Raw genomic sequence first — 62,016 nt, 5'->3', positions numbered from 1 at the left:
ATTTTGATGAGCATTCTTCTTGGAAATGTACTAACACGTTGCCTGCAATTGTATTTATATCTTTTGAGATGATTTTTCAAACTATATATTTACTTTTACATTGTTTTAAAAGTTAATAATAATAGTAAATCTTAAAATAACAATAACATAGCATTTCTGGATAATGCAATGAATTCCGAACTCAGATTTGCATTTGAAATCCAGTTTTACTTGGGCTTGTCTTCCCACCTCTTTCCATTGCCTGCCACCCTCCCCCACCCCAATGAAATGCAATTATTGCAAACACTCTGCTTTGGAGCACAGCTCCATAGCTGAACTGCACTGTTAAAAGCGATGATTTAACATACACGGTCTCTTTTATTCATCTAACAAGTTTATTCCTTTGTCAGGTACTGCCTCATATCAAAGGATTTTACTGAGGTGGGCGCACAGGGAATTTATTGCTGTAACAGGTTTATTCTCGCAACCTTTATTCATTTATGCAGACTTCCTTCCATTTGGCAACTCTGTGCATAAATGGGCAAATGGAGGGCCGACCACAGGGCCACAGTGCCCCCTTGTGGCCCAAGGCGGCAGCTGACAGCCTGAACATTAATCATAGCAGCAGGAGTGTAAAATTCAATTTTACCTCTCCATTCATTCTGAGATGAGTTGAAGGCCGGCCTTGTACATATAAACCGCACTTTACTTCATCAGAGCCCCGGTAACAAATGGTGTGTCTTCTTCAGGGAGTTTAACCATCAAAAAACAGCGCACCATTTAATTCCCCTCGTGCCTAGGGTCAGAGCAGGAGCTCTTGGCATCAGCAAATGCTTCGGTCCTCAGCTGCGCAGTAAACTATGTTTTAGAGATTGTTCCTCAATATAAAATGATCAGCCCATTTATCTGCTAAAGGAGCCCATCTCTTTGTTCAGCCTCCTGATATTTTTTTCCACTGACCCGATCTGGACAATAAACCAGAGCCGTCTTAAGATATTCACTATTCAATTTGTTACTTGAATGCCTTTGAGCTCAGTTATCTCTGTCAGCAACCCAACTCCCAATTTTCTTTTGCCCAGCTTTCCTGGGCTCTCACCTGGCAAAGACTGAAAGGATGGGTGCTATCTCAACCCAAATGGTAAGATGTAAAGGTCAGAGAGATCATAAGAGTTTACTAGTGTCCAACTCTTGGTCCTCCCAAGGTTTTGGGACTCCATTTTCCAGAAGCTGTGGCCATTGGCCACGAATGGTAAGGAATTTTGGGAGATGAAGTCCAAAACAACCTGGAGGACCAAAGTCTGGACACTACCAAACTTCAAGGCAAGAAACAAATGCCAATGGATCTGTGAAGAATCCGGCCTCTTAACATTAGTTCCGAGCTCAATGCAAATCAGCTGTAGAATGGGATGAGTGGGTAAAATGTGTCTGGAGAAAAAATGGGGATTTTTTCCGAAGCACCTCTTTTACCTTAGGGAGCCACAAAGACCAACAACCACTAATTTTATTTCTTCCTGAAAACTTGCTTTTGCCACCTGTGGCAGCATTAAAAGCACTTCCAAGACTGGTTGACATTAAGTACATCTTGAAATGACCCTAGAATGACTCCTCAATGTTTTGAGGGCGATTGTGAGATAGGAGAGACATTAATGGAGCATATTAAAAGTTGCTCCAACGTTCAATCAAAAATAACATTTACTCACAGTAATAGAAAGAACTTTGTAGTGGGGACATGAAAAAGTGCTTGCCTATGTGTGTTCTGGAGGGAGGAGAGGGTGGTACTCAAATTGGAAGTAATGGGTTGAGAACCTCATAACATCTAATGCAAGTGAGGAGTCAGAAACGGGTTTTGCAACAGACTTCTTAAAATGCATGGAATTTCGGTATTGAGGAAGATGACATGCAGCCTGATGGCAAGTACGCAATAGACAAAACTTTACAGAAAAATGCATGTTTTACTATAAGAACACAAAGTTACAAGATTTTATTTATTTATTTATTTATTTACAGCATTTATATTCTGCCCTTCTCACCCTGAAGGGGACTTAGGGCGGATCACATTGCACACATAAAGGCAAACATTCAATGCCATAACATAGAACAGAGACAGAGACAAGACACAGGCACGGGCTGGCCTCGAACTCATGACCTCTTGGCCAGAGTGATTTGTTGCAGCTGGCTTGCTATCCAGCCTGCGCCACAGCTGATTTTAATCCAGTGTTACCAGGATGACATCCTTAACAAAAATATTTTTCTTGCATAGCAAGTTATATTCAACTGTTTTTCCCCTTGTCCTCCCATGCCTCAAAGTGTTAAATAAACAATATCTATAATTCCCAAGGAGCAATATTTCCAGTTTTTTTAAAAAATTAATTCCCTTTTTACTCATATCCCTAGTATTATTTAACTCTCAGGTGTGTCTCGTCTCTTTCCAACAGTTCACTTCAGAAGGAGCTGTGAAGAGCTCCTCTAGCTATTCAGACTAACTGAATAGTTAATAGTAGCTTATTTGATCCATTGTTTTAAACTGCTGCAGCCTGTATTAGATTCACATCTGCTGTAACAATCAGTGCTCTGCAAGTATGTCTCACTTTATGTTGTAGATTTGACAGTACAGTAGTGTCTCACTTATCCAAGCTTCACTTATCCAAGGCAGTCTGCCTTTTAGTAGTCATTGTTTTTGTAGTAAATGTTGTAATGTTTTGGTGCTAAATTTGTAAATTACTGTATATTGAACTGCTTTTTCTGTCAATTTCTTGTAAAACATGGTGTTTTGGTGCTTAATTTGTAAAGTCATAATGTAATTTTATGTTTAATAGGCTTTTTTCTTAATCCCTCCTTATTATCCAAGATTTTTGCTTATCCAAGGTTTTGCTGGCCCGTTTATTTTGGATAAGTGAGACTCTACTGTACCTTCATGATATCAGGCAAGACACCTGCCAATAGATACGTGGCTTACATAGTGCTGCCTGGTTAAGAGCCCTGCTTAAAACAAATAGTGCTTTCTAAGTTTCATAATATTAAGATGTTGGCAAATCTGATTTTTATAGATGCTGGAGCTACTTTGGAATTTTTCCAAAGTGTATTCTGAAATTTCTTGCTTCGTTATTATCAACGAAGTATCCATCCATACTAGATATTCACAGGAGTCAATTCAGGGCCTGGAAGCATTTAGTTATGTTACTTGCAAGGAGTTATTTCTTCTTGATAACATTTCTTGGAAAAGGAACAAAAGTGGAAGCAAATTAGCTTTAAGTAACATACTCTTAATTTGTATGGACAGTTTTAGATACATGTTGAGAAGAACTTCCCAAGTTTAAAGCTTATCAATTCTAGAATTGTTAGGGTTTAAAAAAAACAAACACAAAAAACCAGCAGTGTAGCCAGTAATATAATGAGTTATTTTTTCAAACATTGTAACAAATAAAATTAATGTATTACTTTCCGAAAACTATGGCCTGCTCTTGATGATGAAAACACTGGAAGCCCCAGGGTTTCTATCTACTCATTCCAATTTTGTTGTGGAGAGCCACATGAGGTTTACTACATCCTCAGATCTCTCTGCATTACACCAAGGATTATTCCTACAGATCTGTTTAAATTAACCCAGTATTTAATGAAAAGAAATGAAACACAATGAAACAAACACATCTGTATTTCTCTTGTGTTTCTACATTCTTGGAACAAACTGTGATGCCAGTAAATACATCTATTACTTTCTGGATGAAGATTCAACAGATCAAAAGAAGGGAAAAGCATAAAATGACATGGGGACTGCAATCACTGCTATGTACTTTTCAAAATGCTCCTAGCCCACCATGTACTGCCTTCTGTACCAGTATGACACTAGACTGATCCCCACCATTCAGTAATTAAATCAGAAATGGTTTGTACAAATATGATTTAATTCTGAAATCTGAATTCACCATAGAAAAGAATGTCTAGTAACATGATGGCTGAAAATTCTGGCTGTACACCATAGAGAAAAACCCATTCTAATTTAACCTCCATGCTAATGCAGAATTTTGAATTCCCTGCAATAATGCATCCATGGATGTTCTCAACATGTTGATCTGACTACAGACTTTTTTCTGCTTTCCAAAGAAGACAAGACAAGACAGAGGTTCTCGTGGTCAGTGGGAAAGCCGAACAGGGTATTGGGTTACAGCCTGTGCTGGATGGGGCCACATTCCCCCTGAAGGTGCAGGTGTGCAGTCTGGGGGTGATCCTAGACTCATTGTTGAGCCTGGAACCCCAGGTCTCAGCGGTGGCTAGGGGAGCCTTCACACAATTAAAACTTGTGCGCCAGCTGCGTCTGTACCTTGGGAAGCCAGACTTGCCCACGGTGGTCCACGCTCTTGTTACATCCCAATTAGATTACTACAATCCACTCTATGTGGGGCTGCCTTTGAAGACTGTTTGGAAACTTCAACTAGTCCAATGGGAGGCAGCCAGGTTGATAACTGGAGCAACGTACAGGGAGCGTACCACTCCTCTGCTACGTCAGCTCCACTGGCTACCGATCAGCTACCGAGCACAATTCAAAGTGCTGGCTTTAACCTATAAAGTGCTAAACGGTTCCAGCCCAGCTTACCTGTCTGAACGTGTCTCCCACTATGACCCACCACAGAATCTAAGATCTTCCGGGGAGGCCCTGCTCTCGGTCCTGCCAGACTCACAGGTGCGGCTGGCGGGGACGAGGGACAGGGCCTTTTCAGTGGTGGCCTCCCCGCCTATGGAACGCCCTCCCAAATGAAATTAGACAGGCTCCCTCCCTCCTGTCTTTCCGAAAAAGAACGAAAACATGGTTATGGGACCGGGTTTTTGAGCAAGAGTAGCAGCAGAAATGAGATATAACTATATGACTCACTTATAGACCCCATTTGGACTTGAAACACGCCTGAATGTATATTTATGTGTATAATTATGTAGGTTTTTAATGTAAGCTCTTAATTTTAATGTAATTTTTAATTTAAATGGATTTTTAAATGTGATGTATATGTTCATATTGTAAGCCGCCCTGAGTCCCCTGATGGGTGAGAAGGGCGGGGTAGAAATGATGCAATAAATAAATAAATAAAGCGATGAAAGTGGAAAAAGGAATGTAGTTCCTCCTGTGTTCCTGTGCCCTTATCACATGGAGTGGGGCAAAAGCCCAATGGAGGCTCCACCTGCATTCAACTAAACACAAGTTTCACATTTTTCAAAGAATGCTTAGAACCCTGTTTTATCATACAAAACTTTCAGATTTGGTCAGATAGAACATCCTTTCAGAATTCCTTGTTGAGTACAAAGAGACGGAAAATGAAACTGTGGAGCAACAAACACTCAAAAGATTTGGAGGTGGGCCAAATTACGAATCCTTGTGCATCTAGAGGTGACTGCATGAAGAAGGCTTATGAACAACAAAGAAATAAAAAAATAACACCAAACACAGCAAATTTTAAATAGGAGTCATTAAATAATTAAGGCACCTGGTGTCTTGAGACAGCTGCCTATACATCTCCCAGCAGTTCACTGGCAATTTTGTGGCTTTCAACCATCTTACCTTGGTGACTGGTAATACTGTTTGTCATTAATGGATTTTGTTGGGGGTTTGTTTGTTTTTTGTTTTTGTTTACTATGGAGAGGATATGATTTTTCACTCTGCTCTACTCTGTGCTGACTTTATTTGGATTAAAGACTTGCTGTGGGACTTCTGTACAACTGGCTAACAACTACCCTCTTGTTTCTCCCTTCATCCTGCTAGATATATTTTGACTGACCTAAACTGGAATTGATAACTTTTCTAATCCAACCACCTGATTCATGGAACATTTGCTGACTGAAGGGTAGGACAGATTGAAAACAACCCAGATGCTGGTACTGCTTCAACAGAATCAGGTTCTGGCTGAGCAAGTACATCAGTTCACAACTGTGGCCAATCTGTAAGCACAGATAAACCACCAGCAGCTACTGCTTCCATGTACAGACTCTGATATAAGTGCCATGTGTTTCTAAAAGAGCAATAGGATAGCTACCCAGACCAGTTCCAGGCCTTTTTTGCTTATTGTCCGCTCTACATGCAGTTCTGCCCTGAAGACTTCCCCACTGACCAGATAAAAGTGGCATTTATGATCAGCCTGGTTATTGGTCCAGTTTCAAACTGGGCCACCTTCTTTCTCCTTCAGTAAAGCCCTCTCCTAATCAGCCTCACTGACTTTCTGAAGGAAAGAAGAGAGGTATGGGAGAACCCCATGAAAACTGAAATGGCCAGTGGAAGATTTGTTACCACCTTCCAGGTGTTGGCTCAGTACTTGCCCTGGAATGATGTGACATTGTAAGAACACTATAAAGATAGTTTGGCTGATGACCGCTTGGATGAGCTGGCCCAGACTGACCATCCCATTCTGCCTCCCTGCAGAGATTAATTGAGCAATGTTTGCAAATTGTTGGGCAACTGGGTCGTCACCAGGTTTACTGAGTGCCAATGCCCAGGGCTACACCTGTGTCCCTGCCTCCTTAACAGTAAGACCAGCACCACTGGTGCCAGACACAATGGTGAGGTCCTTGCAGTTGGGTGAGGCATTTATATTGCTTCTCTCTCCCTGGAACCTCTTTTTGTGTGGGTGAAAACACAGATTGATAATAATTCCTCAACACAGAAGTTCCCGCTCTTGTGAATATGTGAATTCTTGCTCTAGGTGTTTGAATATTATGAAATTCATTTGATTCTTACTTGCAAATATTAATGTAGATCTGGTGCTTCTTAATACCCAAAACACACTGTAATTTTAACTAGAGAAAATCAAAAAAATCCCCCAATTTAAAGCACTTGGAAATGTTTTTTTTAATCTGTTTGAATGAAGGCTAACACATGGTGCTGGAGTTTGTGAAACGTGATAGGTGGACATGGTGGTTGAGTTTCTAGGACATTATGTGCTGTCTTGGGAAAGACAGTATGTTCATTCAGGTAATGATGCAGACGATTAACTTTGATTAATAGGCACACATTTTCTAGATTACTTAATTCCACAACTTTATTTTCCCCCTAGAGTGTGTTAACAGAGAACAAAACAACATGGAAGTTTACACACTTTGTATCCAGGACTTTGAAAGCTCTTTTAAAGGGAAAAGACCTTTAGAATTAAGTGAAACACTCATTATGGAGCACCAACAATATTCTGAACACCACATATCCCACAAGATTAAAAGACAACCTCAGCTCAACAGAGCTCACATACCATTGTGGAGGGAAGGGGAAGTGGAGGGGGGAGGGAGAGAAAGAGAGAGAAAGGGAGGGAGGGAGGGAGGGAGGGAGAAGGAGAGGGAGGAACATCTGCATTAGAAATCCAAATGATGGAATGGCGTTTTGTGAAGCTGGTGATATATACAGCACAGAGATACTGAATGGACCACAGATTGACAAAACAAGCTTCTCTGAAGATTTATAGAAAACAGAGAAAAAAACATTTGAAAAGTTGACTTATAATGCACATCCAGGACATGGAAAACCCTCATTCTGTTTAAAAAAAAAACTTGATCATTTATAGACATTTTAAACAGGAGGAAGAAAACAACAACAAAATAAATTTTCTAAAAACAAACACAAATCCAAACATTAAAAAAATAAAAAATGCAAATAAATATATATTTTTCCAAAATTGTACTTCTGGTGCACTAACAGGAGTTTATGTAGGAAGGCAGCCAATGCTCAGTTTAACCAGTGTCTGCTGAACTGATCATTATACCTTCAAGGAAGGCAGTCTGTGAACTGCTGTGAAGATTATTGTGTTTCAATAAAGTGTTGAGAGGGCAGGAAGCACATCTTGGCACCTGTTAAACTTGGCTAAATGCAGCACCATCTGATAGTTTTCACGAGCTTAAAACTCATGCTACATTTCGGAAAATGGGCCAGTTCTATACCTTACCTGAAGAGAACTGAATATCCTTGAAATTATTCTTAATCAGGTGCCTTCACAGACAAGCATCTTGTATTGCACTAGCAACAGGATAAAAACTGATCCAGTCAGATATAAGAGCAAAAAGGTTTACAAAGTGGAAGACCAAATTAATTTACAGCAAGAACAACCCCATTGTTCAGCTGCTAGTCTAGGACACTCTACGGTATCTGCAACTCTCTACATCTGGAGAAAAGATAATATCTCTTAAGACAACCCTCCTACTCTTCTCTTTAAAGGTGGCACCCTTTCCTCTGTTGCTACACAGTTGCTTCTGTTTGCCTGTCAATAGACTTATGTAAATCATAGGCAAATAAAGATTTGACAAGGCCATCCACAGAGCACAGGTATCTCCAAAATTCACAATATAAAATCAATTAAAAGAAAGATCTATGGATATTTCTATATGAGATTGGACCAATATCCCTATTTTTTTTAATATTCTGAACCAAGAAGCAAATCACTTAGACTTGCATTAATCCTGGTTGTGAACATCCTTCCCCTACATATTATGATTTTAAAATTGCTGTGGATTAATACAATTTAGCATTTATGTGATGAGGCTGTCTTGAAAAACAGAACCATTGCAAAGAGGGAGAGAGAAAATGAAAGGAAAGTTGATAAAATATTAGAAATCTATTGCTTCAAAGTAAAACTGGGGGGGATCACAGCAGTGAGGCACAATCACAGTTTCAAGGTTTTCATTACAATCATTAAAGTATTGCAAGGCTCGTGGCCCCAAATCTGCCTACAATTTGCAGGGAGGTCCAGGATGGCCAATGGCTTTCACAGTGGTCTAAAAGATCCTGAGCTCAACTTTGTCACTCTGAGGACGTTATACCTTCTTCCTCCTCTCCGCCCCAAGGATGCAGGGCAGTAACCCACACACTGCAAAACCTCACACAGTTTTGTCAGTCTCCTTTTGCACTGATAATTTCCTACTTAGTTTAAAAGGAGCAAAACATCCTGGTGAGCAGGAGTGGTCGGCACGATTAAGACTGCTGGATAAAATGTCCACAATGCAAGCTCTACTTCAGTTACAATGTATTGATCATGCATAAATTCCTACAGGAACCTGGCAGGCAGGCATTTCAAAATTTATAGTTGATATGGGGTCAGATTGCTAATCAACTAACAGTTGGATGGACAGTAGCAGAGTTTCAAATTGGCGGAAAGTTCAGCATCACACCACGAGCTTCAACGACAAAGGTGAGTCAGTGGTCATCGACTTTAGTTCTTTTGGCTTTCAGGGACAGGTGCTGTAATGAAAGAAAAGTACTGTATTCAATTTTAGAATTTTATAAATGTTTGGATAAATAATCTCATCTATCCTGTCTAAATCAGCCATGATGTCAGCAGCTAATTCAATTCTGCTTTTAAAACTCTACACCACCTAAAATTTAATTTTCCAGTACATGCAGTCCCCAAGTTACGAACAAGATTGGTTCTGCAGGTTTGTTCTTAGAATAGGGTTAACACCCCTGTGATGTTTGTTTTGCTGCCTATGCCCCTGTTCAGAAGATTTCACCTCACCTTTTGTGTCTGTGAGAATAGGATTTTGAAAAATTTGGAATGTTGTACAAACAAGGATTGGTGATAAAGCTTTAGCAAAGAGACCTTTTATCCACAGTAATTCTTTCAGGAGTAAATTTCCCTTCCTAGGGTAGATTTTTCTCACTTCCTTGTTGTCTTACCCGTTTTAACTATGAGTCATTTGTAAGTCAAATGTAACTCAGGGACTGTCTGTATTCCAGAAAGTAAAATGAGCCCATACATATTAATTAGGGCAATGTGATCGATGAAAAAAAGTTTCAAACCTCATTACAAAATTAGGGGGCGTCGGCATTTCATTTGTAAAGTGTTTCTAAAGTATCATTAGTGAAAACTTCATTACTATAACAAGAGTAATGAAATGTTGTTACTTTTTCGTTATAGTAATTGTGTAAGTGGGGAAACTTCAGGGGCTCCTTTCTCCCTCATTTGTACAATTACTGGGGTGAAACTTGCTACAATGGTAGAACACATTTCCCACTGTTAGCCCATCAAATTTTATTCATACATCTACCGATTTTAGGAAATTTTTAAAAGTTTTGACAAAAACTTTTTAAAAGCCACAACAGCTATCTCATTGAATCTCTCTCATATTAACTAACAGAACTTCCATTTAGGGATTTCTTCGCAACCCAGCACAGAGATTGACTTACTACAAGTATCAGTCAGTCCTCCTCTCTGCAGATTCAACATTTTATTGGAACTCTGGCTGGCTGCTGCTATGGAGGGACACATCTCTCCCCTATCCTGATTTCTTAATGGTGAGATGCCATTAATTTTAATAATAATAATATTAATAATAATAATAATTTATTTTTCTATCCCGCCATCATCTCCCCGAAGGGACTTGGGGCGGCTAACATGGGGCGATGCCCAAAACAAAACAGAATAAAGCAATTACAACAAATATCAAAACAAAAACAGTAATAACATAAATCAAATAAACAATTTAAACATTTTAAAAATACAATAAAACACATAAAATCAGAACAATTGAGTAATAATACAGAGGAATTGTAGCCTTTTTGGCTTTGCTTTCTTTGCTTGCACTGAAAATTAAACTGGCTTTGAGAGGATTCTGAGTTTACAAAATTCAAACAAAAAAGTACTGGACCAGTCTCAATTCTTCAGTTTTTGATGCAGGCCACACCCACATGTTGGATATTGCATCTTAACAATGAATTTAACTAATTTGATCTGACTTATGAGGACTAACGATAATTTTGCACAGCCCTAATATTAACCAATACAGAAACCAGTGCTATTTATAAAGCTGTAAGTAACTTTGTTGCATGATGTCTACAAGGGGCAAAAGCAAATCCTCACCCTCAAACCTCAAAATATTGCAGAGTGTAATGACTTCTTTTCCTGAGTGGAACTTCTACTACATTGGTGACTCATTTTATTAAATGTCTTAAATGACTGCAAGAAGAACTTGTTATCACACGTATGACTTGCCAAGCCTTATAATCTTTCCAAGCACCTTGGAAGATATTGTGGAGACAGCATAGAGCACACCATTCAATAATTGTCACTGAACTAATTAAAAGTAAACGTAACATGGAGTTTTTTATTATAAGTATTTTGTATACTTCCATGACACTTTCTACATCAGACACAAATTTCTAGCCCTGCATATTTCAAGATTCACGTCCTTAATCCAACCACCTAATGACAATGAAACAAGTAAACAAAAGCATTCCAAGGAGAAGAAAACACTTTAGAAATTCTGGACTTCATTTAGTTGGGAACTCTTTCTCTTCAGGTCGTGAGAGTTAGAGAACATATTCCCATTGTATTGAAGCCGCTGCCAAGGCAGAGCTGAATGCTAAGGCCAGAAGCATGTTCTTTGAACATTTGTAGTAGGTGATAGGATTAGATCCTTGCCTGCTGACTAAGCTAAACTCCCAGATGTTCTGAAAGAGGTCTGTTAGCTAGAACACAATTTTTTCTCCCTTTATTCATAAAAAAGTAAGCTGTCATTTAGAGTAATATAATATACTTCTTGTGTTGCCTGTGGACATGCCTTGAAAACTTTAGTGAGTGCCAAATCTAGGATCTCATTTTCCACTTCAAATAGATTAGTGTGCTCTGATTTTAATGCAATACCACTAGCTGCCAAATTGCTTCCAGGGTTAATACAAGCTTAGTTCTTATCAGCTGGATATTAAGCTACAGCTACTTTTCTGTCTTCATTTGATCTCATCTGAGGTGATCTTGTTGCTTCATTAATGTAAGATCAGAGAAGGTGTAGAGCAGGAGCTATGCTATGGTAGTATCTATGTTATGCTTTTCTCTTCCAGATATTGCTTTGCAATGTCCATAATCACATTGAAGATACATTTTTCCAAGCCAGATTCTTTTTTCTACTTAGATGCACCACAGCATTAATTTGAAAGCATTAATTGTTGGGTTTTTTTGTTCATTTGCATTTTATTGTATACTTTTCTCATCTACAGTATGGAAAGATGACTCACAAATACATGTAATACATTTGTTTAAATGCTTCCAGGTATAGTCTGCATTGATGAATCTATACATATTTTTCGTACTGCAAATGGAAGTAGAATGGACTGTACAAGTACAGCCAACATATTACAATATTTAAAAGTCATACAGCCAGCTGATGGAAATATACAAGGCTGAAACTCACTATAATACTCTTTCTGACACTGTTAGTGTTGTGAATGAGTCTTCTGAGGCTGTGTGTGATAATGGTAGGATCAGAAGGGGAAGGAAGAATCCTCGCGAGGGCTCGCTGGAAGATTTACATAGGAAGAGTGTCAGGGAGATAGATGAGGAAACTTCAGATGAGGATTCATTTGGGGAGTTGGAAGGGAATCCTGAGGTGGAAATGACTGTTGAGGACCCGGTGGTGGCGGAAGGGGTTGGCATTGACTGGGCACGGGCTCCGGAGGAGGAAACTGGGCCCATGGATGCTGAGGACGCAGGAGAGGCTTGGGTTTCTTCAGAAGCAGACCCCACATGGTCTGCCTGGAGGAATGAAGGCGATTCCGCAGGTGTGGACAGGGTTGGGCATAGGCAGAGTGATTTTGACTCTGATGAGGAACTTGGGACGCCTGATCCAAAGGTGTTGGCTGTTTGGAGCTCGGATTCTGATGAGGAGTTTGGGACACCTGATCCTAAGGCGTTGGTTGTTTGGACGCCCAAGGAAACCTAAATAAATTGGGGTTTTGTGGCCATTGTTGCTTGCGTGTGGCAAGGTGTTGTTGGGCGCCATTGGGTTTCCTGTATTTGATTCCGAAGACTGGCTTGGGACTTTTCAACTGATGTAAGTTTGATCCGGGTTATTCTACAACGGAGGGCTGGAACTGTGTGGGTTTTCTGTGTGGACTGCATTGTTATTACTATTTTGCATTAGCTGCTGCTCTCCGTTGTCTTGGCTCTTTGTGTTATCCTGCAACGTGGACCTCACTGTGACGACTTCACCCTTTGGACCTTGGACCGGAACTCGACTTGGCATATCTCTTCGCTCTTAAACTCGCCTTAGCATCATTCCCGTGTTCGTGGCTGACTTCTTTTGTTGACCGCTGGCTTCACCTTCGACTCCGACGCTGTTCTCCAATCCTGTTTGACTTCGGACCGGTTTGATTTCGCTACAACGCTTCGTTCCCCTGACATCTGGCTTGGCTTTCGACGCCGCAGCGGCTCGTTGCCATAGCCTCAGCGTTTTCCAACATTGTTTGCCTACGCCGCTATTGGCGAAGAACTTTTAGCCCGGTTTGGGCTTTCTTTTAGTTTTGGGCTTTTTACTGTACTTTTGGGTTTTGGGGAGGTCTTGAGCCTTTGGGAATTCTTGCCCTTGTTTATTTTGCTGTTTTGACTTTGCCTTGCAATTTTGAGCTGTTTCGGAACACTTTGGTTTTAATCCGGATTATATCTTCGGATAATCCAGATTATATTCCGGTTTGCATTTTTTGGGGTTTCTTGCTCTGAACTGTTAATTCACACTGAAGTTAAAGTGTTGTGAGCTCTCTGGACTTTGTGCTGAGCTTTTTTGAGTTATTTTTGAATAAACTATATTTATCTTACTGGCTGGTGTCTGACCTTTGACAGTTAGGTATACAGTCTATACAAGTGAACTAGCCCTACGAAGCCTGTTTTTGGTGGTCTATTCTAAGCCTATCTGTACAAATGAGGCACTGTCTAATTCCTAAAAAATTAAAGAATCTGATCATATGCTACAATGAAAGGTGCAGCAAGATCTTTTAAGAAACCCCTCTGTGTCTCTCACATCGTTTTTGGAAAATTAATCTTCACACAGTGCTGTAAAACCACCAGCAATAGTGATGGCAGGAAAATGTTCAGAGGGAACATCACTACAAATGATAATTTATGGAGAACAGGGATAGAGGATTATTGCTTTCATGTTGTCCTCGTGGGTTTACTGAAGCACGTGATATGTCATGTAAAATGCTGGAATAAACAAGCTTTGGTGTGATATACCATAGGTTATTCAACCACTCTTTCTGAGCAAGCATAGCATTAAGGTTAAGATGCTAAAAGTTAATTAACAACTCTTGTCATCATGGCTGCAAATAGGCATGCTTGTTAACAAAGTGCTTGGGCTTCTCACCTTATCCCTTTTCATTGAAGGGGTCTTGGGTAATTTATACACCCAAACATTCACACAACCATAAAATGATACATTATTTGATGGTATACTACATCTTCTTTCCCACCTTTCCATAGGTGGGTATAAGCCTTAACTTCAGCAACATTAGCAAGCAAAAAAAACCTCACAGCGGTACCATTCCAAGCAATAAATTATTAAATATTTTTTGCAGAGAGCAATTTGCTTGTGATATTTCTGGGCTTGTCATCAAAAACAGAAGTATTTACATTCTCAGTGAAGAACTGCACTTTACTACAATTGCTCATGTGTTCTATTCAGCACGTGTATTTCCTCAAAAAAGTACAGCTGAAATAATCCCAGCCAAGATCTTGGGTCTGTAACATTACCAAAACACATTTACACATTTATTTTAAAGCAAGGAATACCACAGAAATGCCAAAATTGGCACATAGCCGATGCTATTAATGCTGTCAAATGCTTTGCTGGAATGCCACCAATTATGACAAATTTATGGAACTCATATATAGGATGAGATGACAGGTAGATATGCATGTTAAAATCTGTTTTCAGTGCCAAATTCCATAAAACTTATAAACAGTTAATGGCATTTCAGCTGCACAAGACAATTGACATCATGGGCCTCCTATCAGCTTCTGGTTTACTATTACCATATCCTAAACATCAGTTCTCATATGCACAAACATGGAAATTTGGATATTATTTTAGCTTGGTTGGACTATAATTCTGGATACTAGGGTTCAAACCACTGCTCAGCCATGGGAGAACGCTTACCAAGGATCTTTCAGTTTCAAAGAAGACAAAGGCAAACTTTCCTCTGAACAAACTTTGCCAAGCAAACCACGGGAGGTTGCCCTTCAGGCAACCAGAAGTCAGAAATTACTTTAAAGCACACAAAAACAATGCTTTAGAATTCACAATTCATTAGCTCTCCTAGATTAATCTCCCCCCCCCTCTCTCTCTCTCTAACTTCACCTGCTACATATGCCTGCTTTGTCGCATGATAATATTTAGGTTTTTCATAGCGCACTTCGTTACCTCTAGTCTGAGCATATTACTTTTTCACAAATATAGACAACTCATGTAAGGCAGGTCACCATAGAATGAAAAAAGGATTGGCTTAAACCTGAGACCAAGCTTCTTGTCAAAGGCTACCCAGGCATGCTTCAGACATAGGAGAACCAAATTCTTAACCATAAGGCTAAAACAGGATCGGAAAATGGGATCATACACTCTACCAATTGCATTTACCATCCACAGAGTGATTCCCTCATATTAACTATGGTTCAAGTAAGTCTGATTCCTGTTTAAAACAGTCTTTATAACTTTTAAATAAAATACTCAAAAACCAATGTGTTACAATATCTAAGCTTAGCTTGAATACTCCTACTCAAAAATGAAGCGCACTGAATGACTTTGGGGCAGTCACCATCCCTCTGCTAACGAACATACAGGGTTATTGCGAAGATAAAGTTGGGTTGGAGAGGCCCATATATGCAACTCTTGGATTTGTTGGGGGAAAGACATGCTATACATTTAAAACAAACACAAGAGACAATGGGTAAGATTAGGAAAACAAAACTCTGGGTAGAGAGCATAGGATCTCATCACATGATTTTTCCTTAAACTTCATGATTATATCTGCACCAATTTAACCAGAAAGAAACATATTATAAAATTATTAAGAATTTATTGCATTTCCAATATGCATCAGTTGTTTAAAACATGTCTTCCCAATGAGTAGGTTGATTCACATATTCAAAGCCAAAGTATCTATATATTCTGTAAACTGAAATTTAATGGAAAAGATTCCTATGTCATGACAAAACAAACAGACCTAACCTTTAAATATATTGTGGTTATTGTAAATTTGTGTTCAAGTACAAACAAGTAACTCAAATACCTGTAATGCAAAACAAATGCAAAGAAAGCACAGAATACCAAGAGCTGCCCGTACGGCAATGGTACCATTTGGCGTCTATGCTGAGCTCGTACCGTTCCTTGCTGATAGAAGTGAGGAGCCAGTTCCAACAGCCAAGCAGACTCAATAGTTGTCACGTCCCGCATGTAATATTTTGAGGTCTGTATGACTTCATTGTAGACTACCCTAAAATGTCAAACAAAGCCATTATAAAGGGCAGACAACTAACAAAACATTTGAATATCACTCTACTTGTTTTTCATTTTAAAAAAGACCTCATCAGGTAATGATGCTTCTTACTAGATGGGATGGGATTGATTAATTTCATAATACTGGTGTTAGGCCAACTTATTTATCCTATATTTTGTTTTTGGAGGCACTGCATAATAGTGTTTTTAATATTGCTACATATACCTGTATTGTTTTTAATTTTGGAATATGTTATCTGTAAAATGCCTAGTGTTTTTTTATTTAAAAAGATACCCAGGAAATGGAAGTAATGACAAGTCATAATAACAGAATAATTGTCTATCTGATAGATGAAGCGCATGAAGGTGAGAAGAATATTTCTAATGTTTGGAACTTTTCATCTTTATGGACTGATGAAGATGGTCAGTAAAAAAAGGATTTGAACAACATCCAATTTGTTTCATATAGACAATCCCTCTCATATATTCCATAACAAGACTTGGATTACTAGGGCTTGTCAGTAAGTTTGGGATTTAATTTCCCATAGTTTATACATATTCTGGGACAAACACACATAGTGGTGATATCATACTTATGATAGTTGTATCTGCCCCAAAGACATTACTCTCCTTATCCTCCTGTAGGGATATACTAAGATCTTCAGAATGTGAAAAATAGTCATCAAAGACATTCTTCACCAGAAATAGAGTACTACTGGTCAGTACTCCCAAAACTCTTCTTCAAAAATAATGGGTATGGACAGCAAGCTCTGAATTTTGCAAGCACACTTATAGAAAAAGAGTTCAAAATCACTTCTGTGAGGATAACTCCCCTTAGAACCAAACTTCTGGTTTCCAGCATTGGGGGCAGAAAATGGCTATTTAAGCTACACATTCAATTAAAAAATGATCTGCACAGATTGATCCACTTGTAGGCTTTTCTGTGGAATCAACAGTATACGGTGCATTCTGAGGACACAATCTTCTATGTTCATCATAGTTAAATGCTATGATGAACATGCTGAATAACAAGCATGAAGCATGTTCAGGCAACAATAATTGCTCCAGGAATGCATTTTCTGCCCTGAGATCTCCTGGGAGCTGAATTAAAAAAAAACAACTCTAAGAGGCTGGAAGCTGACTTCTGGTTTTAAACAATGAGTATTTTAAAACATTAAAAGGCACAAGGCACCTCTGCAACCTGATTAAAAGGTGAGCTGCCATTCCTAAGAGCATCTTTTTTTCTTCCTTTCCTGGGAATAGAAAGGTAGAAAAAGGGTGGCCGAAGAATCTGGAGAGACACAGGGCCACAAAACCAGCTGGAGGTGTACGTTATGCAATCATCTCAACATACAGTGTTAAACTCCTTGTAGAAAAAAAATCAGTAAACTTACCAACGAGGGGGCTTCTCTGCATATAGCACTGAGGTGGGGTGGATATGAAGTTCATGGTCATCACGGATAGTCCTTGAGTGAAGAGAGTTATTTCAGATCAAATATTATAACTATTTCCTGATGTGCCACACCAAGCCAGTATAGGAGCCAGTATCCCATATAAGACACTCTTCCTCGATTATTAGCCTGATTATTGATAAGCAATTTTTCAACAATATTAACAGCAAAAGGAAATTGAGTTGGAGACATTTACAGCATTCATTTGAGTGTTTGGAATGTCCTTATTTTCTTCTTATTTACACTGACTTTGCACTTCAGAGAGATGGCAGTTCGTCTAAGAAGATGATGAATTGCTACAGATTATTTGCAGTCTGATTTGTCTCCGTCTGATGTAGCTCAGTTCACTAGAAAGTAGAGTGCCAATTTGTGTCACAGAAGAACAGTTAATCTATGATTGTAGCTGATATACAGTATCGAGGAAAGCAAATCAGATCTGTTTTTAACAGTTTTGCTTTCCTATGACCCCTTTATTGATCATAACTCTGGCCCAGGTTACCCCCACTTTTCATTTTCAATTCCACCACTATTGCAAGATTGCAATTACCTATCCCCACCCCTTTTTCATCACACTCAGGACTGAGCTATAGTAGTCACCACTATGATACTGGGATTTTCATGTACTGGGAATAAGTTTATTTTAAAAAATTACCTGTAGGCTCCTGTGGAATGAAATCTGGCTGCATTAGCAAAGAATCCAGAAACTATGCATCTTAGAACAGGATCTGGATCACCTAAAATAAATAAACAAACCCCACTGCTTTTAAGGATCTCTGTTGGCCCACAAAGGTAAATTATCTGTGATATTAGCATCATTTTAAATTCCATATTCTTAAATGAAGTGACTCATAAAATACATTTTAAAGATGCTCTTCAAATAGATTCTAAAATATCTTTTCTTTCATGTTCAGCAGATGTCTGGGCAGCCTCATCACTATGTAAAATATCAATTATTTCTTCCTATCTATAGCTGCCTTATTCAGATCTGACAAAACCAGGCATCAAAAATGCTCAAATGAGACATTACACAGAAGACAGTTACAACAACTTTTTAAAAAGATCTAACAGTTGCTTTTTTATCTGCCCTATCTCTTCTTCCAGGTTAAAAACAGCTGGAAAAGGAAGGATTTCAAATGTGCAAATATCCCATTAGATAATAGCTGAGTGTCCATGCTCCCATTCATCTACACTGCTTTTCACTAAAACAATATTTAAAAAACATATGTTACATGCCATGTAACAATGCAAACTGTTGCATTTACCCTAAGAGCTTCCTACTCTGGCCCACATTTTATGACAGAACAAAATAAAAATGTTCTGATAATCAGAGATCAAGATTTATATAATTTCAGCAGTTTTAAAATGCAGTTAGTCAACATGTGCAATTCTGAACAAAACATTTAATTGTGAACTCTGAAAAGGAACTGGGAGACATAATAGGGAATATTTTGTACCATTTTTAAAAATAATTTGCTACTTTAAATCTATATATTGGTTGACATGATGTGGCATTTTTAGACTTGTTAACTGTAAACCATTTGATAGTGAATGTGAAAGCAGGATAGTAATCCTATTAATAAACAAGAAATGTAGCTACATGGAAATTATTTCATTTACATATTTTACCATGAGTTCTGACACCTAGAACCAAAATATATAGAAGTCAGATTTATGCTAAGCACTGCATGTTTACACTGATAAGCACCTTTTTAATTAAGACAGACAAATGTTTGTCAAATTGAGTGTGTTCATTTCTTTTCAGACACCACATCATTTGGATTTCCTCCATGTAATATGTGAGTAAATAAAACATGAAGAGGGAAGCCAGACAAAGGCATGCCTATAGTATGAACAAAATGTATTCCATATTTCATGCACTGCTATATATAAATATTGCTAGCTTGGAGCTGAAAAGGAGTTACAGGTATACTGAATTCTATCAAAGTTTCCATTAATAAAAATATATCATATGTCACCAAAACAATTCAAAATCATTGTATGTTACAAGTTTCTGCTAAATGCTAAGTAAAGCAACCAATTATACAAATTGTTGTGAAAGGACATGCCAGGAATCATCAACAGAAACCATCGTCGTTTTCTATCTCATACCTTCACAGGATTTTTTTGGTACTTTGAACTTGACAAGGAGTTTTTTCAGCTGTTCTCTCACAGCTGTGGCCCTGACAAGGCCTTTGTAGTTCAAAAAATGATCCTGACACCACTGAGAACTTTTGTTGTGCTACACAGGGAGGAAAAAAAAACAACTAAACAGCAGTGGAAAAGCTGGCTTCAAAAACATTCTAGCTCTAACTTCATTCCATACATTTACCTGCCTTTACATTATAGACGGGGGAAGCAGAACATAACAGCCCCAAATCTGTACACAATATGGCAAAGATGCGTCTAAAATAGTCTAACCCTGAACTTCCTTGCCCAGGAAAGCCAGAATGGCCTCTTCTCTGCTGTCCTTCTTGTGGCAGGCTTAAAACCTTTTTATTCAGACAGGCTTTTGAAGAAGGTTTTTAAGATCAAGTCAGGGGGTACTATGGTTTTAATTAGTTTTTAAACAGTTTTTATGGATTTTAACTGTAAATGTTTTAATACCATTGGTATTTAATTCTTTTTTAACATTTGTATATTTGTAGATTCTAAATTGAATTGAAAGGTATAAACATAATAATAATAATAATAATAATAATAATAATAATAATAATAATAACAATGTGAAATCCAGCATGTCTATCTTGTTTGCTGTGTCATACAATAAAATAATAAAAATAATAATAATAATAACCACAACACCACCAACAAAAACAACCCTCTCAGCAATAAGAGATGAAGTCTGAGACCAAAATTTGCAAAAGACACTTTGATATGCAACACTGGAAGTCTCGTGATTCATTTAGTGCTATCAAATATCAAAATTTTCTGCAATCTGAATCTAAATTCCATTTGACAAAGCCACTATAAATGAGGGCGTACTACACTCAAGACACTACATTAATCAGAAACAGTGCATGTGTGCCAAACATATCTGCAAGCAAGCGTTCTAGAAATCATGGGACTGCTGACAGCACAAGGATTGTGTTGAGTTTGAGAATCCTAGTCCCTAAATGAAGGAGATACACTTATATCAACATAGTCACATGGCTTGCTGCAAAAGATTTTAAGTCACAAAGGACCAAGCAGGACTTTAAGTGTTTTGGATTAAAACAGAACTTCCATCAAAACTTGCACTGGATTCGCTTAGCCTTCAACACACAGCTAGTCTCTATGTTGGATCATTCTCTAAGACTCTCATAAGCTGAACTGAAGATTTAAAAGCAGGCCTCATTTGTCTCTTGTGCTTTAGTTTGATGCTTACTTTGATAAAAGCTTCATAGACATTAAGCATAGTCAGATGGTCACCCTCTTCAACAGCAAATTTTCTATGTTCTCTGATCTGAAAAGGAGAAATGATTACAAACTTGTATACAGAGTCCTTTTAGAAAAAGACCACACAGTTCTACTTGTCTATGGAACTACAGTAGAGTTCCGGTTATCTGACTTCTGCTTATTTGACACACCGTATTATTCGAGGCACTGGCTTCTCACCCCTCCCCATGGGTGCCCGGTGCTTGGAGAGGCCCCATGCAAGTGGCTGCCTGGAAAAACACTGTTTCTCTATGCAGCAAGGCTCCAAGCTGGGGGCTTGGCAAGGAGGGAAGGGACTTTTGCACACCATGCATGGAGGAGCCCCTCCAAGGGATTCAGAGGGGAAGGCCAAACTCGAGAGGCACCCTTTGAGCTACTTCTGAGGCAGACACAGCGGCAGCCATGAGCGCGGTGGTGGTGGCTTCCTCCCGCGTCTCCTCGCAGCTCTGCGCCCTCTTCCATATGGAAACCCCCCCCCCCCTCGCACCATCCGTTGTCTCAGAGCAGCTGGTGGGAGCCTCCAAGTTCCTCAAAGGTGAGCAAGCGAGGCACGGGGAGAATAAAACTTCCACTGAGCTCTCCTTCAGAGCCTGCCTCCCTCAAGGCACCTGCCCATCACCTCCAGAGAGAGAAGTTTCAGAAGTAGCTCAAAGGGTGCCTCTCGAATTTGGCCTTCCCCTATGCACTCCCTGGAGGGGCTCCTCCATGCAAGGTGTGCAAAAGTCCCTTCCCTCCATGCCAAGCCTCCGGCTTGGATAATAGGACCTCCCTATTATCCCATAGTTCTGGTTATCCGTCATTTGTTCCGCCCCTTTATGTCAGATAACCGGAACTCTACTGTACATAAATTTAAGAAATATGTGAATCCTTCTGACTTTTACAAAAGCTTGGTACAAAAATATTTAATACATTGCAGCATAGTTTCAACTTGGATAAATGTGGTATGTTTTGTATAATGTGAAATTATTCTGACTTATTTGACTATTTTCCTTCCCTCACACCCTGAAAGCAAGCAATGCATTTGTTTAGGGGAAAATAGGTACTGGTTTCCCCCTCTCTATCCTGCAAATATATGCAAAGGAGTAACAATTTTAAAAACAACCATATTTAGACACAAATTATAAAAAACAAAGGGCAAAGTAGAGGATACAAACAACTAAATTTGAAGGTGTAGAAATGATATTAGCCAAAAACATGCTAGGCCTGCTAAACAAAAATTTTCAGATTTCTTAAACAGTGCATTTCATGGAATGAACTCAACAACAAGAGCATGATTTCCATATCTTCATATTCACTATAGATGAATTGAGACATAAGATATGCAAAAAAGCTGGCTAATATCTGAGTGCTGGTGGGACCTTTTTGGAGGAGATTGTCTTTTAAGTCTATAATCCCAAATTGTTTTGGGCTTTCAAGATAAAAATAAATTATTTTGAATTGAACAAAGAGAAAGACATATTAAAGGGAAAAAGCATGCCCTAAGAACTCAGCTCTTCAAGGATTCAGCTGCAGGCTTTGTATCAGATGATGTTTTCATACATTATGTGTTGCATGAACCCAACTCTGACATTCTGGTAATCTGAACATGTGCACCCGTGATTAAGGCTATGTCCTCCCAAAAATGGGTGCAGCTGGCATGCAAGCCTAAGATAGGTAAAAGCATTCAGTATTACACCTGAATATCCAGGATCAGAAACCTACCTTAATGTTATATGTAAACTTTCAAGAGATATAGCAAAACGAAAAGGCTGAATCCCTGACATTGGATTAGCAGTTAAAATTTAGGCTAAACTTCAGGTTTAAAGTTTAAATTTAAACTGATTATGCATTTTTTAATTGAAAAGTGAACAAGTCTCAGTTTATCTCATGTTACAGGCTGAATCATTACAACACAGTCAAGCTTCTCAAATGTAATTATAGATGTAGTCAACAAGATGAATTTAAACAAGATATTCATCTTTCCAAAAGAACTGGAAGAGACTCAACATAATGTCTTTGAGTATATAAACAACACTTACAGCTTGTGACTTCTGGTTTGGAGGAATTATAAAGATATTCTGGATTTGCATCATGGCCGCAATGCTCAGGATCTCTTGGGAGCAACCAAAATTCCCTGCAGAATGATCAGAAGGGTGGGAGAAACTTCACTTTCTCACTGCTAAATACTGATACTCTGAAGAGTACAATGTAGTTCACATACTCACCTGGTTAAAGCTATATTAGCAGATAACCTGTAGTACCCTTTATTCAGAAGTCCAAAACCCAAAGCTTTGTGCATCTGGCCACTCACTTCTACCTTTGGGGAAAGGGGAACAGGCACACATCCAGCACCTGTTCAGCTGTGAGAGTGGAATAACTCCATTGGTTGCTGCCCGTATCCATAACAGAGAGAATTTGGGGGCAGGGGGGAAGATAGATTGTCCTCCTCCTTCCTGGCTACTTTACTTAAACAAGAGAGTGTGTGCTGATACCCAGCAAAGCACTTGGCATATCTGCTTTTTCTAGAGGCCTCATGTAAGCTGAGCCCTCCCTCTTCTCTTTCCCCCAACAGGGCTCCTTGAGAAAAAAAACTCAGCTGGCACCAGCCCTCCTTTTTTCATAGAAAATGTGTATGTGTATTCTAAAATACTGAAATCCAAAAACTTCCCATTTCTAGCTTGTCCTATCACGAAGGTGTAGAAACAAACATTTAAAAATTAGATAGACTCATGCCATTAATATCAAGTGAGATGGATAAGACAAAACGATGGCTAAACTTTCTATTATGACTGCAATCCCCTCTACTACACTTAATACTATTGTACAGATTCCCTTAACATTTTTGGCAGATGAAAGGACTGAAATGGGAACATGGGTTACCAGAGTCCCATATATATCATGGGCAATCTCCCAAAAGTCAACCTGAAAGAACAAATGGTGCAAGTATTGATTAATAACTGCAACAAACAAAGGAGGAGGATTAAGTCAGAATTTACTCAATAAATTGCAGCTGTCACCACTTCAGGCATTTCTTGGCTTTCATTTTGGAAAGAAGTCACAAGTGGAGTGCTGCAGGGTTCCGTCCTGTTCAACATCTTTATTAATGACTTAGACGAAGGGTTAGAAGGCACGATCATCAAGTTTGCAGACGACACCAAACTGGGAGAGATAGTCAACACTCCAGAAGAAAGGAGCAGAATTCAAAACGATCTTGACAGACTAGAGAGATGGGCCGAAACTAACAAAATGAAGTTCAACAGGGACAAATGCAAGATACTTCACTTCGGCAGAAAAAATGGAATGCAAAGATACAGAATGGGGGACACCTGGCTAGACAGCAGTACATGTGAAAAAAATCTTGGAGTCCTTGTGGACAACAAGTTAAACATGAGCCAGCAATGTGATGCGGCTACTAAGAAAGCCAATGGGATTCTGGCCTTCATCAATAGGGGTATAGCGTCTAGATCCAGGGAAGTCATGCTCCCCCTCTATTCTGCCTTGGTCAGACCACACCTGGAATACTGCGTCCAATTCTGGCACCACAGTTGAAGGGAGATGTTGACAAGCTGGAAAGCGTTCAGAGGAGGGCAAGTAAAAGTCCCCTTGGGTGAGAAAGGCGGGGTATAAATGTTATTATTATTATTATTGTAAATAAGTAAATAAAATGATCAAAGGTCTGGAGAACAAGCCCTATGAGGAGAGGCTTAAAGAACTGGGCATGTTTAGCCTGCAAAAGGGAAGGCTGAGAGGAGACATGATAGCCATGTATAAATATGTGAGGGAAAGTCATAGGGAGGAGGGAGCAAGCTTGTTTTCTGCAGCCCTGCAGACTAGGACACGGAACAATGGCTTCAAACTACAGGAAAGGAGATTCCACCTGAACATCCTCACAGTGAGAGCTGTTCAGCAGTGGAACTCTCTTCCCCAGACTGTGGTGGAGGCTCCTTCTTTGGAGGCTTTTACACAGAGGCTGGATGGCCATCTGTCGGGGGTGCTTTGAATGCAATTTCCTGCTTCTTGGCAGGGGGTTGGACTGGATGGCCCATGAGGTCTCTTCCAACTCTACGATTCTATAATTTCTATAATTCTATTTGTAGTATGGACTAAGGCCCCTTCCACACAACTGAATAAAATCCCACATTATCTGCGTTGAACTGGAATATATAGCAGTATGGACTCAGATAACCCAATTCAAAGCAGATATTGTGGGATTTTTCTGCCTTGATATTTTGGATTATATGGCTGTGTGGAAGGGCCCTTAAAGGAAGCATAGTCTCTTTAGTTCTGCTTCCTTTTCTCCTACATTCTACCACCATGATACAAGCATGATCCAAATATCTACTATTAAGGAAAGCTAAACAGCAAATACCGTATATACTCGAAGATAAGCCGAGTTTTTCAGCCCTTATTTATAAGCTGAAAAAGCCTCTCCCGGCTTATATTCGGGAGACCACAGTATGTTTTCTTTTCCAAAACCTCCCTTCTTCGATTCTCCTCCCAGGCTGGTTATCTTATTTTTTTTTTGAGGGAGAGAGACAGAGACAAGAAGCGAATGTTTTCAAAAGCGAAAGGAGAATGTGAGAGAAACAATTGCAAGCCAGATTGCATGGGTAGAAGGGGAAGGAAAAAAGATATTCTTGCAAATTTGGACGATTCATTACTATTATTATTATTATTACTACTGCTATTATTGCAAGAACATTTGAGTTCAAAGGGAGGGAAGGAGGGAAAAGAAAGCAACAGAAGGTGTGTATTTCTTTTTATTCCTAAGGAAACAAAAATGAGGTGTGTTTTTTGGGAGGGGGAGAGAAGTTTTAAAAAGCCTTTTCTGGCTACTTTTAGAGTTTGAAAAAGGGAGAAAGAAAAGAGGTGGGAAAGGGCAAGAGAAAAGAGGACAAAGTTGTTTTTAGGGGGGCTTTGCTTGCATTTCTTCCTTGGGTAAATGCATGCCCCACAGCTTCTAAATATTTATATAGATGTTCCCCCTACAAATACATTAATATATGAATTTTCCCCTCATATGTTTACAGGTCTTTGCAAATCCTATGTAAATATAGATAACTAGAGATTTCCATGTATCTGTATATCTGTTCCTATATGTATACATTAATTTTATATATGAATTTTATATGAATTTTACCCTCACGTTTGCAAGTGCAGAGGGAAAATGTGTGTGTGCGCACGTACACACACAAATGTCTAGATAGATATAAACATTGATAAATAGGGCTTGCAAATATTGCAGGAGGAAAATGCACATAGAGGATTTGCAAAGGTTTCAGGGGGAAATACACATGTGAAATTAGTATATATAATGATAGATCTATATCTAGCTCTGCATTGTTTATGTAGGCATTATATGTTTGCCTGTTACTATGTTGGAAGCTGGCCTGAGTCCCCAGGGGGAGATACATAGGGCAGGGTACAAAGGAAGTTGTTGTTGTTGATGATGATGATGATTATAAAGTTATTGTTGCTTTTTCCACTTATAGAGTTAGTTTACTGTTTTTCTTTGAAATACAGTAAATATTCAAAACATTTAACCGACTGATGCCTCACTTAATGTCATTTTATTGGTATCTAATTTTATTTTTGAAATTTACCAGTAGCTGCTGCATTTCCCACCCTCGGCTTATACTCGAGTCAATAAGTTTTCCCAGTTTTTTTGTGGTAAAATTAGGTGCCTCGGCTTATATTCGGGTCGGCTTATACTCGAGTATATACGGTAATCCCTTTTGTTGAAAAATGCCTTCCAGAGCACTCTTACAATCTAATTATCAGAAATTAACTACATGAAGAGTGAATTGAAAGAATGTATTTTTGGAATTACCTGATTCCAGAAGCATCTTAGCAAACATAGGATTCAAAGGAAACTCTGCTATCCTAATTCCAAGAGGTTCAGTAAGACGACAATATTTATCAAGCCCTGGAGGAGAAGAAAATGCTAAACATAAATTCTGATGACCCAACAAGGGGGTTATAACATACTTTGAAATGAACTTATTATACATGTGTTAGAAGCATGATTCTCTGCACATAAATCATTTTTTTACAATAATGAAAATTAAACAATCTTACCTCCTAATGCATAGAGTAGCTCCAAAGCTTGTACCATTGACTGAGCAGGTGGAGGCTGGAAGAAAAAGAAATAACAGTTTGCTCTGCCAACTGTAAAGACATCCATTCAATTTGATTCATTTTTACTTCATAAAGCACATGGACCTTTAGACAGTTTGTAGATAAACACATGTTGTTTCTTTCAGTTGCATGGAATGGTTTATGATAAATAGGAATGAATATTTTATATAGTACTAGAAGTAGTACTATGTTATTACAAGTAATAATACATGTATGACTTTAATGTTCTGAAACAAAATCCAGAAGTATAATATGAGAACTCACAATTTGTCTGCAAGAATAAATCTAGTAGAAGTTAAAGTTTAAGTTGCCTGATCTATAATTCATATTTTAAAGATAATGAACAGGATATATTGAGTGTTCATACAAGAAAAGATAAACAAAACAGTGACTATTATTTTAAACGTAGTATTCTGTAAACTTGATGAAAAAAACTGCTAGGAATTACATGTATGCTCATGGGAAGTAGACATGAAGATCTTCCGGTGTGACCTAGCTGCTGGTCTTGGAGCTAAGACAATTTACATCTTTTAAATAAATAATTAAAACAGAGCAGATTTGCATGGAATTATAAATATACTTTATTAAATTGCATATGACAACTGTGGAATGTAAAAGACACAAGAGATGGAGTACTGCAGAAATCACAAATATGTACTCATATTTTGTCTAGTGACTTGACAAAAGACACTGTGTTTCCCCTAAAATAAGACACTGTCTTATATTATTTTTTTTGGTCCTAAAGACATGCTAGGTCTTACTTTCGGGGGAGGTCTTATTTTGCTCTCTTCACCACCACCACGCCTGCGGCATGAAGGAGAAGGAGTGAAAGGCGTGCGCCTTTCCCTCTTCTCCTTCGCCTTTCTCAGAGAAAGAGAGAGCCATCGCCACCCAGGAAGGAGAAGAAGGGCTCCTCCTTCTCCTTCCCGGGTGGCGAAAGGGGCTGCTGCCGCCTGAGTACAGACAGAAGAAGGGCTCCTCCTTCTCCTTCCCAGGTGGGAAACAGGGTTGTCGCTGCTGGGGAAGGCGAAGGAGGGCTCCTCCTTTGCCTTCCCATCACTGCTGGGTAAGCGCCTTCCCTTCTTCTTTGGCTCCTTCTTCCTAGGTCTTACTTTCGGGGGGGGGGGGGGGGGAAGGTGTCTTATATTAGGCAATTCCCCCCCCCCCAATCTCTACTAGATCTTATGTTATGGGGATGTCTTATTTTCGGGGAAACACGGTAAATAAGAAGGCAAGGGATTTGATATCCGTAAAAAGGGAATGTGTAGAAGGACATGGGGAATTTTTTTTTCTATGTCAGGAGGGACTTGAGAAACTGCAAGTCGCTTCTGGTGTGAGAGAATTGGTCGTATGCAAAGACGTTGCCCAGAGGACACCTGGATTTTTTTATGATTTATGATCCTTGTGGGAAGCTTCTCTCATGTCCCCACATGGGGAGCTGGAGCTGACAGAGGGAGCTCATCCAAGGTCTCCCGGGATTCAAACTGGCAACCTTCAGGTCAGCAACCCAACCTTCAAGTCAGCACTCCTGCCAGCACAAGAATTTAACCCATTGTGCCAAATTATATTTCACCTAATACCTTTTCAAAAAGAAATGTGATCTTTCTAGAAGTCAGAAAACAAAAATCCATCTCTTCTACCTGTATGCATTCACCCATACAGGATTCCTGTTGAGTTATGGAAAGCAATTAAATGCAAGTGTCTCTTTATCTGTGTTGTTTAACATAGAAGAGAATGCTATGTAGGTGGCCAAATAAAAGAAGAACAACTTTTGACGTCCTTGAAATGTGGCTTGTACTGTGGAAGAATATGGAAACCAAACTATACAAGATAAACAGTTAAACAAGAGTCTCGTACTTACTGAAAGGAAGGGGAACCTCAGCACATTGTCAATTCCTAAAGCTTTGAGCTGCAAGATGACTGGTGCTAGGTTACTGCGCTGCATCTCAGGAATGGTGGATTGTGGCAACTTCTCAAAATCTTCTTCTGTTAAGAGTGAATAAAACTATTAAGCCATCGATCCATTAAAGCTATATGCATTCATTCTACTATAAAGAACAAAAAAGTTCATGCAAAAACAAAGAAGCATTTGAAGTGATACAATTTTATTTAGTAGGGTGGTCACAAGACATCTCCAAGATAATTTTGTAGAAATTGAATCATGAAGGGGTTGGGCACTTTGTTGAGTTGACTGCAAAGGTGATCCAGGGTGTTTGGCAGAGCACAGGAATGAAAAACAAGGAAAGGAATCTACCATCTGCACAGAAAAACAGTTTGGTTAATGAAGTATGGCTTAAATCCTGAAACCCACAAACAGAAGGCAACTGTACTATCCAGATAGGAAGACCAACATTAACAATTCCCTTGAGCGATCTAAAGGGTTTGAATTTTAGGATATTTAATATGGGAGAATAAGGCAGACAGCTTGGTAAATCTTTTAGGATGTTCCTCTCTTCTCTCACTCTCTCTCTCTCATACTCCCCCACATCCACACAAACTCTCAAGGATAAATAGTCTTTACAGTTAGGTGCATTCCTATCATACTTTTGTATGTAAGGAATGAAACATCTTAGAGCCTATATACTTTGTAAGGAATTGTAGAATGCTGTACAGTGAGTATCTGAGCAGATATAATCAACTCTATGAAGTATGGACTTCAATTAGAAATGGCATAGCAGGTAAGCTATTTAAAAGACTACTTACCTTTTCGAGTCTAACATTGGATTATATAGTATCTCAAATTTCTGTTTATCTACACATTCCCCTACTGAGAGTTACTGTTGACTGGTTGTCTGTTATCAGTCTGTTTGCTGACAAGCTCTACTCATCTTTCATACTCAACCAATAAGACAGGGTTTGTAATAATCCCTTTGTTCCAGGTCAGCCATTATCGAACTGGAAATGAGGTTATATTTTTGTATGAGGCCACTCTTTAACCAATCATGCAACCCTTTAGCTGCTCATCATTATTCTGGCTAGTCAGTGTCAGGTGATTGTATCATGTAGTACTTGGCATGATTAAGGATAATAGTACCAATTAATGACACTTTTCCGGTGTTCAATTTTTTTTGTAATTTGACTACTCTCCCTTTCTTTATCTAATATTTACACTTAGATTGTTAATACTTAGATGACCAAATTCCCAGAAATTGCTTCCTTATACACTTATTAACTCTATACACAAGTCATAAGATATAATTATTTGTCCTATATATGAAATTTTGCAAAATATGCAGAGCCTTAAATTTTGAAAGATATACACAAAATATAATATACTCAATAAGAACTGCACTATAAAATGTGTTTACTTTATTAAAAACATATTACAAAACCTATAAACCTATAATAATATTTTTAAATAACAGCATATCTATTACATAAATCTTATTAAGAGAGGATGATACTTTTTAATTGCCCCAAAGACACCCACATAATTTTTAAGCGTACTACCACCAGCAAAAGAGCACATCCTCACCTGTGTAAAGTCTGTAGCATTTTCCTGAATGGTTCCGGCCTGCACGACCCGCCCTCTGATTAGCCGAGGCTTTTGATACTGGTACAACCACAAGGCATTCAATTGCTGTTTTTGGGTTATACGCACGGAGCTTCACAAAGCCACAGTCAATCACAAATGAAATGCCATTGATTGTGATAGATGTTTCTGCAATATTAGTAGCCACTATGACCTGAAATATCCATAGAAAACCAGTCTGTTTTGAGCTCACTGTATGCAGTGATTACTAAGCTTGAGAAAACATCCAATAATGCTTTTCCAATGAGTTCCATTAAAGAAAAGAATTGTTGCAAAGAACACAACTTTTAAAAAGTAGGATGTAAAATTAGAACAATCATGGTCACAAATTCATACCGCCTGGTAACTGGCAAGAATGATACACTAAAAAAATCAAAGTAATTTCACTAAGTCTTCACTACATCCCCATATCTTAGTTAATAAGTTATTAAATTATACATATCATTCAAAACATGCATAAAACACCTCTGAGGGAAGGTCAGTAAGCACTACAGTGGGCCCCTGGTATCCACTGAGGTTTTGTTCTAGGATCCCATCATGGATACCAAAATACATGGATGTTCAAATCCCACTATATACAATGGCTTAGTAAAATGATATCCCTTGTATAAAATGACAAAATCAAGTTTTGTTTTGGGGATTTTTAAAAAGGTTGTACATTGCTGATACAGTTGATACAGAATTCATAGATACAGAGAGCCAACTATAATCTGGAAACAATGCTGCAAAATTGAGTCCACATGTAATTTACTGGAAGCATGAGCAACTTCATTGTCAGACAGGAATACAAACTGCTGTTTTTTTATTTTTAAACTGTTCTCATTCAGTTTAATTGAGGGCAGATTTTTGCTATAATGTTTAAAACAAAAGTGCATAACATTCCAATATTTTTAAAAGATAAAAGAAAACAAAAATAGCTATAAATACATTTGTGGGGGTATCATAGGGGACAATTTTCAATTTTAACTACATAACCAGATTCATGTTGGGTCAAACCAAATGTTTATCTAGTCCAGCATCCTATTACCCACAGCAGTCAAGCTATCTTTTACACATTCAGCATTTCTAGGAGAGTGGTGTAGTAGATGAGTACCTCTGAACAACATAAAAGGAAACAAAATTGCTGTAACTGTCAAATAGAATGACAGGAACAGTATGGAGAGGTTGACAGTATGGAGAGGTTGTTGTGGTATACCTTTAAGTGATCTCTGACTATGGTGAAACTAAGGCGAACCTAACATATGGTTTTCAGAAGAGCTATTTTATTTTCTTCCTCTGAGGGTGACTTCCCCAAGGTCATCCAGTGAGTTTCCATGGTTAAACTGAGATTTGAACCCTGGTCTGGCAAAATTCTAGCCCAACATTCACACCACTGCAAAAAACTGATATGAAGAGAAAATCTCCTTAAAAACCCTCTATAGGGTCATTTACCAAATACATTGCCATTAAACATTCATACATACAGTACATTCATACATACAGTCAGTCAGAACACAAGCATGATGTCCAATGAAACTACATTAATGACAACAACAATGGAAGTGGCTTTACCTTTCTAACATTATGAGATACTCGCTCAAAAACCTTCATCTGTTCAGAAGCAGGCAGCCCAGCATACATAGGAAGAACACGTAGGTGTTTCTTCATCCCTGTGCGAGCAAGAATCCGTGCTTGTTCTATCAGCATTGAAACAACAGTTTCAACTTCCTCCTAAAAAGGCATCAAGATAAATGAAAGATCAAAATAAATTTAGTTCAAGGCTGTATCACAGGGATTAAATTATGCTCATAGACAACACCGAATTGACTCGTTAGCTTTTCTTCTGGTTTTATTATCTTTTTTTAAAAAAAGCTGAGCGCTAAAAATGGAAATTAGGCAGAAAATTAACTTTTCCCCATTCCAATGCCAACTTCACAACAAGAAGATGGCACAACAGAAGATTGTGCAATAATCAGTACCTGAATCTTGAGTTATAAAATGTCTGCTTCAAACACAACAAATAGATGCCTGGAGCATAAATCTAAATCATCCGTACTTTTATTCTTGTTTCTGGCTAGACTGCTATTCAGACATCTTGGCCTTTTTGATGTACTTCTAGTAAAATGCCTTCTCATATGTTTAATTATTCTAACTTTATTCATTTTGGAAGATCACACAAGCTATTTCATTTAATCAAGAGGGACTTTGGAGGAACATTCTGGGTTGTTTGCAACTGAAAGCTTCAACGGTATTGAAAAGTTAATAGGAATTTGGGCGTATTGGATCCCCAGAATGTTACATTATTACAAACTTTTTTGACAGATCTTGATTAAATATGTCTGGATTTGGATAGGAGACATCACTCAAATTAAGTATTTGGCATAAAGTACTAATATACAAGTATTATCATGGATATTCTATGTTGGCCAAGGTATTTTACTGTATATTTCTCAGGTTTGCGTTTTTAGGATTTGACATGCTCTCTAGTGCAGCTCTGATCAGAACAATCATAAAATAAGAATATTTTAGCATAATATTCTTATGCTAAAATTTCCTCATTTTACATTCCAGATAGAAAAACACATGTTGCTAGACAAGAATGACCGGGAAAGCATGATTCCTGCATTTCACATGTCACTACTTTGATTATTCGAAACTCAAGCTTAAGTGCAGAAGCACCTGATCAAACATGCCAAATATTAGAACATTAGTGAGTGGAAAGGATTACACCAGATGAAATTAACATATAAGAAAGTCAAACTTGTTGCACAATCATTCGAGTATTAGCCTAATTCAGTGCATACAATAGTGGGGATTTTCATCTGACTAGCACAGAAATGAGCAAGGAGTACCCTCAAGATTACAGCGCCCCTTTGCTGCTTTTGTGACTCCGCAAAACATAGGTGAATTCTTCATCTTAGAAGCTCTCAGTGGTGGCAATTCACTCTTTAAACAAGTTTCAGGGTTCCATAAACTGCATAATGTCAAAAGCATCAATTTTCCAGAGTGGCAAGTAGACCTTTTTTTTTTTTTTGGGGGGGGGGGGGGGGTTAACTTTTTAAAACCAAAATTGGTCTTCATGCAGACCCGTGTCCACTTCTGTGCTAGTGTTACACAGGATTTATACCAATGCCTTACACCAAAGTAACAGTTAACAGGACAAACATTTCTGTTGCGTCTACCTGGCCTGTTAAAAATGCCAGAATATCCCCATCACCTTCTGTCTGATGAATTTTCATGACAGTTTCCACAGTTGATTTCACATAATCTGGAACAGGACTGTTGGGAGAAAGGATATGCAAACATCTTAAAAACAAGTACCTATACTTGTCTTCCTCTTGTCACCAAAGAAAAAATCCCAATACATATAGCTGGCTTCTATAAATAACGTAAATAAATCACATCCTTGTAAGATTATAACTATGTTACAAGATTAGCAACAAATTACAGGAAGCGGATCCTTCTTGAATGCTTCAAAATCATCCTGTTATTTTGCTTCTTCCTTTCATGTTCTTACAAATTCTTTTAATACCTCTTTTACACAAAGATACAGATTTCACAAACATGTTTCAATAGATTTTTATATAACATATTAAGGGACATGTGGTTTAAAATGTAGTATTTCCACAGAAACAATTAAAAACTATACAATTGTGAAATGCTGTCTTGACATAGACCATAAACAAGACCACTATTTTCAGAAATGTAAATAAAATTATGGACTGGATCACATAAGGATGTTTAGCACGCAATGACTGGATAATAAAATGATTCTTACATTTCTGACCATCACAGTTATAATACTTCAATAAAACCTTAAACACAATGCTTTTCTTGTGATTCTCGTTTATACTATCCAATGTGCACACAATGAATACAATAATCAAGTGGTTTTTAATGTATTTCCTGAAGCTGGTATCAGAAGGCCAGTACTGATGTAAAAATACCTGTGTGCGTGATTCCTATATGCAACGGTTTCAAGCCCATTTTTTAAAATAGAACTCTAGTAGAATAAACCAGCTGTCCTAGTTTTCTATCATAGACTTGCAAATGAATCCTTTGAGGTGGTAGAAAACCTACACCAATGCAGTCATAACAGTCAGTCACTTCAAACAAATAATTATTTTACTGTACCCATACATACATAACATACCATTTCCTGCATTTATTCAAAGAGGCACTAACCTAGCCAATACCATAACAATTTTTTTAGTTTGAAGAGCCACAAGACCTAATGTGGCTATTCTTTCAGAATATTTTATCACAATTATCTAAACACTCCTCAGTTACTTCTCATGTAAAAGTACTGAGGAGGTTGAAAGAACACAAAGGGACATGATTCATAAGCATATGGTTATCCACCTATGACACCCACATTTCCTTGTTCAGCACAAGGGCAAAAGTAAGCACTGTGTGTGCGGGGATAAAAAAACAAGCCCACTTCTGCCATCGGACCTGTCCATCTCCTTTTGTGGAGGAGGAGAGAGGGCATGAAGGTGCTGCCAGGTTTGCCCATATCCCTTCTGTGGAGGGGGAAGGGGAGGACTAAGATTCCAGGGGAGGAAAAGCATGAAGATTCCACCGAGTCCCCGTAGCACTCGTCTGAAGTCTGCTCCAGCTGGCCGGTGCAGAAGGGGACGGGGGAAGGTTCCCGAAGCCCTCCTCCACTGAAGTCTGCGCCTGTTGCTCACAAAATAGGAGAAAGACACATTCAATTGGAAAACAGACTTAGGATTACATCCTTTACGTGTTGGTATCGAAGCCCATGTGAAACATTCCTTTAAAAGAAAAACATAAATAAATAATAATACTTATGCTCCCTTCCCACCCAAACTTGGTTTACAAGTGGGTAGCAAAGTTACATGTTCCTCCAGCCACCACTTACAAGCATTAAACAGGAACAGACCTCTGAATGTAGAAGACATCCACTGGAAATGTTCGTCCTTCCACAGTTAGGATCATGCTGGTATCTTTGCTTGGGTCACTGGTCTCATTTTGGTTAAAGAAATCCCTAAATTTCTAGGATAAAGATAGCAAATCAGTACCACCATCACCGAAAGGAAGCAGATGTACAGAAGATTGGGAGTCTGAGGCCACTTTAAAATATCAACCTGAATCTAAATCCAAGATTTCCAACTAGAGCAGATCCACTGATACGACAGATCAATGTGTTGGCTTTCATTAATTTAACAGGTCTAACACCTAAATTTAATGGATCCAACAACTGGATTTAAGCTATGGATATTAGTTATTTTCTGAAAAATGAGATTTTAATCTTAGCAACACATTTTCAAAAGCAGTAGGCATTTAGCATGTTTGTACAGAGACCTTGAGTTGTTTTACAAGTATGATTACTAATTCTGCTACTAATTACTATTAATATTAGTATTTGTGTTTATTTGATTTAACAGGAGACATTTATTGAACAAATGCTTTATTTTTGGTAAACCCAAGATAGAAACTTGCTCATAAGATCAAGAAACAACAACAAATAGTTAACAATTTTTTCCAAAGGTACTGCAATAGGAATTGATATCTATCTATCTATCTATGAACACATATGAGCAATAATTAACAACAAAGCTAGCATTAAGAGCAATAATTACATTATGTAACACTATTTTTATTCCTAAGTTATAAATGTCATTTTCTAAGTAGTTCTATCATAAAAACATGGAAAAGGTTTATTAAACTGCAAAAACATTATTTTTGCAGGACATCCTGCAACACATTTTGTTATAGCTTTTCAACAAATATCTCATTGAATCTCAACCATTTCAACTTAGTTTGTGGTGGCCACAAAAAAAAAAGATCCTGGAGTATAACAACAACTTTTAAAGTAAGTAACACACAATTAAACAAAAACAACACTTTCAAACCAGAAGCAGGAAAAAATTCAAATTTTGTAACGTGGTGTTATCAGCCTTTGGCATGAGACTTGGGTCTGGACAGCACATGTTCCCAGTAAACTGCACTTCTGTAACTGAAAACTGGGAATAGGCCACTATACTCATAAAAGTACAAGACCAAACAAGAATGACAGTTGTTTCATTTTTATACATGAAATTAAGCACCCCTTTGAGCATTGCTTAAATCAAATCTATCAGCACTACCTCTGCATCGAGTGTAGCCGATGCTACAATTAGACGAAGATCTCCTCGTTTCTTTTGAACCTGTGAAATACAATAGAGGAAAATATAAAACTTGCTCATAATTGATTGTATAATTTGTGTAAAATACAAAATTAATAATAATAATAATAATAATAATAATAGCAGCTTATTTTTAATTCGCCCTCTCTCCCTGAAGGGACTTATGAAGCAATTCAAAATATGGGTATATGTACGAAGGGTGATCCACTCATCTATGTCTGAGAAAAGGAGAAAGAATTCATCCAGTATAAACCAGATTAGAAAAGTGGGATATCACTAAAACTGCTTTTCACTGTTGATTTATCTTTCCCTGATTATTAAACAGTACTGAAGTATTAAACAGATCGCAAGAGAATCCCTAAACATGTTTCATGAAACAAATCCAACAACTGTTTATCTTGAGGCCTTGCAAACTACCAACTATAGTCAAAGGACAGATTTTTTTTCTATTTCCATTTAAAACTTTTTTACAGTCAGCCCTCCAAATTTACTGGGGTTAGGGGCACAAGACCCCTGTGAGAGTGAAAAACAAATAAAGCAACTACTAAAAAATTAATGGAGAAAACACCTCTTTAAGAACGTGTAGGTCTTAGCATGACTTTATTGTTGACTTCTGCTGGAAGCTGACCATAGGATCATACTAGAGGGCATAGAAATTCTTAGAAAGATGTTGTCTTTAAGAACCTCTAGGTCCTCCAAGATGACTGAAAGAAACTGACCAAAAAATCACACTGGAGGATGTAGAGATTCCTAGGGACATTTAATCAAATATACGAATAATCAAAGGCACAAATATCATAGCTACATACTGTCTAATAGCAATATTTACTGATTTCAGCTACTAGACATTGCAATTCAATGCTTATCTTTCCCAAATGTCAGAGGAAGAGAGACAAAACAAAAATCTATTAGGAAATTCTGACCTTTTTTAGCAAACCAATGGCAATGTCTGTATATAAGGTTCTTTCATGGGCTTCATCCAACATGATTACACTGAAACAAAGCAAAAAGAATAAAGTTCCCTTTCCTGCATGGCAGGGAGTTTGACTAGATGGCCCATGTGGTCACTTCCAACTTTATGATTCTATGAAATAAGAATTAGCAAATATAATTCATTATGTAATAGTCCCAGTTCAGATAATTATAGAATAGCCATGCAAACTGCTCTTGGAAGTCATATATTTGTGACTCACAGGATTTTAAAACTTCAACTGATCTGCAATAGCCATCAAGGAAGCACCACTATGTAAAAACTCAGGAAATGCAATTAATGGAAGGCCAGGAGCATGTCAGCCAATTTCGTTTACTGTAAGCAATGAAGATTTTAGACTTGACAACAACGTACATCCATGTGTATCACCAAGTTTTTGGATAGAATCTGGGCACCACATTTCAATGGTTGACTTTCTGATTTTAAGGTTGATTCTAGACAGTTGTGCTTGAGCACTATTTAAAAAAAAAGTGACAGCACATAGGCAACTACCACCACACAAAAAAATTCTCAGAACATAACACTGCTTATTTCAGCTTGAGAAGGAAAAGGGGAGGTCTCCTACCTTTTCTCTCTCGTCTTCCCATCTTATTTGTTTTTATTTTGACTTTCACATCTGCCCATTAAGCTATATTTGTGTGGGCAACTACCTGTCCCCTAACTAGATCTTAAAGAGACATTTCCCACAGTGTGCATATCTTCCAATTTTTTAAAATACTCTAAAATGTCTGCAATGCTCTTTACATTTACTTCCTGATTTCAACGTAAAAGTAAAAACTCTCTGGGGCGTAAAACAGACTGGGGAAATCTCTATGATATATGGCAAGACATTTAAAATTTAAAAGCTAATAATTCTTCTAAATATATATATGACTACAAAATGACTTGAGAAATTACATGTGGGCCAGATATTTTTTTAAAGAAATTACTACCATATATTCCATGCCAGTTATGCTATGGTGTCACCTATAAGCCTGTTTCGCTGCCCACAAAACTTATGTGGAAAACTGGACTAGAATTAGCACATCCAATTCTGATCCTCCCACCCCCCCCCCCCTTTTTTTTTTCAATGCAGATAATGCTCTGAAGTATTGAACTGGTACTCAGGTTGAATAACAGAGCTAATGGGACTTATAAACTGAATCCAGAGTGACAGAAGAGATGTTTACAGATTGAGGTGTCTGATAATCTCTTTTGACTAGTTTAGTGCTCTTCTTAAACAGAAGGTCTACAATTTGAGGATGCCGTGAGATTTAGCCCTGTCTCTGTAAGTTCAAATGAAATAAGTACCTGAGCTTGATGTGTCAGCTGCAGTATCTAATATATAGAGACAGCCTGAGGACAATAATTAACATACTGGCAACAAACCAATTGCATTACTAGGATTGTAGATAAGACAGTCCTTGAAAGGAGCTCACAAAGTTTAGAATACTGCAATTACAGATGAAGGTAACTCAGAAAGTTCAGCTACTGGAACTTAGGGCACACATGCTATTCTGAGGCCAACGTGTGTGAAGCTTATCTTGCCTATTTTAGAACTGCAGAGATACCTAGTCCCTTCCAATTCTAGGAATCATTTCCACCTCTGAAAGCAGAAAGGGTTTGAGACCAGAATAGCTGAAGAACTGCCACCTCTAATCAATGCCCTTATCAGAAGCCCTTCTGTGAATCTGGAGATAAGTGAGGTAAGTAAAGCCCTAATTTGTGGTATTCTAGTTCTAGAATATTTTCCTAGTAATGCTTGACTGGCACTATGTGTCTCTTCACTGCAATAAAAGTGACTTTTTTATTTAGCCATGTATTTCAGGATATTCAATTCAATTGTGTATTTCATCTGGCTTTCCCTTTGATCTGTTGCACTTTGTAATTTATACTGCATTTATACTGATTTATACCATATACTGGGTTTTTTTGTCTTTAGCCTGAAAGGTGGTAGGCACTGCTAAACAAAACCCAGTAATAGATTGAGAAAAGGAGACACAATGTGGGTTGTAAAACCCCATGAATAACATTCTAATGATTTACCACTGCAATCTGTTCCTGAGTATGAAGCAAAACACAAACAAAAAAATTCACTGCCAATCAAAACAGCATCCACTCTAAAACCCAGGAAAGGGAAGGAAGGTAACTAGAAATAAATATGAAGAAAAGAGGCTCATGTCATCTATATATATAAAAATGTAATGTGCGGTTTTACTATGGAGTAAACAACAAAACCACTGAACCAAATAACACCAAATTTGGCCACAAAAGACATAGTCATCCAAAATATGTATTTCGAACAAAAAAAAAAACCCTAGAAAAATAGTCCAAATTACAGAGGATGAGGAAGAGCCTTTCTTCTCCTAACTGCCAGTCAGAAAGGTAGGCCCTGCTGCCTTTAGCACCCCCCTCGTATCCTAGCAACTCCCTCAGCAAAAATGGCGCCTCCATCCACACTGCCTAGAAAATACAGATTATCTGATTTGAACTGGATTATATGGCAGTGTAGATTCAAGGCCCTTCCACCCAGCTATATAATCCAAAATGCCAAGGCACATAATCCACAGTATCTGCTTTGAACTGGGTTATCTTGAGTCCACACTGTCATATAATCCAGTTCATTGTGGATTTTATACAGTTGTGTAGAAGGGGCCTCATATAATCCAATTCTAAGCAGATAATATAATATTATAAATATAATATGTAATAATTACTTTGGTATAATAATACAGAACAATATAATCTCTAACATCATGACAGTAAATTAAGAGCAACACGCTGAAAACAGGGAAATTGTAAGTCTCAGAAAGGAAACAATCAAGGCCAGCTAACACCTCCCAACAAAAGATTCCCCCAGGGAGGAAGCAGCCAGGTTTTGAAGCTGCAAAGCCATTAAATGCTACCGAGACTATTAATTACTATTCAACCTGGCCAACCAAGGATTCCACAAGGTAGAAATCGGCAAGGCTATTCAGTGCTGTTTATCCTGGCCAACCAAGATTTACCCTAGGTAGAAAACCCCCAGGCTTTGAAGCCACGAGGCTACTCCATCCCATTCAACCTGGACTAGCAAGGATGCCCTATGTAGTAAGTGACCAGGCTTTTAAGCTGCAAGACTATTCAGTGCAATTCAAGCTGGCCAAACAAGAATTCCCCTACAAAGGAATTAGCCAGGCTTCAAAGTGGCTCTTTGATTGAGGGTGTTACTCAAGCTCGCCAAACAAGGATTCCCCTAGGTATAACACAGCCAGACACTGAAGCTGCAAGGCTATTCAGTGCAATTCAACCAGACCAACATAGGATTAACCTTGGTAGAAGATGACCAGGCTTTGAAGCAGCGATTCTATTCTGTACTATTGAAGCTGACCAACCAAAGATTCCCCTAGGTAGCAAGCAGCCATGCTTTGAAGTAGTGAGGCTATTCATTGCAATTCTAGCAGCCCAAAAAACCATTCTTCTAGAAGGCAAGTACCTAGCCTTCCAAGCAGCAAGCCTATTCCTTTGTATTCCAGCTCACCAAGCAAGGGTTCCCATAAGAAGAAAACGGCCAGGCTTTGAGGATGCAAGGCTATTCACTGCTATTCCAACTGGTCAACAAAGCATTCCCATAAGCCACAGCACCGCATGGCCGGGCACAGCTAGTCAATATATAAAAGATTAATTTTGTAAATAAGGAACATGGATAAACTAACACAACTATTGACAAGACATCATGGATTATTAAAAAAAGAAACAGATTGGACTACCTGGCTCAAGAGAAGAAAAGCATGATGATTTAGATTCTAAGTCAAACAAGATAAAAAGTATTATCCAAAAAGGTGAAAAAGAAGAGGAGAAGCACAGAAAAAATAAAATAAAATAAAGACTGAAAAGAAAAAAAATATAAACACAATGAAGACGACCTGAAGTTTAGAACTTTGGTTTAGATCCTTTTTTTCTTTCTTCTCTTTTTCTTTTTCTCTTTCTCTTTTTACATGCATGTCCTTCAGCAGTTTTTGGCTTTTTTGTTTCTTTCTTTTTGTATGTATAAACACAAAAACTTAATAAATTCTATTGTGTGTGTGATATAATTAAAATCACTGTTAGCTTGTTTACCTGTATCGTGTTAATAATGGGTCAGCCATCATTTCCCTCACCAGCATTCCATCAGTCAGGAACTAAAATACAGAAACAAATGTAATATGTATCCTGAAAACCCACACAAATCTCTGAATGATAAATTAAGTTCCTTTTACTTCTTGTGTTCAGAAGTAAATGCAAATTATTTTGTAGCCACTAGCAAACAAACTAGGTGTGAAGAACAAGAAATAAACCTACCAAGCCAATGCTGACTGACTGTCGACTATAAGAAACAGAGTTAAAGGAGAAACTTGAAGAAAAAGGGTATGACTGGGGCAGTGAACAGGAACACTGATTACTGCAACCATCTGCCTATTAATTTTTACTTCAACTCTTATGGTGCTATTTATAGAAGACAGAACTGGCATCTTTTTATTGCTTTTCGAAGTATAGGAATTGATGCAAATTTCTGTAGCTGTAGAGGAAATAATTATTATGGGATTTTTAAAGATACAAGCTACAACAAATGTAATAGGGAGTTCTTGCATATTGAGGTCCAATATGTATTTGTTGTACACAATGCCCAGAATTTTACATTGAAACCAGATCAATGGTCTAGTCACTGCCTTGCTTAGACCTAACTGGTATAAAAAGAAATTAAGGCTAAAATGTAAAATATCCAACCATAACAGGGAGTGTTCTTCTCACAAACTACCATGACATCATATGCTGTTAGGGTTTCATTTTGCAGCCTAAGGTCTGAACAGTGAACAATACTCATTTTGAAAGTTCAAAAAGGAACAACAATGAATCTTGCCATAGCTCAGAGAACCAGAAACAAAAACAGAGCCATATATCTTTCTGTGAGTTATTTCTGCTCCTTCCCTCTTTTTTGCCCACTCATAATTTGGTCATAAGAAGCAGCCAAATCTGTTCTAGTGTCTGTTTGCACTCACACCATTCTTTTCAACTAGACCATATTCTCTGGGATGCTAGACTCCATCCCTGTACTTAGCTGGATACTTGTGTTCATATCAATATCTGTAAACAAACAAATACTTAATCATCAGATGATTGATGAACATACTATTTCAAGAGTTTGGGGAAGGATCTACTCACTATTCCAACAAAATATGGCAGCTCTCCACTACTATGTTTCTTCTCTTCAAAATTAATTCAAAACTGTAACAAACAATTGATACAGACACGTTGTTTCAATATTATTACCTTTATTCTTGTAGCCTGGGGGTCAGTACAATCATCAAATCGAATGCAATATCCTACTTCATGGCCCAGTAAGGCACCCCTTTCTTCAGCTACTCGGCCTGCAATCTTGTAGAAAAGGTCATGTTAAAGAATTGCAAATATTAAGTACACTTATAATTTCTGAATTTCAGCTTTTACTATTTCAAATTATTATGAAAAAAGTTATTACAAATAGAAATTGAGTTTTTTCTGAATTGGACACTAACAAATTCCTTATATGTTGGGGTCTTCCCTCTTTGGGAATTTCTAGAGTCCCAGTTATGTTCCCTACACAAGGCAAGTGTTTCTGGAAAAGCAAGTGTTGCTCTCAAAAGGCAGACCAGCTGATTTTCTTTCCTTATCAGAAGTAAATTTTTAAAAATAAAGGAACTCCCCCCATTTTTCAGTGGTTTTGCTTCAGTAATGCATTGCCCCCCTAAAGAGTTTAAAATAAAATCTAAACAAGAAAACTGTAAATTCCACTTATGAGAGTTATATTCCCAGGTACTTTATGTAAACAAATTAAATTAAATAGTTTTAATGTCTATAAAATGCTTTGGCTGTTTTATTACATATTGCATATAATTATTTATATGTGTTATTCACCACCTTAGAATGCAGCATAGAAATGTTTAAATTAAATAAATAAAACAAATGAATATCTGGCACTTCACTGCAGCATAAGGTAATTTATAGAGCAGGCAGGTAATTTATAATAAATGTACTCTCTCAATTACTATTTAGCATTTGATTTTGGCTGAACATCCATTGTACAAGATATAGCCCCAGGACAGCATGATCTGTAAGAGCATTAGCAGTCATAGTGGTCTGCAGGTGCCTTATAAACAACCTAGCCAGAAATAATCATATTTCCTTTCTGGAACTGTCTATACAATGCAATTTGTAAGTCAACTGCAACAAAGAATTGGTGACTGGTTATACCTTTGAAGAATACATCACACTATAGCCTTTGATTTCTGGCTGAAAGAATGAGAGCATTGACCTAATTTGGATAGAGGCAGAAGGAGTGCGTGAAGTGATAGAAAGTGAAGTGATCAGACATTTCAGTCCAAGGAATGCTTTAGGAATCCCACTCCGGTTGAAACCAATGGTGGTTTTTGGAATTTATCTACACAATACTGTCCCACAACTCAACATTCCATAAAATTTAATGATACTCAAGAATGCTAAATTCTATATTGGACCATACAAGATACTTTGCAAATGGCGAATGTTATAGAAATGATTGGCATATATCATATTCGTCATAAAAAGTAACCTGGAAAGACTCACTGAAACACATGCAACTCTGCGAGGCTGTGTTACTCCCACAATTCGACCTTCAGCAGTCCAGCCAGCTTCCATTAGATACTGAGATGGGAGAGAATGCACAATTCTAAATTAATATTTGTTTCAAGCTTCTCTTATTTCTTCCTTTTACATCTTCACAGCAAATAACAAAGTAGTAAAATTAAGTCGAACACTCTCCATAAGCTTCCATAATTAGTAAAACTACATTATAAACTAACTATGACTTTTTAAAAGACCTCCCAGAAAAAAAACAGATAAGATTTTAGGAAGAAAAATCTATCTCCTAACCTTAGAATTATTGTACCATTAGGGTAATTACTACCTTCCAGCTTAACCTTCTTCACAGAGACCTGAATCTATATTACGGAATGTAAGACCTCAAATTGACCCCCTAGACTTCCCTGTCTGGTCTTTTCCCAGATGGACATCCCCTCTTCACCACAATACCATCATTTGGTAGTTTCTGAGCTACTGTTCAGCAAGGTCTTCCCCATTCTAAAAAGATGAAATGTCTCCCTTAAGGCTTAGTTACTGGCAGTAAACCGTTTAAGCTAAAATATAGAGCAATCTTTGTCCAATTTTTTCCCCTGAATCCTGAAAACATTTCTGAAACCAGACATTTGTTGGGCTCAAAACCCCTGAATGTGACTTTCACAAATGGAATGGAGTGTATTTTTAGTACAAGCCTGTGTCATAAGAGGAAAATTTCTGGCAGCAGAACAGACTAGCAGTAGACACCCACCCACCTCCACTCCTCAGGTCTCTGCCATTTCCACCCCAGTCCACAATTTGCTTCAGGGGCTTGCGGGGGTGGTTCCTTCTTAAAAGTAAGAAAGGCAGAAAAAGGAGAGAAATGAACAAAATTCCCTCCAGATCTCATTCCTGCTGCTGCCAGAGTTTCCTCATGGGAACTCTAATCAGGAAGCACTTTTGCTGCAGGGAGTAAAATCAAGATTCAATCTTTTTGAGTTGTTAAATAAAATGAAAGGAGGGGATTGCATAAAGTGCTCAATATGAAAGAAATAAAACAATGAGCCACACTAAGTAAAAGAAAAAACTATTTTCATTAGTAGAAAACATACTGAAGGATAAATTTTGTTCCCTGCTAGAAGATAAAAAAAATTCAGTGTATGTGCTTGCATATTCAATTAGTCTAAATTTAAAATGTAGGAAACATTTTGAAGAATGCATTTGTGTTCAGACATTTGGCTTTAATTCCAGCACAATGGGTTGGATCCAGATGTGGTCATGCATACTTCAGATTCATTGAAATCATTGGGCCAAATATATCAAGACTGCATTGAATCTCAATGATATCAATGGATATCCTCTGAATATGATTTAAAGGGTCTTTATACTGTTTTTTTCCCTAATTGCAGAATACTTTCCTAAGGAAGACTGGTCTTGCACTTACAATTTTTGTTAGAATTCACTAATTTAGTCTTATATTTTCTGTAACCCTGGGAATGATACTGAAGGGTAGGGTGTAAACTGTTTTAATCTACAATAATTATTTATTTCACACTCACTTGAGGAATTTGAGTGCTTTTCCCACATCCTGTTTCTCCAACAATGACCAGTGTCTGATAGTTCTCTACCAGATAAAGGATGTGATTTCTCAGCTAAAACAAAACAAAAATGATATTTAGATGTGCTATAAAAAAACAAGACATATTACAGAAATTAAGACAACATATAATAACTGAAAATCTATATGTTTCTTTTCTACACAATCTGATAAACGTCAACTCAAGTACACACCTTGATGACTTCGAACAGGACTTACGTGTCAAATGTACAGGATTACAGCATGTGACTATTTATTGTACTTATTAAATGTCTCACAACATAGGATTTTTCCAAGTGCAATAAAGCACAGTTAAAACATAGCATTAATAATACTAAAATATTACAACAAAAATATAATCCAACAACAGAACATAAAGCTAACAGATATACAATATAAACCAAAAAGCAAACAATCCTGTGCAGCCTTGATTGAACCCAACAAAGGCTTATAATGAATGAAAAGTGCACCATCTGCCTTGTGATATTATCAATATCATGACAAAAAACTTTAAACGGTGAAATAGCAAATAGATAGATGAGCAATAAGGTTTACATTAATTCAGTTCAAAGTAGCAAAAGAAGTCTGTACCTTAAAAACTGGTAGCTTTTGCCTCTGTTGTTCAATAGAAAGGGAAACATAGGGGTTATAGATTACTGAAACACAACCACTTTCAGCAGGACTCTGCCTTTCCTCTGATAGGTTGACACCAGGCCCATCTGTACCTATACAAACAATGAAATAAATAAAGGTCACTATCAGAAAGATATCTAGACCTTTAGCCAAACACAAAGAAAGTAGCAATTATATCTAAGAGAAACTCTTGAAATAATAGCACTTTCTCCAATGCCACGTGCAACTTTTGATTTAAAATGTGAGAGAGCTGTTTTGGGTCCCAATCAGAAAAAAGGCAGAATGCATAAATAAATACTGTACATAGAAGTGGGCCCTGAGTTCCTCAGGTCAAAGCAATTTAAACAATGCAAGTCTTCAGAACAGGTCTGTGGTTTCAGTGTACCAAACCATCAGCTTCTCTGTGTTGTCGAAGGCTTTCATGGCCAGAATCACAGGGTTGTTGTATGTCTTTCGGGCTGTGTGGCCATGTCGGGCTGTGTGGCCATCAGCTTCTCCATTTTTCCATTCACTGACACCATCTCCTCCATAAATGGCAAGTGTACGTATGTCCATCTTGTATATACATAAGTCATAAGAATGTTCTGAGGGCAAAATTTACAGATTTTGATATGACCCATAGATAACTTGAGGGTCAAGCATCAACAGAGAGTCAGTCACCCACAGCCACCACCATTTTCCCAGACAGGCATTCAAAAAGGCCTGTAATCCGATGCTGCTACTAAAAGCTACTCAAACTAAAAAAGAAGTTAATAAGGTAGAAAAGAGGGAATGCTGCCTTTCCCTCCTGATTTGAGCAAGAGAGGATAAAGGAGCTGGAGTACTGCTTCATTACATCCCATATCCAGAGTGGCTTATCGCCTCAAACTCTAGTCATAGCCTTCATGTTGGGTCCCTACATTAGTATATATGATAATTCCAAACGAATAACAAAAGATGCATCTTTTTGAAAAGATGATTTGTCTTTTCACATGCTGGTTAAAGCATGTTGTAACTGAAAACCTTATTTTAATGGGGATTTTTGTCTATGTTATTTAATGTTGGTTTAATGGTAAAGGTAGGCAGGAGTTATCTACTTCTGATTGGGGGGTGTCGCCATGTATCACAAAGGGGAAGAGAGATCACGGACACGGACAACTATAATTAAGGCAGGGCAGACCTTTCCACACACCTAAAAGATCCCACCCCTGTGCCTACAATATGATAGCAGGACGATGGTGGTTATGTGTTAGGGTAAAGTGAACCCTGCTTGTCTTTTCAACTTTGTTTTGAATTAAAGCTGCCACCAACCTAATAGGTTTTAGGAATTTTCCAAGGTATTTGCTCCCACTCCTGCCAACACTGCTTTCACCCATGGCTCCCTAACAACTGTTTATTAAGAGGTTTTTCTGTAGTAACTGGATGTTACTAATGATGGAACTATCACTAAGGCTTGACGATGGAATGATGCACTGTAGAGACCTTTTGACAGTTAAACAGAATAAGATTTATTTATTTTAAAACAGACAACTAACCACTCCTGAGAGGTACAAAAAAGCGTAATTTGTTACAAAAGCACTTCAGCTTGAATTGGCTGCTTGTTCAGTTCTCTTCACTTTGTTATAGACAGATCTAAACAAACTGATCTAACTATTATTAACAAAACCTTCGCTCTATTTCAGAGAATAGTGACGAGTTTGACTAATCTACCTAGTTAGCCCCCTGGGTTCTTAACTAACACTACCTTAGAATTCTTCATGTTAACTAACCCGGCCTAGAGAGTCAATATCTTGTGCTAACTCTCACAAGAAATCAAACTGCTGTCTGACCCTTTCCTGTCAACTCACAGCACTCCACTCTCTCCCTGTGTACCCAGTTGCTCCCAAAGATGCGCTAGGTCTTATTTTCAGGGGATGTCTTAGTTTTCCATGAAGAAGAATTCACATTTATTGTTGAATAAAAAAAAATGAACATTTATTATAATAAATTTGTCATTACAAACCAGCATAACCAGATAAACTGTGAATCCTATCAAGAATTTCTTGTTTCTGCCATTATTTCCATGTACAACAATCCATGGTATGTACATTTACCAATCCTGCACGCTCTGGTGTTCTGTTCGGCGGGCATGCTTACAAACAAAAACTTTGCTAGGTCTTACTTTTGGGGGAGGCCTTATATTTAGCAATTCAGCAAAACCTCTACTAGGTCTTATTTTCTGGAGATGTCTTATTTTAGGGAAAACAGGGTATATATGAAGGAAAAGATAGTGCATCAACAAGTTAAACTATGTTTAAGTGTTTGGAAAGGTATTTATCAACAGCTTTTGTGTAACCAAGTGCGTGCAAGACAATATCATAGCAACCAAGTGGAACTAAAGAAAATAACCTTTATAACAAGATATGCTTTATGTGCCAAAAAATTAATAAATAAACTTTTTTTGTTTTCAATAAAGATAGTGTCTTTGAGTTGTGAACTGCACTACACAGAATCTGAGACGATTTGTCCTTCACTCTCCCCTCAGTACATCGCCTCATACGCGCACACACTCATGTGTATATTGTTGGGATCTTGAAAAAGAGATTTCCCTCTGCCTGTTTGAGAAGCCTATCTTTTGCCTTTTGCCTTGAAGTGTGTTTTACATTTAATGGTAGCAGTGGTGGGATATAAAGAAAAAGATTTCCCCCTGCCTGTAAGCCTTTGTGTGCTTTCCACTTAATGGTGGCAGCAGTGGGATATCAAGAAAATATTCCCCCCTGTCTGAAAGAGCCTTTGCCTTTACACATGTCCACAGGAACAACAAATAAACTCTAAGAAAGATTTTACCTCCAATATTTGTACAACTTGTGCAAATAAACAATTGTGTGTAAGTTATTAGAACTCTAGAATGGAAGTGATGAATCATCCAACTGATATAACAAGGACAAAAAAGTCATTACGGATATGCATAATTTGCAATTCCCCATATGCATGTTCATTAGGATGTCCTTCATTTTATAGAAGCCATGCCACAAATTTCCTGGCAAGAAGAAAACAAATGGCTATCTTAATTTCAGTATTGATTATGATTTTTAAAACAGCAGAAACAATGAGAACCTCTGCATTTCACAGATTTTAAGTTAATCACATACCCAGCTTTGTCCATCTGTATGATTTCTCTATATACATGGCATTTCTGATTGCGTGTGTCACAGTATAGACAAAAAAGTCAAAGTATTACAGAGCAGGATTGTTTATCATTAACACCCTGTTTAGTTGAAAGTGTATGAATCAAAGCCAAAATTAGCTGGATGTAAGTGAAACTGTTGAGCAGCACTGAACAATGTGAACTGTAAACACTGCAGAGGTCTGTATCTTGAAAAAAACTGTTTTCAATATTGAAGCTGTTTAATGTATTTTGGGTATATAAAATGTGGTACTACACACAGTTCTTTCACAAATTCAATATTGTAATCAATACAGTTGTTACTCAGTTTTAATTGAGAATGCTGACATTCTAGTTCAATTTCTTTCAATGCTGTCTATCAAACAGATTTTTTTTCGTAATATCAAATTAAGGTGTTTTGAAAGTCTATTAAAAGACTTTAAAGGCCTGTTTACTGTTTACTCCTCAAAGAAATCTTGGTTACATAATACAACATAAAATCTCACAGTAAGTTCTGAAAAAAAACTGTACACAAAAAATTCTGAGATCATGGATTTAAATACAGATATACCCCAGTTATCAAAACAGATGTGTTCCTGGACACCAGGTCCAGAAATAACATTGATAGAATAGGTATAAGTTCTCAAAAATAGAAGTTCAACATGTTTTGGCTAACTTTTTATCCAAAACTATTTCACGTGAAATAAAGCAATGAAACTAGAAGGTAAGCTCTGAACAGGAGACTACTTGAGATTTTTTCCAAAATGCATCCAGGAATAATTGTTTTATTTCACCAGTCTTCACTTTTTATGACTTCTATTTTGATGGGCAAACTTATTGATCTGTGCTTCTTTAAAATGCCGATGGTAGTTGATGAGTCAGGTTTATCTGCTTTTCTCTTTCTCTGTTTGGCTGCTCATGCCTGCTCAGTAAGGGACTCTGGAGGAAGCTGTTTGTCTTACCTGTTGCTGGGAGGTATGCACAGCAACAATAGGATTGGCTTGAACAGAATCTCACTCTTTCTCAATTCAAACTTTATTGAATTGTTTACTGCAGGCATACTGCCACAACCTGACATAGAAAGTCCATGTTTCTCTAGTCGTCCTTCATTACCCTCCCAATGTTGCTAAAAATACAGAGGACAAGGAAGAAAGGGAAGGTCTGGGTTGATGTAAAAAAAAAAAATTAAAAGGAGCTCCTTTTTCAGGGACTTTGTTAAAAGAAATATGTCTGTGTCTAAATGAAAGTGCTCAGACAATGCATTGTAGAAATGATACTAAGTATAGCCATCTGGCTGCTGCCAAATATAGATTGCTGAAGATTTACAGCATTTGAACAGACTGGAGAAACCTTTGGTTTTTCAGATGTTGGATTCCAACTCCCATCAGCCGCAGGCATTATAGGCAGAGTAATAGTTGTAGTCTGACAACATATTGAAGGCCAGAGCACCCCATCCCTGCCTGTAGAAAATATTCCGCCATCAATATCCTCCCCAAAATACCAGCACCCCTCAAATTAAACAGGACTTGGAAGAAGAGCAACATAATTGAGAAATCTGATAGTTAGGGAAAATGCAAGCACAATTTGCAGGTAACATTTTTCATCATTTAGACACCTGCCATCACATTGTATGGGCAGAAGATGATTTTAAGAAATCATGAAGCAATTGGTCATTTCCAACATTACTTGTGAAGAAGCAATAAGAACTTTTAATTCCATTGCCTATTTCTTGTCTGCATATAAAGAATATCAAAGAGCTGCTCAAGCCCAATCACCATTACCATTGGCTCATGCTGGCAATCAATGAGAACAACCCAAGGTCCAAAGATGATGGGACTGTTAAAGTGAAGCAGAAGCAACTGTAGTTAGTTACGATCTCCTGACATATATCATATGCATCAATTCTTCAAATACACTGTGTTTGTCTGCTGCCAACAGTATTGGCAAAAGCTAAAAGCCAATCTAATTATGACTTTTACAGGAGTCAAGGTCATATGTACTGAAAGGTTTTATCTGCAAAGCTCTCTATGGTAAATATAGACTGAAAATACAATACTATGAAAAATGCTCTAGGATGACATTTAAAATTCATGGAGGTAATCTAAAAGAAGACTGCTTTGAAAAGTCAATAGCAATTTTATCAACAGCAATCAATATGTGAAAATGCTGCACATACCATTTGGTTGGCCAAAAGTATTAGTATAAAAATGCACATCAGTGCTTGAATGGTATATTATCCATGCTATGACAAATACTTTAAGTGTGCAATAGAAGATTCTAGATATACCATTTTGTTCACCTCAACGATTTACTGGCCAATGTGTTATCTTTGATTAAGGTCTTCAAGCAAATTAAAAAGCATCTAGAAAAGCCACCTGAGTATCTTCTTCTCAAGAAACAAAGAAAAATGGGATCCAAACAGGAGAATAGAGATTATTATTGTTGTGATGGAGTCTTTGAGCAATGATACTACTAGGTGCACTAGAAGAGGAAGAAAGACTACTCATGAGCAAGACTTCGATGAGGAGCAACAAAGGAAGCGGATTTGGGGAAATACTTATAGAACCTACTGATAATGACACATTTGAGGACTTTGAGGGGGATGATGGGGTTGAGAATCAGGATGGGGTGATAAGTTCAGAGGATGAGGTAATGGACTGGAGTAAGGTGCGGGAGATCCAGGACATCTTTAGAGAACCCACAAGTAGCGACACGTTTGAGGGTTGGCACAGTGGGGATCCAGATGGGTCTTGGGGAATTATGGGTTTGGATAAAAGATGGACTGGGTGGAGGGATCAGCAAGGGGCTTCAGCTGAAAGGAGGTCTAGTGGGGCGTTGTCTGATTCTAGCTCTGAAGAGGAATTGAGGCAACAGGCTGCAGCTGTTGGCTGATTCTAGTTCTGAGGATGATTTGTGAATAAAAGTGGGTTTGGGAAATGGATCACCTTTGCAGTCGGCAAAGTGTTGTTGGGTGTTCATGTGAGCTGTTTGGGAAGACGTGCCTTGGGAAGACTTCTGTGAACGTAAATTTAATCTGGATTATCCATGGCTGTGGGGGTTGGAACTGTGAGGGTTTTCTCTGGACTGCTTTGTGTTGATCTTATGCATTAGTTGCCGTGCTGCATTCTATGCTTTGGCTGTGTATGACCTGGACTGGATTTCGTATTGTGGACTTCTCCTTCTCTGACCTGGACTGGATTTCGTATTGCTGACCCGGATTGAACTCGACATTGTGTTTGGGTGACTTCAACAGACATCTTCGGGGGGGGGGGGGGGGGCTGCTGGTCGTCAATTCCTGCCTGCTGACATCCTGCTGGGAATTGGAGTGCCTTCTTTGTTGTTTTACAAAGTTTGTTTTTAAACTGGATTATACTCCGGTTTAATCTGGGTTATTTTCCAGGGTCTGGAGTTTTGTGTTGTTTGCTGGGAATTCTGTGTTTCACACTGAAGATGAAGTGTTCTGAGCCTTTTGAGTTTGTTTTTGGGCTCCTTTTGGTTGTGAACTAATAAACTGTATTTTTACTGACGTCTGGTCTGGCGCTTTAAGGAGTCTATTTTGCAAAAATTATCATATACCTATTACCAAAATTACCTTCAAGTATGCATGGGGCTTTAATTTAATCATTAACAAAAACTACATAGCTATGTCTTTAAAAGGAGGAAGTGATGCTGTATCAATTAGCTAAAATTCACATCAGAAATAATCTGTCATTGCAACTGAAATGCAGTTTAACGAGAATACCTATTTCTTTCTGAGATAACATGCAGTATGAACCATCCATATATAGCACAACCCAACAGTAGCAAACCATATAGAAGTATCCTAAAACAATTACAAATTGCTAAATATTATCCAGTATAACCATACATATGCAGGCAATCAGAATCAATACATATGTTTACTCAGAATTGTATCAGCTTATTTTATGGGAACTCTGAAATAAGCATTGCTCCAGTAACATCACTTTAACCTGACACTTTTCTACTGGTGGCAGACTATATGGTTCCTTATCTTATCCACCATCCACCCATTTGGAGTGGAACAACCATCTTCACTTATCTTTGTCTTTATATAAGCACGAAGACAAAAACACTGACAATAAAAAAGAATCTGAGGGGATTAAACAAAAGCATGAACATGCAATGAAAAATTAGGTTATCTTGGGAATTGTGCTTGTACACAAATGTCTTAGCATATCATACCACCATAAATATTCTCAGAAATAACAGTTCTTGGATGGGAGGCTGCCACGTAATATGAGAGATATCTAGATACAGCTTCAGGGGAAAATCTAGCCTGAAACCCTGGAGAACTCTTGCCGGATAGACTTGGCAATACCAAGCAAGACAGACCAATAGTCTGCTTCAATGAAGCAGTTTCCTAACTTCTTCATGGTTAAGAAGCCTGGGGAAACACTGTTGAAATTACATAATCTATTTAAAATATTACACATGTTACAATTGGAAACAAAATAAATATATATTTTTGCTAGGTCACAAGTAACATAGTTTATTGACAAAAAAAATCTATTATGCATTTATTTCATGAAATACTTCCCACCTGTCTCTGCAAAATGACTACCCAATTTCAGTGGTGAAGGTTACTAAACCAATGAAGATCTATAACTTGAAGTTTCACAGCATGACTTACGGTTAAGTCCTATAAATATCTTAAAAATAAATTCTAGCGGGTGCAAAGGAATTTATCCCATTAACATAATAACACATAAACAAACATGTAAAGAATATGTTCATGAAAATACATCAAAATTACAACAAAGACATGGACCTTTTTAGAACTTTCAAACTAATGACAGCAGCAACTTGTAACTATGTGCAAATGAATAGATAATAAGGGAAGCTGCTGTCTCAAACTGTTAGGAAGGCTGCCCCAGCCCTATAAATGAGCAATTACCTAATTTAAATAAATATTAATGGGCCTATAAAATTTCATTGCTGCAGAGGAAAGCTGTGAACTAATCATCCTTCACACAAGGACAATCATCTGAAAAGCATCATGCAAATATCAGAAGAAGCTTGCAGATTGCTTAGCAATGCAGAAACACCGGACTGCAACATCAACATTAACTAATGCACATATTGCTTTGCAAGCAGTGAGCTAATGAGAGCAGCATCTAATTCCAAAGCAGAGGAGAATGTTGACCTTTTAGCTTTTTTAGGCATAGACATAGGCAAGCTTTCCTTTTGAGTTTCCAAACAACTCCTATTGTAAAGACTTTTAATTCAAAACCTTGCAGCTGTCAATATTATTTTGGAAAATATTCCACATTATCATTAGAGTTCTGTACAATAAACACAGTATATGGCACAGATTTCTCTAATGTGGTAGAACTGTTATTTGAGAGAGGGGCGGCTTTAAAAATAAATCCTGATGAATTGCTTATGAAAGACAGTCAAGTCAGGCTTTGCTACATTGCTGATTAATGTAGTTTGATTCCCACTTTAACTGTCATGGCTCAATGATATGGAATACTGGGAGTTGTACTGCCATCAGGCAACAGCTCTCCTTGGCAGAGAAGGCCAAAGTCCTTGTAAAGCTACATATCTCAGGGTTTCATGGCAATTGAAGTGGGATAAAATTGCACTGATTCTATAATATAGATCAGGCATGGGTAAACTTCAGCTATTTTGGGCTTCAACTCCCATCATTTTTAACAGCCGGTTGTTAGGAATTATGGGAGTTGCAATCCAAAACACTTGGAGGGCCGAGGTTTGCCCATGCCTGATATAAATGCATCCTGAGTCAAACAACCCCCAGTGATCTCAATATGCTCCAAGCACACAAAATGGGCCAAATGTCACAAAGTGGCTTCAATATTTAATAACGCCTTTATTTTATTCTTTATTTCTTTTTAATTTGCAATACTGTAGCATCATATACAATATATATAGATAATATCATATTACATTCCATGCAATATATGTAAAACCTTAAAGGAAAAATCCTTTGTGACTTTTGGTTTGCCCCATATAAGAACTGTGTGTATGCTTAGAACTGGGATTTAAACACACCAATTTTAAATGAGAAACAAATGCCTGTGGGTTAAATAAAGTACCACAGAGGTAAAATTCAAAGGGATTTTCTGCCTTGATATTCTGGGTTATATGGCTGTGTGGAAGGCCTCCTAGTCATAGCCTTGTGAGGCTGGAATATCAGTATACAATGGGATCTTGTAGCAGTTTGGAATGTGAGAGGAATGAGCTGACAGCATAAGTTTTCACAGACTTACATTACTACATCTAAGGAACTATTTGATCTACAAAAGTTTATGCTCCCAACTAGAAACCAAAGCAATAGCCATGTTAATCTGGAATGTCAATATGCAAAGAGATCTTGTAGTACTTTCAAGAGAGAGAAAGGTTGGTAGCATATGCTGTCACAGACCTAAATTACTTTATCTGAGGATATCTATATATTACATGATCCTTTTGCCAACTAAACAGAGTGTGAAATCTCAAGACAAAGAAATACCAAGAAAGTTAAGCTCATTCAACTGCATTAAAACATGCTTTGATGGCAAAAGGTACATAGCATCAAGGTCCCCAACAAAGAGATGCACCGGTTTTATTAATACCACAGCTCAAGAATATTATTTATTTATTTATTTATATCCCATTTTATCTCTCCCTACAGAGACTCAGTGGCTCACAATCAAAAATATTACAACTTAAAATATACAAATATACAATAATAAAACAGTATATCATCATTATATATTGGAGCCCCCGATGGCGCAATGGGTTAAACTGCTGAGCTGCTGAAATTGCTGACCGAAAGGTTGAAGGTTCGAATCCAGGAAGTGCAGTGAGCTCTCGCTGTCAGCCCCAGCTCCTGCTAACCTAGCTGTTCGAAAACATGCAAGTGTGAGTAGATCAATAGGCACCACTTCGTTGGGAAGGTAACAGCATTCCACGCAGACATGCTGGCCACATGACCTTGGAGGTGTCTATGGACAACACCGGCTCTTCAGCTTAGAAATGGAGATGTGTACCACCCCCCAGAGTTGGGCATGACTACACTTAATGTCAAGGGGAAACCTTTACCTTACTATCATTATATATTATCAGTAGTAACTATATTCAGTATTATTATATTACAATATTATTATATATTATGATATTTTATTATTATATTGCATTACATTATCAATAATAGTAATATCAGGTTGCTAACTGGAACTCCGTACAGTGTTGTTCTTTATTTACTGTCCTGATTTTTGAGTTTTTTAAAACAGAAAGGAGGAAACCATGGAAATGAACAAAATCTGGCTACCAGTATTTAAAAACTCTAAAATCAGGACAGCAAATAAAGAACAACACTCAGAAAACAGGGAAATTCCAGGCAGGAAACAATCACTGCCAGTTAACACCTCCCAACAAAGGATTCCCCCAGGCAGGAAGCAGCCAGGCTTTGAAGTTATTCAATGCTAACCAAAGTGGTCAATTACAACGTTCACACTTGCCTCCAACAGACACGAGTTCTTCCTCCCATCCTGGACATTCCACAGAGATATAAACCCCACTTGCTTAATTTTCAACAGACCTCATAAACAACCTAGAGTCTAATTAGAGTTTTAATTGATGTGGCACTGTTTTATTGTTTATTAATATGTCGTTATTTTATTGAATGTATTTTGGGCAATGTAATTTGCCGACTGTTGTAAGCCGCCCTGAGTCCCTCCGGGTGAGAAGGGCGGGGTAAAAATGATGTAAATAAATAAACCTCTGAGGATGCCTTCTATAGATGTGGGTGAAACGTCAGGAGAGAATGCTTCTGGAACATGGCCATACAGCCCGGAAAACTCACAACAACCCATGTTAGTATCAATACACATGCTTCCAAACAAGTAGAAGAGGCTCCTGAATACATGCAGAGTGCCTTTTTTTTTTTGCCTCTCAACCTTATAGAGAGGGAGGGAGGCTTATAACCAGAGAAGCGCAAGACCCTCGTTCTATTCATTCAGGGAACCATCTGCAATATTCCTCGCTGGACCCCGCCCCCGTTCCTTCGCTGGAAAACAAAAGGGGAGCAAGCCAAGCGCCGAGCCCCGCTCCCTGGTGTCTCCTTGCTCCTGAGTGTCTCGCCGACGCCCCGCTCGAAAGGCTCAAGCCCTTACCTGGTTTCCAAAACTTCATCGGACCCACGGGCGCCGCCATCTTGGGGTGAAAGGCCAGCAAGGCGGGAAGGAGCCCGCTCCGCAGCGCGGCCGGAGAGGACCACGTGACCGAGCGGGGCGTCGTCATTGGACCGCCGTTGCCATGGTTGCTTTCGCTCAGGGTTTGGCCGCAGCTCCCTGCTTCCTCGCCAAGGCCGATAGGCGGCGACGCGGCCTGTGGTTTCAAACAAGTTTTTTTCATGTCAGGAGCAACCGGAGTTGCTTCTGGAGTAAGAGAATTGGCCGTCTGCAAGGACGTTACCCAGGGAACGCCCGGATGTTTTGATATTTTACCATCCTTGTGGGAGGCTTCTCTCATATCCCCGCATGGAGATGGAGCTGATAGAGGGAGCTCATCCGCGCTCTCCCCGGGTGGGACTTGAACCTGGCAGCCTTCAGGTCAGAAACCCAACCTTCAAGTCACGAAGCTTTAGTCCACTACGCCACCGGAGGCTCCTTCAAACAAGTAGAATGGTGGGAGCTGAAGTCCAAAACACCTGGAGGGCCCAAGTTTGCCCATGCCTGCACTATACTATACCCTTCATAAAGACTTTGGTTTGCCCAAGTGTGACCTTTTTTTAATGCTCTCCTCCTCATTGTCTAGTAGTGTATGGAGTGCAAAAGTCCTCTAGCAAGTTAAAGGGTGCATCTACACTAGAATTAATTCAGGGCCCTTCCACACAGCTACATAACCCAGAATATCAAGGCAGAAAATCCCACAATATCTGCTTTGAAGTGGGTTATCTGGATCCACACTGTCATATTTTGAGTTCTGTTATTGATGTTTTAAAAGGTGCTTTTAGGATGTTTTAAAGATGTTTTTAAATTGTTGGTTTTAGCCTGTTCTTGTAAACCGCCCCGAGCCCTAGGGGAGTGGTGGCATATAAGTTTGAAAAATAAATAAATATAACTCAGTTCAAAGCAGATAATGCGGGATTTTATTCAGGGGCCTCAGAATATCAAGGCAGGAAATCCTATATTATGATTTCTGATTAAAATGCTAGCTTTCTGACTGCTTTATTATCTACTAGCTTGGGTATCCAATGTTGCCCAGGTTATTTGAAAAGTCATTTTTTTTAATTGTACAAAATGTATAATGTTGTGGGTAAACTACAACTCACATCGTGCCAGGTTAACCCCGAAAAACTCCATCAGCACTTAAAAGTTTGTTATGTTGGGCAAGTTTGCTCAAGGAGATGCATCATTGGTAGCATTCAGTGTGCTCTCTGGCTGTAGGGAAAACTACAGCTCCCATTATGGTGAGTCAGTCCGCTCAAACTCCTCCAGTTGGTTGAGTTACCCATGGGGGTTCTGTGTGCCAAGTTTGGTCAAGGTCCATCATTGGTAAAGGTCACAGTTTCTCTGGTTGTGGGTGAACTACAACTCCCAGAAAGGAAGGTCAGTTCCCTCCAAACGCCTCCATTAATCAAATTTTGGCATATCATGTATGTGTGCCAAGTTTGGTCCAGATCCATCAGTGTTTGGGTTCACAGTGCTCTCTGGATATAGGTGAACTACAACTCCCCCAAATCAAGGAGAATGTTCCCCAAAGACCTTCGGTATTTTTTTGCTGTTCATGGAGGCCCTGTGTGCCAAGTTTAGTCCAATTCCAGCTTTGGTGGAGTTCAGAGTGTTCATTGATTGCAGGTGAACTATAAATCCCAGTACCTACAACAAAATGTCCAGGCCATTCCTCCTCAAAATCCACCAGTTTTCAAATGTAGGCATATTGGATATACATGCCAAGTTTGGTCCAGACCCATCATTGTTTGAGTTCATAGTGCGCTCTGGATGCAGGTGAACTACAACTCCTATAAATCCCTCCAAAGACCTCCAGTGTTTTTTGTTGGTCATGGGGATTCAGTGTGCCAAGTTAGTTCCAGGTCAATCGCTGGTGGAGTTCAGAGTGCTCTTAAATTGCGGGTGAACTATACATCCTAGGACAGGGGTCCCCAAACTTTCTAAGCAGAGGGCCGGCCCACTATCCTTTAGACTGTTGAGGGGCCAAATTATCATTTGGAAAAAAATACAAACAAATTCCTATGCACATGTCTTATTTGTAGTGCAACAACAACAACAACGAAAGAACAATACAATATTTTAAAATGAAAACAATTTTAACCAACATAAACCTATCAGGATTTCAATGGAAAGTGTGGGCCTGCTACTGGCCAATGAGATAGTCAAGTTAATTAGGATTGTTGTTGTTGTTGTGTGCCTTCAAGTCATTTCAGACTTTGGCTGAGCCTAAGTCTAAAATTAATTATTTATTTACTGCATTTATTTACTACATTTATATCCCACCATTCTCATCCAGAAGGGGACTCAGAGCAGCTGTATGTACATACAATATATTATATTATTAGCATAGCACAATATTAACATTATATAATATTATATTGAACTATATAATATGTAATATATAACATATAATTAATATTATTATATGGTATTATTATTAGTATTACATTGTAATAGCTGTGCCCGGCCACGCGTTGCTGTGGCGAAGTATGGTGGTATGGGAAATAAAGTATTGAGGAATTGGTGGTAGTTAAGGTCAAGGGTAAAGGTTTTCCCCAGACATTAAGTCCAGTCGTGTCTGACTCTGGAGGTTGGTGCTCATCTCCATTTCTAAGCCGAAGAGCTGGCGTTGTCCGTAGACTCCTCCAAGGTCATGTGAGATGACTACATGGAGCGGCGTTACCTTCCCGCCAGAGCAGTACCTATTGATGCACTCACATTTTCATGTTTTCGAACTTCTGGGTTGGCAGAAGCTGGAGCCAACAGTGGGGGCTCTCTCCGCTCCCCCAATTCAAACCTGTGGCCTTTCGGTCCAGAAGTTCAGCAGTTCAGCGCTTTAACACGCTGCGCCATCAGGGGATATTATTTCCTAAAGGTTGTGAATATACAATATTTCTGATTGGTTTTTTTTGTTTGTTGGAGGCAAGTATGAATGCTGCAATTAGGAAAAATGATTAGGATATAATGGCCTTGCAGCTTTAAAGCCTGGCTATTTCCTCCCTGAGTGAATTTTTTGTTGGGAGGTGTTAGCTGGCCCTGATTGTTTCCTGTCTGGAATTCCCTTGTTTTCAGAGTGGTGTTGTTTGCGATATTTTATGTGCTTCTACTGTCTGTGGCCCTGAGAAAACAGAGGATTTTCCAGACTTTGATGATGGGAATACTTTGTTGGGCGGTGTTAGCTGGCCCTGATTGTTTCCTGTCTGGAATACCCTTGTTTTCAGAGTGATGTTGTTTGCGATATTTTATGTGCTTCTACTGTCTGTGGCCCTGAGGAAACAGGATTTGCCAGACTTTGATGATGGGAATACTTTGTTGGGAGGTGTTAGCTGGCCCTGATTGTTTCCTGTGTGGAATTCCCCTGTTTATTTACTGTCCTGGTTTTAGAGATTATATTGTTCTGCATTATTCTATCCCAGTAATTATTTCATATTAAAGAAGAATCTCACTTATCCAACATTCACTTATACAATGTTCTGGATTATCCAACGCAGTCTGCCTTTTCATAATCAATGTTTTTGTAGTCAGTGTTTTAAATTCATTGTGATATTTTAGTGGTAAATTTGTAAATACAGTACAGTAGAGTCACTTATCCAACATAAACGGGCCGGCGGAACGTTGGATAAGCGAATATGTTGGATAATGAGGAATTAAGGACAACCCTATTAAACATCAAATTAAGTTATGATTTTACAAATTAAACACCAAAACATCATGTTAGACAACAAATTTGTCAGAAAAAGTAGTTCAGTACACAGTAATGCTATATAGTAATTACTGTATTTATGAATTTAGCACCAAAATATCACGATATATTGAAAGCATTGACTACAAAAATGCGTTGGATAATCCAGAACGTTGGATAAGCGAGTGTTGGATAAGTGAGACTCTACTGTAAATACTACATAGCATTACTGCGCATGGAACTACTTTTTCTGTCAAATTTGTTGTATAATATGATGTTTTGGTGCTTAATTTGTATAACGATTACCTAATTTGATGTTTAATTGGCTTTTCCTGAATCCCTTCTTATTATCCAACATATTCACTTATCCTGCCGGCCTGTTTACGTT

General features: G+C 38.2%; 1 protein-coding gene across 4 annotated transcripts; it reads right to left on the bottom strand.

Moving 5' to 3' along the window:
• Positions 1–6,977: 6,977 nt before the first annotated feature.
• dhx35 (DEAH-box helicase 35) lies at positions 6,978–58,244 on the bottom strand. Of its 4 annotated transcripts, none has more exons than XM_062978855.1 (23): positions 57,887–58,244; positions 46,583–46,716; positions 45,954–46,046; positions 44,407–44,484; positions 43,096–43,200; positions 41,905–41,966; positions 37,760–37,829; positions 36,798–36,857; positions 35,591–35,703; positions 35,140–35,364; positions 33,867–33,963; positions 32,257–32,415; positions 30,649–30,859; positions 29,035–29,159; positions 27,114–27,168; positions 26,866–26,961; positions 23,075–23,169; positions 21,007–21,084; positions 19,752–19,881; positions 18,295–18,376; positions 17,586–17,657; positions 15,986–16,189; positions 6,978–9,175 (listed from the first exon to the last, which is right to left on the bottom strand). In XM_062978855.1, exons 1-23 carry the CDS (start codon positions 58,242–58,244, stop codon positions 9,163–9,165), a joined length of 2,715 nt encoding a protein of 904 aa, XP_062834925.1. In that variant the 3' UTR covers positions 6,978–9,162. The 4 variants fall into 4 exon arrangements, with proteins under 4 accessions (XP_062834925.1, XP_008108263.2, XP_062834926.1 ...); XM_008110056.3 differs by having other exon boundaries at positions 16,078–16,189; XM_062978856.1 differs by lacking the exon at positions 35,140–35,364.
• Positions 58,245–62,016: the final 3,772 nt, after the last annotated feature.

This window comes from Anolis carolinensis, chromosome 4 (genome assembly GCF_035594765.1).
Source record: "Anolis carolinensis isolate JA03-04 chromosome 4, rAnoCar3.1.pri, whole genome shotgun sequence".
NCBI classification, from domain to species: Eukaryota; Metazoa; Chordata; class Lepidosauria; order Squamata; family Dactyloidae; genus Anolis; species Anolis carolinensis.
The sequence above is the reverse complement of the archived record's forward strand: the minus strand, read 5'-3'. Positions and strand labels throughout refer to the sequence as shown.

Excerpts from the sequence above, each read along its gene's own strand:
- dhx35 (XM_062978855.1), bottom strand. The coding sequence starts at position 58,244 with ATGAGAGAAGCCTCCCACAAGGATGGTAAAATATCAAAACATCCGGGC. Across the intron at positions 26,962-27,113 it reads GCTACTCTATGCATTAGGAG|GGCTTGATAAATATTGTCGT; the intron begins GTAAGATTGTTT and ends CTTCTCCTCCAG. Across the intron at positions 21,085-23,074 it reads CAAACCAGAAGTCACAAGCT|ATCAGAGAACATAGAAAATT; the intron begins GTAAGTGTTGTT and ends TCTCCTTTTCAG.